Source organism: Schistocerca serialis, chromosome 6, assembly GCF_023864345.2.
Source record: "Schistocerca serialis cubense isolate TAMUIC-IGC-003099 chromosome 6, iqSchSeri2.2, whole genome shotgun sequence".
Taxonomy (NCBI): domain Eukaryota; kingdom Metazoa; phylum Arthropoda; class Insecta; order Orthoptera; family Acrididae; genus Schistocerca; species Schistocerca serialis.
Genome location: NC_064643.1, coordinates 101,704,763 through 101,776,851, shown reverse-complemented (window position 1 = coordinate 101,776,851; position 72,089 = coordinate 101,704,763). Strand labels below are relative to the sequence as shown.

General features: G+C 41.9%; 1 protein-coding gene across 2 annotated transcripts; it reads right to left on the bottom strand.

The window, feature by feature from the left end:
* Positions 1–35,692: 35,692 nt before the first annotated feature.
* Positions 35,693–68,374, bottom strand: LOC126484345 (general transcription factor IIF subunit 1). 2 transcript variants are annotated; one of them, XM_050107802.1, is made up of 3 exons: positions 68,101–68,374; positions 65,225–65,372; positions 35,693–37,509 (listed from the first exon to the last, which is right to left on the bottom strand). In XM_050107802.1, exon 3 carries the CDS (start codon positions 37,465–37,467, stop codon positions 35,914–35,916), a length of 1,554 nt encoding a protein of 517 aa, XP_049963759.1. In that variant the 5' UTR covers positions 37,468–37,509; positions 65,225–65,372; positions 68,101–68,374; the 3' UTR covers positions 35,693–35,913. The 2 variants fall into 2 exon arrangements, with proteins under 2 accessions (XP_049963759.1, XP_049963758.1); XM_050107801.1 differs by lacking the exon at positions 65,225–65,372 and having other exon boundaries at positions 68,101–68,373.
* Between the last annotated feature and the right edge of the window lie 3,715 nt (positions 68,375–72,089).

Sequence of the window (72,089 nt, the reverse complement as noted above, 5' to 3'; positions counted from 1 at the left end):
CAAAGCGATTGACAGCGAAGCACAGTTGAGCGTGGAAGGGGTCGATGTTGTCGTTTTGCCGGTAGTTGCGCGTGCATTGTGGCTGTACCAGAGCAGCTTTGCGCTTTCTTATTGGATGCCTTCTCACGCTGCCTTTTAATGTGCAGTACTGAGTTCGCTTAACAGGATAGTTATATCCTTGTGGCTTAACAAACGCACTCCCATGTATAAAATGATACCGTGCTCCTATTAGTTAAGTATATCACAACAAAAGCAACAGGAAGAGCTCTGTGCGTCAATAATCAGAATTAATCACATGTAGTCGCCCTGTTGTTGTTGTTGTGGTCTTCAGTCCTGAGACTGGTTTGATGCAGCTCTCCGTGCTACTCTATCCTGTGCAAGCTTCTTCCTCTGCCAGTACCTCCTGCAGCCTACATCCTTCTGAATCTCCTTAGTGTATTCATCTCTTGGTCTCCCTCTACGATTTTTACCCTCCACGCTGCCCTCCAGTACTAAATTGGTTATCCCTTGATGCCTCAGAACATGTACTACCAACCGATCCCTTCTTCTAGTCAAGTTGTGCCACAAGCTCCTCTTCTCCCCAAATTCTATTCAATACCTCCTCATTAGTTATGTGATCTACCCATCTAATCTTCAGCATTCTTCTGTAGCACCACATATCGAAAGCTTCTATTCTCTACTTGTCCAAACTATTTATCATCCAAGTTTCACTTCCACACATGGCTACACTCCATACAAATACTTTCAGAAATCACTTACTGACACTTAAATCTATACTCGACTCAACAAATTTCTCTTCTTCAGAAACGCTTTCCTTGCCATTGCCAGTCTACATTTTATATCCTCTCTACTTCGACGATCATTAGTTATTTTGCTCCCGAAATAGCAAAACTCCATTACTACTTTAAGTGTCTCATTTCCTAATCTAATTCCCTCAGCATCACCCGACTTAATTCGACTACATTCCATTATCCTCGTTTTGCTTTTGTTGATTTTCATCTTATACCCACCTTTCAAGACACTGTCCATTCCGTTCAACTGCTCTTCCAAGTCCTTTGCTGTCCCTGACAGAATTACAATGTCATCGGCGAACCTCAAAGTTTTTATTTCTTCTCCGTGGATTTTAATACCTACTCCGAACTTTTCTTTTGTTTCCCTTACTGCGTGCTCAATATACAGATTGAATAGCGTCGGGGAGAGGCTGCAACCCTGTCTCACTCCCTTCCCAACCACTGCTCCCTTTCATGTCCCTCGACTCTTATAACTGCCACCTGCTTTCTGTACAAATTGTAAATAGCCTTTCGCTGTCTGTATTTTATCCCTGCCAACTTCAGAATTTGAAAGAGAGTATTCCAATCAACATTGTCAAAAGCTTTCTTTAAGTCTACAAATGCTAGAAACGTAGGTTTGCCTTTCCTTAATCTTTCTTCTAAGATAAGGCGTAAGGTCAGTATTGCCTCACGTGTTCCAACATTTCTACGGAATCCAAACTGATCTTCCCCGAGGTCAGCTTCTACCAGTTTTTCCATTCGTCTGTAGAGAATTCGCGTTAGTATTTTGCAGCTGTGACTTATTAAACTGATAGTTCGGTAATTTTCACATCTGTCAACACCTGCTTTCTTTGGGATTGGAATTATTATATTCTTCTTGAAGGGAATTTCGCCTGTCTCATACATCTTGCTCACCATATGGTAGAGTTTTGTCAGGACTGGCAGTCGTCCTATTCGATACGTAATGGGTGTTAAAATGGATCTGAATAGTTCATGTAAATACAGGGTAAATGCCACTTAGCTCAGGCTCACTTTCTTCCTCGACACTGTCATTATCTGAGCTCTCGTCAGTGAATGAGCCACAGAAATTTCCCAAGGATATAAATATGTCTTCTACATTTCTCTCGACACACACTTCACTTGTCCACGCTTCTTTAACAACCGTTTCTGTGTGGCGTGCAACATTTCTCCACTTCTATGGTGTTATTTGTACCACGCTTCTTCTTACAGTCTGCCACAGTGAAGCTTTTGTTATTGTTGCCACACAGTTTTTAATTTGTGCACAAATCATTTCGATGGCGTTAAAGTGACAGTTGTATAGTGGAAGCCTAAGAACCCTGTGGACACGTTCTTCAGCTACATTGTCCACAACATACTCTTGACACTTATTTTTCTTGTTTTTCTTCACTGTTTCAAAAAAATGGCTCTGCGCACTATGGGACTCAACATCTTAGGTCGTAAGTCCCCTAGAACTTAGAACTACTTAAACCTAACTAACCTAAGGACATCACACACATCCATGCCCGAGGCAGGATTCGAACCTGCGACCGTAGCAGTCCCGCGGTTCCGGACTGCAGCGCCAGAACCGCTAGACCACCGCGGCCGGCTTCACTGTTTCCACGAATTCTGCTTACATAAATCGTCCCGAATTTTCACGTTCTGGCGTTTCAACCATTCAACAATGTCGGCCTCTTTCGTTGCCATAGTTGGAGCTTTAATAACTGAATGGTATGGGACGTTATCCATTACAATGACAGGCGACCGATTTAAGTTTTCCAGTAGTTGCCCCTTGAACCACTTCAGAAAACTATCGTGGTTCATTTTATCGTGGAAGTCGTGTGTTTTTCTCTATTTGTAATAGAGGAGACAGGTACGAAACCAGATGCAGTTCCAGCATGCAAGAGAATAATTCCTACGCCATTTTCCACTGGAATAGCAGAACTTCCACATATACTATAATCTGTCCAGTTTTTCTGACAGAATGACGCTTTTTCCAGGTTTGTAGAGCCACACCATGTCTTCAAACGTCACTTTAACTACTGTCTTAAAAATCGGAAAATGTCACCTCTCTCCATTGTACTTTCCCGTCCAGTAATTGTTTTATAGCGAAAACCAAGGGCTCTGACAACCGTTAGCAGACACCGTTAGCAAAGACGTTTTGCTAACACTGTATAACTCGGCTTCGTGATGAGTAACGCACAGTTTTTTAATAGCTGGATGCCCTTTTCTCCGGTAATATCCATATATGTCACGACGAACAGCATCTTCTTGAAAAGAGTCCAAGTTTCTTACACGTGGTTCTGTCCTTCTCTTCTTTCCAGGTGTCCGCAGTTTGGTGAACCAGGCTCTTCCCATTCTGCACAGTATTTCTCCTTACAAATTTTGACGACAGTATTTTGGCGTATCTTCAAGGCGTCTCCAGTTCTTTCGATTACCTTTGTTAGAGGCAATAGACTTGCACCCTTGTCCCTCTCTTTCTCAAAGTATTTTCCTCTCTTTCTCGAAGTATTTTCGCATCTAGCACACGAACTCACGTGTCTGATCACGCAAAACATGAATATATTGCTGATCTTTCCGTTTAGCAACCACACTTTAGTGCACACTTCCACTACACGCTTCAGACATTCTGTAGCACTTTCCCCGCAGAGAAACAAAGCACACACCGAAACGAAGCACAACTATTTACGCCTCGAGTGTCGTCTGTAACTGGCTACAGTAGTCGCTACCTGCAGTAGCAGAGAGATATGACAACGATTGAAAATGAAATTATCGTATGGCATTGTTGGCCGGGAGGGCCCCCCATTGGGGGGAGTTCGGCTGCTGTATTGCAAGTCATTTTAAGTTGACACCACTTCAGCGACTTGCGAGTCAATGATGATGAAGGACACACATCACCCACTTCCCTGTTGGGAATCGAACCCGGGCCCCCTGCGTGGTAGGCGGTAACGCTACGATGGCGGACATGACAACGATTGACGGCACAGGAGGCGCGGCCGACCGCGTTCTGTGATTGGCTGTTGCTGTGGTAGCAGCCCTGCGAGCAGCTAGTATTCTGATCCGGGTATAGTAGCACCATTATGAGAATGCAAATCAGGTTTGCTTTAAACGCACGCCGAAACGGCCGTGATCGTCAGTTACCTTTGAGTTGGACATCGTTAATTGTTGTTAATCAAGAATGCCTTTCAGGCGACAAAGGCGCCATTATAAATAACTCATTGAGTTTGAACGAGATCATGTAATAGAATTACGAGAGGTTGGATCTTCCTTCCGCGATATTGCAAGAAGACTTGGCAGGAATGTAGCCACTGTGCATGATTGCTGGCAGCGGTGATCACCAGAATGTGCAGTCATAAGAAGACCGGGCTCCGGACGGTCACGTGGCACTACCGAAAGAGAAGTCCATCGTGTTCGCCGATTGGCTCTGGCGCGTCATACTGAGTCTGCACCGGCAGTAGTTGGCGCCACAGTGACACAACGAATTGTTGCAAATCAGTTATTTCAGCTACGAGACATAGGTCCTGCAGCTTGCTTTCCAGTGACCCCAAACCACTGCTATTTGCGAATTCAATGCTGCGCTGATATGAAACTTCCTGGCAGATTAAAACTGTGTGCCGGAGCGAGACTCGAACTCGGGACCTTTGCCTTTCGCAGGCAAGTGCTCTACCAACTGAGCTACCCGAGCACGACTCACGCCCCAGGAGAGCTTCTGTAAAGTTTGGAAGGTAGGAGACGAGGTACTGGCAGAAGTAAAGCTGTGAGGACAGGGCGCGAGCCGTGCTCGGGTAGCTCAGTTGGTAGAGCACTTGCCCGCAAAAGGCAAAGGTCCCGAGTTCGAGTCTCGGTCCGGCCCACAGTTTTAATCTGCCAGAAAGTTTCAAAAACACTATGTACTTATACATCAAACTGATATTTTCAGATAAATTTTAAACATATGGGCAGATTACATTCTTCAATGTTCCTCATGTGTATGCTGCACGAGGAACGTCCAAGCCCTTTTTTTTTTTTTTTTTTTTTTTTTTTTTTTTTTTTTTTTTTTTTTTGCTTGGTTCAAATGGCTCTGAGCTCTATGGGACTTAACTGTTGAGGTCATCAGTCCCCTAGAACTTAGAACTACTTAAACCTAAGGACATCACACAAATCCATGCCCGAGGCAGGATTCGAACCTGCGACCGTAGCGGTCATGCGGTTCCAGACTGAGGAACGTCCAAACTACTGTAGTTCCATCACGGTGTTAATTCGCTTTATCAATTTCGTGCAGAAACTCACTCTAGAACAATGAATAATGTTATGCTTGCCAAAGCGATTACCTCAAATCACTGGCACATGGCTCGATGCGTCACCGTCACCTGGGCAGATACACGCTGGCGCCAGGAGGCTGGCACCGGTGTCCGGAGTTTGCTGGGTCGACGGGAAACTCTCGAGATGAAGGTATTCTCTAACAACCACGAGCTTTGTCACGAAAATGTTTTTGAAAGCTTTTGGTTTCACTGAAGAGTCAGAAACTGAAATAAATTACCTTTGCACTTCTGTCACACTGATATTTTTAGCAAAACCATTGAAGGAGGAGTGGGTTCGAACCATCAGCATCATCTGCAGGGTCACAAGATAGAACCAGAGAAATCAGTTTTTATGAAACAAGAAAAAGCGTTTTTAATGTTTGAACTGTGATTATGTCAACATTTCCTGTAGCTATAATTAAAATGCGACTACACACAGAGGTCCTGTGTGGGTTGTAATTATTGTACGGAAAAAAACTTTGTAGATATGCTAATGCCTTAATGCAGAAACGTTGTTACAAACCTAAAAAAGACTATGTATGCAATGTTCAGAAATAAAGAGAAGCCTGTGCACATGGGTTTAGAGGTGGATCAAACGAGTCTAGATGAACTAGACTCCACCATATTCTTAGGTATTACCGTGAATATTAATTCCATCTGTAAGAAACTCAGCGCCATCATATTTATAATGAGGCAGCAAGCACAGTATGCAGAGAAACAGCTTCTGTGCACAGTATATCACGGACTCTTTGAACCGTACCTGCAGTTTGGAGTGGTAATGTGGGGAAACTCAAACATTCAAGAAATGAAAAGGGTGTTCATATTACAAAAAAAAAGCACTCGGAGTCATATTAAGAAGAAAGACTTCTGAAACATGCAGAAACTGCTTCAAACCACTAAGGATCTTAACTTTTTCCTCCTTATATAAAACTATACTGTATGTCCCATAAGATAGTGCAGAGTAGACTACAAATGCTAGTGTACACAGCCACAACAAACGGAACAAGAATAACATACGAAGCATGCCCCACCAATTGACAACGTTTGAAAAAGGACCCCAGTACTCAGGTATCAAATTACAAAGAAGTCTGCCTAAAAAACCTGCGTGACAACGTACATGACACTAAATTTTCAAAGAACCTCAAAGACTATCTGGTGGAAAAGGAATTTTACAGCGTTGATGAGTACTGCTCACATTAAATTTGTAAATGTTATTAATTATAATCAATGATCTTAGAATAGTTAGGAAATACTTAATAATGGAGGTTTTGGTACTTTTGACATGTCCTATATTACATGTACGTTCACTGTACACCAAGAAATCCTACAGGATCAAATAAAATTCAATTTAGCTCAATTCAATTTACGCTGGAAAAAAATTAGTTATACTTTTGGCCACCAGGTGCAAATCTGGTGGTGTACAGCATCACATTGAAGCCTCCAGTGCGCATACTGAACAAATTTCGTAAGTGGCGGTTAATAATAAAATCAACACAATGCCTTTCTCTCTTGTATTACCTTTTCTGCCCACATCCTGTTCCTAACCAGAAACATAAGGAAGCATTTGTATAAGTCTTTCTTGTATTGACAGCGCCATATTTGCACCTGGTGGCCATTTTTCTCCGGAGTAAGCCGGTTTTGCATTAATGCTTTAGAATATCTAAATAACAACCCGTGGTCTAGGGGTAGTGTCTTTGATTCATAATCAAAGCCTCTTCAGTCCAGGGTTCCTCATTCTGCCAACGGCCTTTTGAAAGAGGGCGGAGGCGTGGTCAGAGGTTCAGGGCACTCTCTTGACCTAGGGGTGGGAAACTGCCCCTAAAGGCGGAAGAATCAGCAATGATCAACGGCATGACGATGCAGAAGGCAATGGAAACCACTGCATTAAAGACACATAAAGTGTATCCACAGGACATGTGGCCTGTAATTGAAGAAGTGTCATGATGATCTCTCCATTGGCAAAAGATCCCAGAATAGTCCCCATTCAGATCTCCAGGAAGGGGCTGTCAAGGGGAAGGTTACCATGAGAAAAAGATTGAATAATTAACGAAAGGATAATGTTCTACAAGTTGGGGTGTGGAATGTCAGAAGTTTGAACGTGGTAGGTAAACTAGAAAATCTGAAAAGGGAAATGCAAAGGCTCAATCTAGATATAGTAGAGGTCAGTGAAGTGAAGTGGAAAGAAGACAAGGATTTATGATCAGATGAGTATAGGGTAATATCAACAGCAGCGGAAAATGATATAACGGGAGTAGGATTCTTTATGAATAGGAAGGTAGGGCAGAGAGTGTGTTACTGTGAATGGTTCAGTGACAGGGTTGTTCTTATCAGAATCGACAGCAAACCAACACCGCCAACGATAGTTCAGGTGTACATGCCGTCGTCGCAAGCTGAAGATGAAGAGATAGAGAAAGTGTATGAGTATATTGAAAGGGTAATACAGTGTGTAAAGGGGGATGAAAATCTAATGGTCATGGGGAACTGGAATGCAGTTGTATGGGAAGGAGTAGAAGGAAAGTTTACAGGAGAATGTGGGATTGGGACAAGGAATGACAAAGGAGAAAGACTAATTGAGTCCTGTAACAAGTTTCAGCTAGTAATAGTGAATATTCTGTTCAAGAATCACAAGAGGAGGAGGTATACGTGGAAAAGGCCGGGTTATACAGGAAGATTTCAGTTAAATTACATCATGAGACAGAGATTCCGAAATCAGATACTGGATTGTAAGGTGTACCCAGGAACAGAAATAGATGCAGATCACAATAAAGTAGTGATGAATAGTAGGCTGAAGTTTAAGACATTAGTCAGGAAGAATCAATACGCAAAGAAGTGGGATCCGGAAGTACTAAGGAATGACGAGATACAGTTGATGTTCTCTAAGGCTATACGTGTAGATACATCAATAGGGAATAGCTCAGTAGACAGTACAGTTGAAGAGGAATGGACATCTCTAAAAAGGGCCATCACAGAAGTTGGGAAGGAAAACATAGGTACAAAGAAGGTGACTGCAAAGAAACTATGGGTAACAGAAGAAATACTTCAATTGAATGATGAAAAATTTTCTGGGAAACTCAGGATTATAGAAATACAAGTCGCTGAGGAATGAAATAATTAGGAAGTGCAGGGAAGCTAAGACGAAATGGCTGCAGGAAAAATGTGAAGACAATGAAAAAGAAATGATTGTCAGAAGGACAGACTCAGCATACAGGAAAGTCAAAACAACCATCGGTGACATTAAAAGCAAGGGTGGTAACATTAAGAGTGCGACGGGAATTCCACTGTTAAATGCAGAGGAGAGAGCAGATAGGTGGAAAGAATACATTGAGAGCCTGTAATGATGTGGTAGAAGAAGAAAAAGGAGTCGATTTAGAAGAGATAGGGGATCCAGTATTAGAATCAGAATTTAAAAGACCTTTGGAGGATTTAAGATCAAATAAGGCATAATTGTTAGATAACATTCCATCAGAATTTCTAAAATCATTGGAGGAAGTGGCAACAGCTGACAAGTGCGAGAATTATAGCACAATCAGCTTAACAGCTCATGCATCCAAGTTGCTTACAAGAATAATACACAGAAGAATGGAAAAGAAAATTGAGGATGCGCTAGGTGACGATCAGTTTGGCTTTAGGAAAAGTAAAGGGACGAGAGGGGCAGTTCTGACGTTACGATTAATAATGGAAGCAAGGCTAAAGAAAAATCAAGATACATTCATAGGATTTGTCGACCTGGAGAAAGCTTTCGACAATGTAAAATGGTGCAAGATGTTCGAAATTCTGAAAAAAGCAGGGGTAAGCTATAGGGAGAGACGGGTCATATACAATATGTACAAGAACCAAGAGGGAATAATAAGAGTGGTCGACCAAGAACGAAGTGCCCATATGAAAAAGGGTGTACGACAAGGATGCAGCTTTTCGACCCTACTGTTAAAGCTGTACAATGAGGAAGCAATGATGGAAATAAAAGAAAGGGTCAGGAGTGAAATTAAAATTCGCTGATCACAATGCTATCTTGAGTGAAAGTGAAGAAGAATTACATGTTCTGCTGTAAATCGAAGAAAGACGAAGGTAATGAGAAGTAGCAGAAATGAGAACAGCGAGAAACTTAACATCAGGATTGATGGTCACGAAGTAGATGAAGTTAAGGAATTCTGCTACCTAGGCAGTAAAATAACCAATGAAGGACGGAGCAAGGAGGACATCAAAAGCAAACTATCGGTGGTAAAAAGGGCATCCCTGGCCAAGAGAAGTCTATTAATATCAAATATCGGCTTCAATCTGAGGAAGAAATTTCTGAGAATGTACATCTGGAGTACAGCATTGTATGGTAGTGAAACATGGACTGTGGGAAAACCGGAACAGAAGAGAATCGAAGCATTTGAGATGTGGTGCTACAGATGATTGTTGAAAATTAGGTGGGCTGATAATGTAAGGAATAAGGAGATTCTACGCAGAATCGAAGAGGAAAGGAACATGTGGAAAACACTGATAAGAAGAAGGGAGAGAATGGTAGGACATCAGTTAAGACATGAGGGAATGACTTCCATGGTACTAGAGGAAACTGTAGAGGGCAAAAACTGTAGAGGAAGACAGAGATTGGAATACATCCAGCAAATAATTGACGACGTAGGTTGCAAGTGCTACTCTGAGATGAAGAGGTTGGCACAGGAGAGGACCGCATCAAACCAGTCAGAAAACTGGGGGGGGGGGGGGGGGGGGGAGTCTAAAGAACATCACAGCATCAGGATTTCAAAACTTGATCAGGTTCGCAAATCTTTACATTTTAGCCTAGAAATTGGATGGAGGTCTAAAATAAAGAATGGTATTGTTCGAGTTAAATTACAGTAAACAGTAAATGTCTGCAAACCTACTGTGCACTAGACAAGTAGGGAATTCTGAAGTAAAATATATCCCTGTATGCAGATACGGACAGTTCAAACAGCTCATTCATTGATTGACATTGTCACAATCTCCTTATGATGCCAGTTTGTATTTATTCGTGATAACTCATTTCATATTACAGCATAGGGCAGTGACTTGATTTAGATTATACTATCGTAACAGACTATGCTTTAAAAGGGCATTCTGCAGCGTACATTGACTACAACAATTCCCAGCCCTACACTATTTCTAGAGATCTTCAGGTGTTTCCATTAGTACCTTTGCGTTCAATAATCCAACGTTTCATCTCACACTAAATAGAATGGTCATGCCCAGGAAACGTGGTTTTGATCCACTTCAGGCAACTGATTTGATTGAGAGTTAGGTAATGAATGAAGCAGAAGACAGCAAAGTTTTTATTTTGGCCACCAGCACAAACATAAAATATATAGAGCTCTTCAGTGTCCTCACCCAAGACATGATTAATGAAGTGAGAAGGGAATGACATCACTTCATTTTTGCCCTTTTTCGCCATGCACTCAGAATAAACTTAAAAATAGGATTCGCCTGTTGCAAGAAAGTGGATATGGAACGAATATGTCGAAAGTGAGCGCTTAAAGTAAACATCATTGGGTGCTGCAATTGCCAGGAATACTTCTTTTGCCTCCAGTTTGCTGCGGGAAGAAATTGCGTCAGAACTCTTGTTTGTTCTGCCCTCTCGTGGCCGGATGAATCACTACTGACTTGCCTGTTTCTTTCCCCTGAAACATTGACTTGCCTCGTTCTTTCCCCTTAAAGAAAACCTTGAATGGTAATATCTCTGAACTCGCTTGGTTGTTTTGAATTCAGTTATAGCCTCTCAACAGATGCGGATGATCAGTCTGAATCGAGCTGTAGCAAGAACTCAAATTGGAAAAAAAGTGACGTACCTGGTTTTTTTCACCCTGGCGCTCCATGCATTCACACCGAAATGCAGACCACCAAACCACGAGTAGATACGGCAGCAACATAGCTCGAGTAGAAGACAATACTGTCTCCAGATACTTGCGCACTCCACACTTTTGCCAAGTTGTACAGACTGCAGAACAGGATTTTGAGGAGCTGGTAAAATTTATTACCATCTTCGATAAACGTTCTGGATAATCGCTGTGGCGACCACATTTATGTCAAAGACGGTATCTTGGAAGTATATCGATAAGTGAGGAAAATTTGGCACCCACTCCTTATAAGAAGGGATCTATATATATATATATATATATATATATATATATATATATATATATACGGTATCCAACTTACGAACTTTTGGTAGATCATATTATTTATGCAGAAGTGACAGATGCCATCCTTTGAACGCTGACGAGAAATTGTGGTTTTAATTTCAGTGTTCTAATTGATACCTGGCACCGATCAAGGATGTCCCCACATCAGCATCGACAGAATAGAATAGGTGACGATTTCTAAATCCAACAGATCAGCATACGAATCACGTAAATCCTTTTTTTTATTTTTCTCGTAATACATCTACCATTAAGAAGAAGAAAGCCGAAAATCTGAATACTGATCAAGACATTTTATTTCTTAAAGGTTACTCAGTATCCCTGATTTTACTTTTCACGTCAAATAAATATCTGCTTCTTGGAAAGGACTCGAAGTTCAAGAGAGAAGTTTAAGAGAAGCCTAAACAATTTATTGGTGGCGATCTCCTTCTGCTCCATTGATGAATTTCTCAGTAGAACCAACTGATTTGTGTGTGTGTGTGTGTGTGTGTGTGTGTGTGTGTGTGTGTGTGTGAAGTACAATCTAACTTCTGCACCATTTCACTGCAGTAAAGTGTTCATTGTAAATAACTACTGTAATAGTACTATTATATGTTTGTAACCCAAAAAAAAAAATTAATTTTAAATTCAGTGCATTAATGCGATCTTAGTGAATGAGTGTTGTAAAATGATCCTTTTTATATAGTGTTCATTAAAAAAGACAAGAAAAAAAGAGACAACCATTCCACTTGGGACCTGAGGAAGGTACATTAGCTTATTCGTTTTAGTTGTAAATATTTGTTGTGTATTATTATTTTTCTGATATGTTCTACATCCTGGAGGACCTCCTCACTACAGATCAATTGGAATGAAAGTATATCTAATCTAATTGCACGTCAAGCAAATTATAACAGTCACCATAACACTTCCTTCACGTCTGGCAATGCCAAGCGGGCAATGCCAAGTGAAGAACACTGGGCTCCACCATTGACCAAAATCCTCGTCACACAATGTCCTCCCGGTACCGACTGCGGTGAAGTCAATTTAGAACAGACTGCGACAGAGGCGGGTGTCTCGACAAGCAACCGGTACGGCGATGTAGGGTTGAAACACAAGCATCTGTTTGCATTACAGTTACAGTCAGTCAACAGGGGTCTGGACAATGTGAGAAGGGCTTTACTCGTAAAGCTATTTTATCAAAACAACGGCAATAGTGCTGCTGCTCTTCGAGAGTATCGACGCATTGTAAGGAAATGGAGAGTTCCTCTTTCTACACCGGGGTTGAAGACATGATTCAGAAGCTCAAATTAACTGGCGATATAGGAATTGCTCCTCAGAGAGGCAGAAGGTCAGTTGCGCCTCAAATTGGTTGGTTGGTTTAAAGGCGGGAGAGGTCATCGGTCCCTTGTTCCTAATAAAACAATGCCGCAAGTGTGAGAATAAAACAGACGAAAACATAACACAAAATGGAAAGAAAGGAAAGGCCACGAGAACGAAGGGAAGGCAATGAACACTAAAAGGAACAAAAGAGGACAAGAAAACAAAAGAGAGACGCTAGAAACAGAAGAGAGTAAAACATGAAAGCAGATTACAGTGGCTGGCCAACCACGAGAATATATAGGGAAATCCAGCCACTCTGCAACACATTAAAACCTCCACCCTAAAAGCACTAGGGTGGAGGACACAGAGGGACAAAGGGCATGCGCTAAAACCTACATAGAAGTATAAAACCCACTCTCACAGATAAAACGTAAAACTGAAGCTGCTGTGGAGGCATTGTCGCCCAACACCGAAGGCAGGGTGATGGGAAAGTTAGAAGTCTGCCGCAGAGCGGCTAAAAGTGGGCAGTCCAGCAAGAGGTGGATGATTGTCATTTGGGAGCCACAGCAACACTGAGGTGGGTCCTCGTAACAGAGTAGGTATCCGTGCGTTAGCCACGTATGGCCAATGCGGAGCCGGCAGAGGACAACTGATTCCCTGCGAGAGGTCTGCATGGAAGAATTCCACATATTCATAGACTCCTTAATGACACGCAGTTTGCTGTGTGTGCTGTTATGCCATTCCGTCTCCCAAAGCCGAAAAACCCTGCGGTGTAAGACAGGACGCAGGTCAGCTTCAGAGATGCCTATCTCCAGAAGCGGTTTCCATGTCGCCTGTTTGGCCAGCCTATCGGCAAGTTCGTTGCCGGGGATTCTGACATGTCCTGAGGTCCACACAAACACTACGGAACGGCGGGACTGATCCAGGGCATAGATGGACTCCCAAATGGACGCTACCAGAGGGTGGCGAGGGTAGCACAGGTCGATAGCTTGTAGGCTGCTCAGTGAGTCAGTTACACAGAAGAAATGACTCGCCAGAGCATGAGCGGATGTACTCGAGAGCACCAGATATGGCTGCTAGCTCTGTAGTGAAAACACTGCAGCCAACTGGCAAGGTGTGCTGCTCAATATGTCCTCCATGAACATATACGAAGCCAATGTGACCATCAGTCATTGAGCCGTCAGTGTAAACCACTTCAGAGCCCCAGAACACGTTAAGAATCGAGAGGATGTGATAGCGGAGAGCAACGGGATTAGGACCATGCAAAAGGTCCAGAGGAAGCTGCGGCCGAGGCGTACACCATGGAGACGTACGTGAACGGACCGCAAGTAGAAGTGGTCAAGGGAAGGACTCCAGTTCAGAGAGAAGGTACCGCATGCGAACCGCAATCGTTAGCTCCGATCCGGGCCGCCGATGTGGGAGATGGACTACCACGGGCGTGAAAAGGAGACGGTAATTCGAATACTCAGGGGAACTGGCGAGCAGTTGCGCACGTCTGATCTGCTGTTGAGGGACACCAGCCTCCACCAGTACACTGGTCACCGGACTCGTCCTAAAAGCTCCTGTCGCTAATCGAACCCCACAGTGGTGCACAGGGTCAAGTAAATGCAATGCTGAAGGTGCTGTCGAATTATAAACCACACTCCCATAGTCAATTTGGGATTGGACAAGGGCTCTGTAGAGCTGCAGCAGCTGAACCCGAATTGGTGTTGCTCAGGCAATGGGGGGCATTGAGGTGCTGCCAGCACTTCTGCTTAAGCTCACGAAGATGAGGGAGCCAAGTCAATCGAGCGTCGAAAAGCAGTCCTAGGAATTGGTATGTCTCCACTATAGTGAGTGGAACATCATTAAGGTAAAGTGCGGGTTCCGGATGAACGGTACGACGCCGACAGAAGTGCATGATACACGACTTTGCTGCTGAAAACTGGAAGCTGTGGGCTAGGGCCCATTACTACGCCTTTTGGGTGGCTCCCTGGAGGCGCAGCTAAACAACAACAGCACTGGAGCAGCAGTACGAAATGCAGGAGTCATCTGCACACAGAGAAGGTGGGACAGAGAGCCCAACAGCTGCTGCTAGACCGTTAATGGCCACTAAAAATAGACACACACTCTATACAGAGCCCTGCAGGACTCCATTCTCCTGGATATGGATGTAACTATGGGAGTCACCAACTTGGACACGGAAAGTACAAAGCGACAGGAAGTTTTGGATAAAATTCGGGATTGGTCCCCGGAGACCCCACTCATACAATGTGGCAAGGATATGATGTCGCCAAGTCGTGTCGTATGCTTGTATGCTATACATAAGTCAAAAAGGATGGCAATCAGGTGCTGTCTGGAAAAGGCTGTTCAGATAGCAGACTCGACTGGACACAATATTATCAGTGGTAGAGCGGCCTTGGCGGAAGCAACCCTGACAGCCACGTGACTCCAGGACCAAACCCAACCGCTGACATACCATACGTTCCAGCAGCTTACAAAGAACGTTGGTGAGGCTGATGGGCCAATAGCTATCCACATCAAGCGGGTTTTTACAGGGTTTCAGCACCGGAATGATGGTGCTCTCCCGCCATTGCGATGGAAAGACGCTATCGCACCAGATCCAGTTGAAGATGACGAGAAGATGTCGCTTGTAGTCAGGTGAGAGATGTTTAATCATCTGGCTGTGGATGCGATCAGGCCCAGGAGCTGTGTCGGGGCAATGTGTAAGGGCACTGAGGAGCACCCTCTCTGTAAATGGGGCGTTGTAGGATTCACTGCAGCATGTAGTGAATGAGAGGACGTTCCCTTCTAGCCGCTGTCTGAGTGTGGGAAAGGCTGGGAGTTAATTCTCTGACGCAGAGGCTTGAGGAAAGTGCTCAGCAAAGTGCTCGGCAATCGCGTTTGCATCAGTACATAACTCTCCATTTATGGTAACACAGGGGACAGCTGTTGGGGCCTAGTACTTGAAAAGACGTCTGATCTTTGCCCAGACTTGGGAAGGTGACGAGTCGCACCCAATGGTGGAGACGTATCTCTCCCAACACTCCTTCTTCCTTTGTTTGATAAGGTAGCGAACACGGGCATGGAGCCATTTGAAGGCTATGAGGTGCTCCAGGAAAGGACGTCGCTTATGCCGCTGTAGAGCTCGCCGACGCTCCTTAATTGCCTCAGCAACTTCCGGTGACCATCAAGGGACTGCCTTACACCTCTGGTCCCCTTAAGAGCGAGGGATCGCGTTTTCTGCCGCAGAAACAATTGTGCTAGTCACCTGCTCAACCATAACATCGATGTTACCGTGTGGGGGAGATTCAGCGGTGACAGCAGAGGTGAAAGTTCCCCAGTTCGCCTTGTTTAAAGCCCATTTGGGCAGGCGTACATGCGCCTCACGCTGGGGAAATGGCAGGAAGATGGGGGAAGTGGTCACTACCACACAGGTCGTCATGTGCGCTCCAGTGGATAGATGGGAGAAGTCCTGGGCTGCAAACTGATAAATCAATGGCCGAGTAACTACCATGAGCCACACTGAAATGTGTGGTGGCCCCAGTATTTAAGAGGTAGAGGTCGAACTGAGCGAAGTTTCGACATCTCTGCCTCGCCCAGTAAGCACAGCGCCACCCCACAAGGGGTTATGGGCGTTAAAATCTCCCAAAAGTAAAGGTTTAGGGAGTTGATCGATCAATGCAGCTAATAGATTCAGGGGTACTGCACCATCTGGAGGAAGATATACATTGCAGACAGTTATTCCCTGCGTCGTCCTTATTCTGATTGCCACAGCTTCAACAGGGGTTTGAAGAGGCACAGGTTCACTACAGACCAAGTTTAGGACATAAACACAAACTCCACCTGACACTCTTTCTAGTTGATACTCTTCCTGTAATATCCCTTATAGCCATGGAGGGCAGGGGTCCGCATTGCCAGGAACCAGGTTTCCTGGAGAGCAATGCAGATAGCAGGTGTAAAGCTTAACAGTTGCCGTAGTTCAGCCAGATGGTGGAAAAAACCGCCGCAATTCCACTGGAAGATGACGTCATCGTGATACTGGAAGGCATGGAACATTCAATAGGCAGTTTACGTCTCAGGGTCACCTGCTGCCATCGACTTATTGCCGGAGCAGTCTATATCCACTGTGTCTGAGGGTCTGACGAGATCTAGGTCCTCAGAGGACGCCAAAATCTCCACCCCATCCTCAGGCACAGAGCTTGTAGGTAGCCGTGGTGTTGGTGCCACCGCAATTTCCTTGGTCTTAGGGGTCTTCTTTCTGGATTTCTCTCGCTGCTCCTTGGATTTCCCTGGCTGGGAGGACTTCACTGGCTCAGTCTCCCGGACTAAGGATGAGCATGAAGCCCTATGACTAGCTGCTTTTGAGCTCTTCAGCCACTGGTGGGTGTCATCTTTCCCACTAGCAGAAACCTGGGAAGGGAGTGACCCAAGGGACCCCTTCCTAGCGAGAGAAGCCAAATAAGACTTACGCTTCTCCTGCTTACAAGTGGGGACAGGCATCCCCGATGGTTGGTGAGAGGGGGGGCGATGTCGCTCCCAAAGTAGGTGGTGCAGGAGCAACAGGGAGGGAAATGCCTCCCACCATCAAGGGGGTAGTGTAGTCTTCCCACTCTGAGAGGTGACCTGGGTTGGCAGAGCTGATGGTGCCAGAACTATTGATGTGACGGCGTAAGATGATGTCATACGCACAGGATGTAGGCGTTCAAATTTTTGCTTAGCCTGAGTGTAGGTCAGTCTGTCCAGGGTCTTTTACTCCATGATTTTCCTTTCTTTCTGGAGAATCCTGCAGTCAGGTGAGCAAGGCGAATGGTGCTCTCCGAAAGTTGACACAGATGGGAGGCGGGGCACATGGAGTATTGGGATGTGATGGGCATCTGCAATCTCAACATGTGACACTGGAAGTACAGCGGGAAGACATATGGCCGAACTTCCAGCACTTAAAGCATCTCATCAGGGGAGGGAACAGGGCTTTACATTACAGCGGTAGACCATCACTTTGATCTTCTCAGGCAATGTATCACCCTCAAAGGCCAAAATGAAGGCACCGGTGCCAACCTGATTATCCTTCAGCTCCTGGTGGACACGCCGGACGAAATGTACACCTTGCCGCTCTAAATTGGCGCACAGCTCATCGTCGGACTGCAAAAGAAGGTCTCTGATAAATATGATACCCTGGACCATATTTAAGCTCTTATGGGATGTGATGGTTACAGAAACATCCCCCAGCTTGTCACAAGCGAGTAACTCCCTTGACTGGGCAGAGGATGCTGTGTTGGTCAAGACTTACCCAGATCTCATTTTGGACAAGCTCCACCTCCACGAACTTGTCCTCTAAATGTTCAATAAAAAACTGAGGCTTCATCATCATGAAACATTCCCCATCAGCTCTCGAACATACAAGGTACTGGGGCGAATAAGATCCGCAGCCATCCTTAGCCTGACGTTCCTCCCATGGTGTGGCCAGGGAGGGGAACGATTTCGGGTCATACTTCTGGGCAGCAAAGGCCACCTGGCAGGATGGCCATTGCCATGATTCCCGATGCCCCAGGGGGATGGCCACCTACCCCTTGGCATACATGGGGAGTTAATGGTGCAGGCAACAGCGGAGCTATCCCTGTGTGGTCAGGGGGCTACAACCAACAGGGTACATGGCAGCCCTACCACAAAGGGACTGGCTACCGTGCTGGATATCAGGTGCAAAGAAGTCCATGGTCATCGTCGATGTAGAAATCGACACTGCATAGTGCATGGTCGAAAATGCACCCAGGATGGTGTCCTCACCCAAGAGATGGATAATGGGCAGGACTGCAATGCGACAATGAGAAAGTTGGCTACAGATCTCAATGCACGATGGACACAATGCACCTTGTACGGCACCCTTCCCCAATTGGCTCGCCCTTCAGAAAAATTTTGAAGAATGGAGGTCAAACCCAACAGGAGACCATCACATAAAGGCCGAAACGTGTGAAACTCCTTTTAGTCGCCTCGTACGATACGACAGGCAGGAATACCTTGGGCCTGTTCTAACCCCCGGACCCGCAGGGGGGAGGGGGCTCAAATTGGTAAAGAAGTTACTGTTGTCATGGCTAAGAATGCTGACCATTAAGTTCAATTTTCAAGCAGTGCACGAGCTTTATTGTGACAGCTGAACATTTCACGGTCCATCGTTGGAAAAGTGCTGCGAACAATTATGAAATGGTATCTGTGATATCATGGATACAAGCAGCCATCGCACAGAGTAACGTTTATAACCTGTAAGGTAAACAATAGCAAGCAATTGATAGGTGTTACGCTCTCATCTCGATATTAAAGTGTTTTTCTTTCAATGGTTATTTCGTTCTCTTCCGCGTGTCCTTACTAAAGTTCCCTCAAAGTTTCATTGTCCTACAGTCAGTCGTTTTTCATGAGGGCCCTCTCAAATAGCGAAAGTTTAATTCTAACCATCCTGTAATTATTTTCTTACAGCTCAAATACTTCAATATTACAGAAAAAGACCATGAATGACGAAAGAAATTTCTTCATAATTTTTGTGATTCCTCTGTGTTATTAATATCAGATATGTATTTGTCTTTGTAATGGTATAAACACAGTAAGAAGTGTTGTGGCTTGGCAGGAGAGCCAACACCGTGTTACTAGAGGAAGTTGAAAGGCACGCATTTTAGCTCATGCAGGCTGGCGTGAGGTCTGGAACAGGACAAGGAAATTAGAATTTAGAAAAACGGACGTAGCTGGTGGAATACTTAACTTTAATCCATAACTGGTGAACGTCACTCTTGACTGTGCATGATTCACAATATCAGTAGTAACTGAACATGGCGCCTTGCTAGGTCGTAGCAAATGACATAGCTGAAGGCTATGCTAACTATCGTCTCGGCAAATGAGAGCGTATTTTGTCAGTGAACCATCGTTAGCAAAATCTGTTGTACCACTCGGGCGAGTGCTAGGAAGTCTCTCTAGACCTGCTGCGTGGCGGCGCTCGGTCTGCAATCGCTGATAGTGGCGACACGCGGGTCCGACATGTACTAAATGGACCGCGGCCGATTTAAGCTACCACCTAGCAAGTGTGGCATCTGGCAGTGACACCACATTCCTCCCCCGCAAATCGGCACACGGTTGTGGCATAAGGCTTCCGCCCGCCGTGGGGAGGACCCCATGTTGACGTATGCGACAAGGTGGGGAGCCTAACAACAGGCGAGGCTGTGCCACCCGCACCCTGCCATTCGGACCGCGGGGAGCTAGCAAACGACTGAAAACCTGCTCCAGGGTGCACGCCAACATTCGGTGTATGCTCCCGCAGAGAGACAGGAGGGGCCGAAGGGTCGATCTCCATCAGGCCGGGGCACCCGACGGTCAAAGACGACATATGGTCCAGAGCGGGCAAGAGTTCCATGTCGGAGGACAACTGGTCACGAGAAGTGATTGGCGGCGCGTGACCGAGGGAGGCGCCCAGCGGTTGTAGTGACACGTCCACTGCAGGCGTCGCCGGCGGGAGAACAGGCGGCGGCGGCAGCGGCGGCGGCGCGTCGCCATGGGGCAAAATGGAAGGCAGCGTCGGTAACACCTGGGGCTGAGGCGAGCCAGTAGATGGGTCCCCAGGGCGCTGACCGGACGGCACCGTTGCTGAAAGCAGATGGGGAGAGGCAGATCCCATGCGACGACAGAGGGGCAGCTGACTGAGATGCTGACGCACTCCACCAGAGGCCCCCAAAACCAGATACATAGCACGGCCAAGGCAGCGAAGAATGCGCCCTTCGAGCCAACGCCGTGAACCTCAATAGTGGCAGTAGTAGACAATGTCGCCTGGGGCAAAAACAGGTGTCTCCGGCTGCACAGGAACCTGATGCGGCAGATGTAGCAAAGACATCAAGGTTTGATGAGGGCGACCATGGAGCAACTCAGCCGGAGAGCGACCATCTCGGGGCTGAGAGCGATACGAGGACAAAAAGAGCAATAAAGCGTCCTCCCAAGAATGCGACTCTTTCCAACTTCAACATCTGTGACTTGAAAGTCCTGACCAATCGTTCAGCGGCACCATTTGACTGTGGCGAAAACGGTGCGGACGTCAGATGCTGAATACCATTGGCCTTGCAGAATGACTGAAATTCTGCGGACATGAATGGTGGGCCATTGTCGGAAACAATAGTCTGTGGAAGACCTTCTATGCAAAAGATAGCGGGTAATGCTTGGATGGTGGCAGATGACGACGTGGAAGACATCCGGACAACAAAAGGAAAATTACTGAATGGATCTACCACAACCAACCATCGAGCATTCCAGAATGGACCAGCAAAATCGATGTGTAAGCGTTGCCAAGGGGAAGTGGCTTTTGGCCATGCAAAGAATTTCCACGGTGGTGCTGATTGTTGTTCGGCACACACCCCGCAAGAAGAGCACATATTCGTAATCGCAGCATCGATTCCGAACCAAGTACAGTGCTGACGAGCAAGTTGTTTCGTTCGCACTATACCCCAATGGCCTTGGTGGGGAAGCTGTAAGACAGAGGACTGTAACGAACGTGGGACCACGACCCTGGACTGATCATTATCTGAACGCAACAGCAAAACATCACGTCGTACAAAAAGTCTCTCCTGGTGAGCAAAAAATCGGCGAACCAACGGATCCCCGATCCGTGACTTTGACAAGGGCCATTGCGTAGCAACAAAACGCAGAACGGTAGCAAGGACAGGGTCGGCAGCTGTGGCTGTAGCTACACGACGAAAATCAATCGGAAACGATTCGACCATGTCATCGGTTTCCAAATCAATGAACATGCAAGCAAGTTCGGAGGAATCAAATGCTCTATCCTCAGCAACAGGCAAACAGGACAACGCATCGGCGTCTCCGTGCTTAGCCGTGGACCGATACACGATATCGTAGCGGTACTGCGAGAGGAAAATAGACCATCGAATGAATTTCTGCGCTGTATGTGGAGGTACAGGCTTGGTCGGATGAAAAAGCGATGTCAAAGGTTTGTGGTCTGTGATGATGGTAAAGTGACAAGCATACAAGAAATCATGAAACTTTGTAACACCAAATACTAGAGCCAATGCTTCTTTCTCGATCTGTGAATAATTTCTTTCTGCAGACGAGAGCAATTTGAACGCAAAGGCAATAGGGCGATCGTGCGAACCATCTTTGTGTGCAAGCACAGCACCGATCCCGAAATCCGATGCATCCACCATCAAAAAAAGAGGCTTCTGGGGATCGAATGGCGTAAGGCAAGTATTGGAAAGCAACGCCGATTTCAACTGGCGATAGGCGCGTTCGTATTCCGTCGTCCAGACGAACAGAACACCTTTACGGCGTAAGCGATGAAGCGGAGCTGAAATGGAAGAGGCCTGTGGAACATAGCGATGATAATAGTTAATTTTTCCCAGCACACTCTGTAGCTGCTTCAAATTCTGCAGCAAAGGCAAGTCTTGTATGGCACGGAGGTGCTCGGGACTGGGATGTATGCCTTGGGCATTGAGTACATGTCCCAGGTAGGGTAAGTCACGAGCAAAAAAACACACATTTGTCCTTCCGCAAGCGAAGACCATTTTGTCGCAAGACCTGAAATAATGTTCTGAGATTGGCTAAATGTTCTTCTTCCGTCTTTCCGGAGATCACAATATCGTCCAGATAGTTTGCTGCAGTAGGGACCGATGCACAAACAGTTTGTAGATATTGCTGAAACAATGCAGGGGCGGATGCACACCCGAATGGCAGTCATTTGAATCGATATAAACCAAGATGCGTGTTAACCACCAAAACGTGCTGGGATTCTTCATCCACCGGTATTTGCAAGTACGCATCTGCTAGGTCCAACTTCGAAAAATATTTACCCGGGCACAGTTTGTCAAAAAGATCTTTCAGGCGGGGTAAAGGAAAAGTTGCAGTCACTAGTTGTGGATTCACTGTTGCCTTGAAGTCCACACAAAGTCTCAATTTTCCCGAAGGTTTTGGCAAAATTACTAAGGGTGATGCCCAGAGAGAAGCCTGCACACGTTCAATTACACCTTGTGATTCCAAATCGTATAATGTTTTTGCGACCTCATCACGCAATGCGTGGGAAACAGTGCGCGCTCTGAAAATTTCGGTTGCGCGTTGACTTTCAGTTCCAAATGTGCTTTATAGTTCTTAGCGCAACCGAGGCCCAGTGGAAAAATGTCTGCATATTCGGCACATAGACGAGAAACACTGTCTAAAGGCGCAGTCTGGTTCACTGATAGGACCTGATTTACTATAGACAAGTTAAACAACTGAAATAAATCGAAACCAAACAAGTCCACTGCAGAAGAAGAATGAAGGACGTAAAATGACACAAGTTTTGTTTGTCCCTTGTATGTTGCAAGAAGGCTGCACTGTCCTAACACAGGGATCTTGTGACCTGAATACGTACTTAACTTAACATTTACGGCACGCGACGGAGGTGTGCCTAGCAGTTTGTTCGTGTCTTGATTGATCAGTGAAACTGCAGCCCCGGTATCGAGCTGGAATGGTATCACTTTGCCGTTAATATCCAAGTCCACAAAAAGTATATTGTCCTGCCGACGACAAGAGCGACTGTCTCGTGCAATGTGAACTGACACTGGTACAAAATCACTTGTGACTTGACGGGAGTTCCGGCGACGTCGACGCACACAATTTGTGGGACTAACACAGTCACTGTTAGAGAGAGTGGCACTGGGTGGAGTGGAATGAACTATATGAATTTCCATGGGCGAAGTTTCGCGAGCCTGAGTATCCTTGGTTCGATTCCGATTCCGGCACGAAGCAAAGGGCCTGGCATGATTTTGAGTTTCCGATCTGAACTTTTTCTGGCAAACACTTTGAACATGTCCTTTTTTATTACAGTAAAAGCAAATAGCCTGGCGTGACGGGCAATTCTCACGCGAATGTCTAGTAGCACACCACGGGCATGATTTTAGCACTGCATTAGCTTGCCGGCGCAGTACACATGGCTGAGAGCCTGGCGGCAGCGGCGCGAGGACTGTTTACTGTTCCGTGCAGCTCGCCCGGCAGGCCGGTGAACCTGACACACGGGTGGCGAAGTTTCAAATGATTCCTGAGCAAAGTCAAGTGTGTCCTGCCGATCCAATATGTCCATCACTTGTTGAAGGGAGGGATTACCTAGTTTCAAAAACTGTTCCCCTATACGAACATCAGAAACGTTCTGTGCAATTGCATCACGTACCATAGTATCTGAATAAGGGAGTCCACATTGACACTCAAAAGCACAATCCCTAGTAAGGCATTCCAAGGTTGCAACCCACTCCCTATTAGTCTGACCTGCCATACGTTTTGTACGAAAGAAGGTATACCGTTTGGCAATTACATTGACTGATTCTTTGAAATATGCATCTAATGCAGACAAAATTTCGTCGTAGGACGGAGTTGCTATGTCGTGTCGGGGAAATAATTTGACTGTCACACAGTACGTGTGCACCCCTACGGAGGACAACAAAAAAGGCTGCCGCTCGTTACCTTGAATTCTGTAGGCGGCGAGATGGAATCCAAATTGGCGTGACCACTCCGTCCAGCTTTCCAGCGCAGCATCAAAAGGACGAAAAGTTGGTGCAACTGCGTGTTGTGGCTGCGTTAGCGGTGGAGCGGCGGCTGCCGCATCATTTTGCACCGCACGTTGACCCTGGACGAGCTGTCCAAGGGCATCCAGTAAGGCCTGCGTCTGCTGATTCTGTAAGCGATAAAATTCGGTCAGTACATCTGGAGATGGTGGCGAAGCCATTACACAAGTAAATCAGGGCAATATCGTTAAGAACGCGGCGTTACCTCGTCGCCAGTGTTGTGGGTTGGCAGGAGAGCCAACACCGTGTTACTAGAGGAAGCCGAAAGGCACGCGTTTTAGCTCATGCAGGCTGGCGTGAGGTCTGGAACAGGACAAGGAAATTAGAATTTAGAAAAAACGGACGTAGCTGGTGGAATACTTAACTTTAATCCATAACTGGTGAACGTCGCTCTTGACTGTCATGATTCACAATATCAATAGTAACTGAACATGGCACCTTGCTAGGTTGTAGCAAATGACGTAGCTGAAGGCTATGCTAACTATCGTCTCGGCAAATGAGAGCGTATTTTGTCGGTGAACCATCGCTAGCAAAATCGGTTGTACCACTCGGGCGAGTGCTGGGAAGTCTCTCTAGACCAGCCGTGTGGCGGCGCTCGGTCTGCAATCACTGATAGTGGCGACACGCAGGTCCGACGTATACTAACGGACCGCGGACGATTTAAAGGCTACCACCTAGCAAGCGTGGTGTCTGGCGGTGACACCACAAGAAGTATTTAGAAATACAAGAAAAACGTGAAAAAGGCTGGACATGAGACACAAGTTTTGACCAACGGTACGTTAGCTGGTCTGATTTAAACAAAAAGCTCTCCTTTCAGCTAAACTCGGTGCACTGTTTTTTTTTTTCCTTTCGAATAATCGTTTGTATTAACATTAGGCTGCAATATACTAACGTGCGGTAATCATTAATTATTTTACTAAAATAACAATTTCAATCAGTTATTAGTTGTGACTGTAAAAGCCCACAATCGATTGTCAACATTCGTAGCAGTTGGTATTCATGTATGAGAGTTATTAACTAAAAGCAGTCTCAAATTTTTGTGTTTTCCATTCTTATTACATGCTCATTCTGGACGCGATATTAATAAACCCAATAACCACTGTAGCCTGCAACCCAACGTTTTGCTTTCCTGTGGGTGCCATTTGAAGCAATATTTTTACATTGATATACAACACCTAGCAGGTATATAAATAATGTGTTCCGATACTCCGTGCCTGTGTTGTTCAGAAGTACTATCCATGTCCGAAGGAACATTCCATCGCACTTCTGAACAACACAGACAAAGAAAATCGTCAACAACAAAGACACAGCTAGCTTATATTTATCTCACATACAAATCAAAATTTTACGTTATTAAGTGAAGACAATTAGAATGAAAGCTTCACTTTCGTGAAAATCCAGTTGTTGTTATCGTAGCACTTCTTGCAGGCAGTGGATGGATAGTATGGAAAAATTGTGGGGCTCTATGGACTCCAGTGATTTTTTCCTTAAGGTTTAAAGCAGGATCTCTCTTGTCCCTCCCATATCTCCTGTCAACAAACAGATAGCCGGGTCCAGCACGTGTTAGTTGACTGGTTGTTTTGCAGGAAAGTGTGAGTTTAGTAGTTAGACAAACGAGAACCGGAGCTACAAACACATGTTGGTATGGTTGCATGATTTAACTTACGGATCCGTCGGCCTGGATAGGCAAAAGCCTACGAGCGTAAGAGTTTTACACTTCTCCTTGTGCTCATCCAGGTTAAATGTGGGCTCGATAGCAGACTTCGCTTTAGTTTGTCGTTTGACAATCAGGAAGAATAGAACAAATTTATCTGCATCTCAGCACAATTAAAATTGCAAAACACTTCGAAAATCCGTTTACAGGGTCCACAAGATACCGTACAGAAATGTGGGTACGTCCTTTGATGTCAAGTTTCCTTCATGTGTTATAGTAGAGGAAAATTGGTGTTTTTGCTTAAAATTAGTTTATTGTTTACTCTTGGTTTTGTTCCAGTTCGCGTCTCACTTATCGTTTCCTTTAAGGTACGATAAGAATAAATGTGAATTGACGATAAGTTGGTTGCACTGTGCCTCCTTGCCTGTTACGCTGTTTGACAGACAGTAAGGCCGCTATTAGCTGAAGGGGCACTAGTGGCGTTACTCGCGATATCATGAGCGGCGCACTAGCTGGGAAAGTGTATCAGTGTGTATATTAGTGTTGACTGTGTTTACACGGAGTGGACTGCGTCCTATGGCCCAAGTAAACTGATCACTGATTGGAAATGGTTACGTTCGGCTACTTGGAGACCACCTGCAGACATCGGCGGACTTCACGTCCCCAAACAACGATGGAATTGCAATCGACGACAATGCGCCATGTCACCAGGCCACAGTTGTGCACTATTGGTTTGCGGAACATTCTGGACAATTCAAGCGAATGGTTTGGCCACCCAGATCGCCTGAACTGAATGCCATCGAGCATCTATGGAACAGAATCGAGAGGTCAGCTCGTGTACTAAATCCTGTACACCAACACTTTGGCTGTTATGGAGGGTTATAGAGACAGCGTGGCTCAATATTTCTGCAGCGAACTTCAGACGTGTTGAGCCCATGCCACGTTGAGTTGCTGCACTATACCAAGCAAAAGGATATTAGGATGCATCCCAAGACTTTTTTCACTTCAAGATACACACACTGATCAGCCAAAACATTACGACCACTGCCCACAACATTGTTGGATGCCGTCTGGTGGCATTCCAGACAAGGGGGGGGGGGGGGGGGGGGATTGTTTCGGGAAGGAGACCAGACAGCGAGGTCATCGGTATCGGTCTCATCGGATTAGGGAAGGACGAGGAAAGAAGTCGGCCATGCCCTTTGAAAGGAACCATCCCGGCATTTGCCTGGAGCGATCTAGGGAAATCACGGAAAACCTAAATCAGGATGGCCGGACGCGGGATTGAACCGTCGTCCTCACGAATGCGAGTCCAGTGTCTAACCACTGCGCCACCTCGCTCGGTGTCCGGACACGGGACACGGCAGCAAAAGTATGCAAGCGGAGTAGACAGGGACAAGGGTTCGCCCTAGTGATGATATGGGCTGCAAATAGGGAAATCCATGGAGATAAACGACTCTGACAAAGGCCAGATTATTATGACGCAGAGCCTGTGAACAAGTATCTCGAAAACGGCAAAGCTGGTCGAATGTTCATATACTACTGTTGTGAATGTCAACAGAAAGAGGTAGGAGGGCACTGAAATAACCGCTAGGCGCTAAATGATTGGACGTCCATGACTCTTCATAGAACTTGGGGTTTGGAGGCTTTTCTGTTCAGTAAAGTAGGGTAGATGGCATCTCTGCCGAAAGAGCAAAATGCTGGTACACGCCGTTTATCGTATACTGTTGAACATGGAGCTCCACAGCAGACCACCCTTACTTGTTCGCATGTTGACCCAACTACAGCGTCAATTACAATTGCACAGGGCATTGGACCATCGGAATTCGACTCTCAATCAATGGAAACATGTCGGCTCTTCAGGTGAATCACATTTTTCCTACAGTAGGTCAACGGTCGTATCCACAAACGCCGTCATCAAGTTGAATGGCGATTCGAAGCGTGCAATGCGCCACAGACGCAGGCTGGTGGGGGCAGTGTTATATTTTCGGGAGACTTGCTTGGAACCTGTGGTCGTAATCGAAAACACCAATTACTAAAGAAGAGTACACAGAAAGGTACACAAAGTATAACTCTCGTATTGTTATAAGTAATCCAGTCCACTTATTTGGACGACTAAAGTCTTAACATTTAGTGTAGTGATGATATAAATGTTAGACTTTAGTCGTCCAAGTAAGTGGGTGATTAGGCATTTCTATGATTATTGTTAACTTATGTCAACCCTTGACTGGACTATATATAACAATACTAGAGTTTTACTTTGTATACCTTACTGTGTGGTCTTCTTTAGTTATTAGAGGAACTACGAGTATTTTGCATAAGTAACTGTTTTGACTGACAGCACCCTGTTTACTTCTAATTGGAGCATTATTATGTAGTTTATCGTTCTTTTACTAATGCGGGCGTGTTAGAATTAGATTACCTTAGACCTGGGCCACGGCCTTAAATGAAGCACCGACATTGAAATGGTACATTTTTGTGGCATGTTAGCTTACATTTCTCTTGTTGGAATGAGATTAATGAATTGACTCATACACATTTATTTTACACCATTGACTACCTTTTAATACATTAACTGGGTTCCATACCATTCTTCCAGTTCCTCCTCACTTTTATTTCATATTGTTAAGAATGATTATGTTTCAGTAACCTGTTTCACTTTGTTACTTTATAGTGATGATGATACAGTGTTATGCAAAGTAAATCCTTTCCACCTTTCCCACCATACACTATTTATGAACAACGGAATCGTACCTTACATATGTCTGATTGGCAATGCATATTTTCCTTCCTGTTAGTTAAACTGTACACACAAAGACGAGTTTTAGGGTACCGGTATTAATATTCGTTTTTAACACAGTTTTAGTACTGTGTTATGCCTATATTATTATCTCTAAGAGTAATGGCATGTCAACTAGACTTATATATAGCCCAATTTTTATTCTAATGTCTGGTATTGATCTATAACGGAAATAACCATGTATATTTAATATCATTTGTACTTGTTTGTACCATAAAAATTGTTAATGTCAAGGTAAATTGCATCTTAGTGAAAATGAACGAAATGTAACTACTTTTAATGAATTCATCCTGTGTATAATATGTTTATAATATATTTATTTTGTACACTAGTTCACAGACTACTGATATCTCACATTGTTTGTTTTGTGTGTGCTGTTGTTATATAGAGCCTGAAGATGGCTTTGATGCAACGTCGAAACTAGTAGCTAAATAAATATAAAATCATGAGTACAGCTGGAGGAGTTTCATTTTTAACAAACATGAATAGATGCAGGTGGTTTGCAGCTGTCATAGTGAAATAAAGTAAAGTAAAACTAATCATCCAATGAACCAAGTTTACTGTTATCAAAGTTTATTTAACTCCACGATGAGCTTCAAAGGTTTACACCTCCATCATCATGTGGGTGTACATTTCTTAGTATCTACATCTACATCCACACTCCGCAAACTGCCTGGCGGTGTGTGGCAGAGGGTACCTTGAGTACCTCTATTTGTTCTCCCTTCTATTCCAGTCTCGTATTGTTCGTGGAAAGAAAGACTGTCGGTATGCCTCTGTGGGGGCTCTAATCTCTCTGATTTTATCCTCATGGTCTCCTCGCGAGATACATGTAGGAGGGAGCAATGTAGTGCTTGACTCCTCGATGAAAGTATGTTCTCAAAACTTCAACAAAAGCCCGTACTGAGCTAATGAGCGTCTCTGCTGCAGAGTCTTCCATTGGAGTTTATCTATCATCTCCGTAACACTTTCGCGATTACTAAATGATCCTCCGTTGGATCTTCTCTCTCTCTTCTATGAACCTTATCTGGTATGGATCGCACACTGCTGAGCAGTATTCAAGCAGTGAGCGAACAAGCGTACTGTAACCTACTTCCTTTGTTTTCCGATTGAATTTCCTTAGGATTCTTTCAATGAATCTCAGTTTGGCATCTGGTTCGCCGATCATTAATTTTGTATGGTTATTCCATTTTAAATCACTCCTAATGCCTACTCCCAGATAATTTATGGAATTAACTGCTTCCAGTTGCTGACCTGCTATATTGTAGCTAAATGATAAAGGATGTTTCTATGTATTCACAGCACATTACACTTGTCTATATTGAGATTCAATTGCCATTCCCTGCACCATGCGTCAATTTGTTGCAGAGCCTCCTGCATTTCAGTACAATTTTCCATTGTTACAACCTCTCGATATACCACAGCACATCCGCAAAAAGCCTCAGTGAACTTCCGATGTCATCCACTAGGTCATTTATGTATATTGTGAATAGCAACGGTCCTATGACATTCCCCTGCGGCACACCTGAAATCCTCTGTCATCTATTTCAATATCTAGCATTTTGTCATCTGTGCAAGAATCTAGTGAAGGAACTACAGTGCAATCTTCCCTGTGAAACAGCTCTGGAAAAAGACATTTAGTATTTCGGCCTTTAGTCTGTCATCCTCTGTTTCAGTACCAGTTTGGTCACAGAGTGTCTGGATATTTTGTTTTGATCCACCTACTGCTTTGACATAAGATCAAAATTTCTTAGGATTTTCTGCCAAGTCCGTACATATAACTTTACTTTCGAATTCGTTGAACGCCTCTCGCATAGACCTCCTCACACAACATTTTGCTTTGTGTAATTTTTGTTTGTCTGCAAGGCTTTGGCTATGGTTATGTTTGCTGTGAAGTTCCCTTTGCTTCCATAGCAGTTTTCTAACTCGGTTGTTGTACCACGGTGGCTCTTTTCCATCTCTTATGATCTTGCTTGGCACATACTAGTCTAATGCATATTGTATGATGGTTTTGAACTTTGTCCACTGATCCTCAATATTATCTGTACTTGAGATAAAACTTTTGTGTTGAGCCGTCAAGTACTCTGAAATCTGCTTTTTGTCACTTCTGCTAAACAGAAAAATGTTCCTAACTTTTTTTTAATATTTATATTTACGGCTGAAATCACCGATGCTGTAACTGCTTTATGATAGCTGATTCCCTGTCCTGCAGCAACTGTTTCAAATAGTTCGGGTCTGTTTGACACCAGAAGGTCTAATATGTTACTGCCACGAGTGGGTTCTCTGTTTAACTGCTCAAGGTAGTTTTCAGATAATTCACTTAAAAAAAATTTCACTGGGTTCTTTGTCCCTGCCACCCGTTATAAACGTTTAAGTCTCCCAGTCTACATCTGGTAAATTAAAATCTCTACCCAAAACTATGACATGGTCAGGAAATCTACTTGAAATATTTTCCAAATTTTCCTTCAGGTGTTCTGCCACAACAGCGGCTGAGCCAGGGGGCCTATAGAGACATCTAATTACCATGTTCGAGCCTGCTTTAACCGTGACCTTCACCCAAATTATTTCACATTTTGGGTCTCCAACAATTTCCTTTGATACTATTGCACTTTTTATCGCTAGAAACACACCTCCCCCTTCACTGTCCAGCCTGTCTCTGCGGTATACATTCCAGTCTGAGTTTAGAATTTCATTACTGTTTACATCTGGTTTCAGCCAACTATCCGTCCCTAGTACTATGAGGGCGTTGTGACTGTTTATTAATGAGAGCAGTTCTGGGATCTTTCTATAGACGCTCCTTCAGTTTACTATTACCACATTAATATTGTCATTCCCTGTTGCGTTTTGCCTACTGCTGCCTTGTTGCATCTCAGAAGGCATCTTGTTTGACCTAGGGAGGGAATTCTCTAACCTAAAAAACCCACATGTGCACTCCACACGTACTCCCCTACCCTTGTATCCACTTTGAAACGCATTATGGGGATAAATAAACAGTGACGGGTAATAGTAAACCTGTTGTTTCAAACGCGTCAATAAGAGTCACGTTAAAGCTCAACCTAAAATGTTCGCATTTAAAAAATAATAAAAAAAAACTAATCACCCTAATCACTTGGGAAAAGTTATGGTGGGAGAAGTGATGGGTGGGAGAGAGAGAAAGGCAGTGGGAGAGGGGAGGGAGGGAAGGAGGGGAGAGGTAGAAGCAGTATTTTGAGAAAAATACAACAATCTCGGAGTGAAAAGATCAGATATTCTAAATAGAGCTCCCTCCCTCCCCCCCCCCCTTCACTCTCATTATTTTCCTCTTCCTTTCTTTTCACTGGTGTGTTTATTCCCTTGTACATTAAATGAATTTCAATTCTATGATCAGTGTTGAAAAGTTAAAGACCTGTTTTTGTGTGTCCCAAGTCTCACGGATGTTCATCTTCACGAATCTCCGTCAGTAATTAATAGATTCTTAAATAAAGATAACAATGCAGCACAGACATGTTACTTGTTTAGTTCTTTTACACTTCTCATCCTGTCCAATAAGTCTCCACTGAGGCCGGGTTCTTGGTGACTTCTCCAAACTCTCCCCATTTATTAAATCTCTCACTTGTCTTTTCCGCTCATCCCCTCTTCTTCTACCACCTGCAACCCTTCTGCAAGAAGAAGGGGCCACTGTCTCTGAAAGCTTGCAAATTTCTATACCTTTATATGTGTGTTCTCCTGCCACTGCTTTGTGAACAGATATTTTATCTATCCAATTACACTATATTTTCAGCTTTAAGATAGTAGTTTAGACAATTATCATCACACATGTCAACAACTCAGAAAGCTTATGAGTTTTTTAACAAAATTTCACAAGCAGAAAAGACAACTAACTACACTCACTGAATGATAGGAAATGACTGAAAGAATGAATGAATGAACACACCGATTAGAGTTGCTACTGACTGCAAGCTTGCTCTCCCAAAAGACTGACACAGATGCTTACATTTTGACTACGAGATACTGACTGACTTAAATGACATAGTATTTACATTGGTTGACTGTGCAACGATTACAATAATTTTAATAGTAATAGCTAAAGATACATATTTTTGGAAACAATAAATGTCCATTGCAAAGTGGAGAATGAGAGCTTTCAATTAACATATGCCACTCCTAAAACAACTAATTATTAGCAGGGTTGAATTTTGAAGTGCACGTGGTTTTAGTGATTCGTAAGTTTGAACATTGCATGACAGAAATAGTTTCCTCAAAAGCTAATAATGCTGTTAAAATCACAGGTCTGAAAAAATATACACTGAATAATAAAGTTTAGTAAAATACAGCCTGGATAAGAATTCAACAATTTCATGTACACAGGGCAAATGCATTATCTGTATAACACAAAAGAAAAACAAATATTTAAGGAGTGGGATTATAGTAAGTGAGATATTTCACCTTGTTATGTTTCATTGTCAGCTCAAGCTAATGGATCAAAAATTTAAAGGTACTGTCTAACAGAAAATTAGGCGTTGCTTTAGAAGTGCCACTATATCTCCATATAGGGTAATGAAGCACATTAAGCTCTAAACTGCATGTTTAAGTAACTGAACTAATGGAATGAGTTTCTCAATTTTACCTCTGTTTGTTATTTTTCTGTATTATAATACTTACATAGGAACAGCATTCAGAGTTTTGATAAACGCTGAATTCTGATTCAATGACACACTTATCAGGTGCATACATGATAGAAGTTGATGTAATCTACAGTTTCAAGTGTCAACAATATGGAACTATTAAAACCAGCACAAAACCCTCCATTGCCATGCTCTGCAGATATTCAGTCACTGCATATCATGGCACTGAATGGTATCTTTCGCATGTGCTGAAATTGATTTGTGTGGAAATAATTATCTTGGGGATTTCACTTGGTACTAAAGAGCATGCCCACATCGGCTGACAGGAAACACATTGTACTCTTTTGTTTGATTCAGTACTTTTGTCTGGGATCTTAAAGTAGAGGTTTCATGTTAGGAAGATTATCAGTCTGTGGACACCGCAATGTCTAATTCAGTAGCAGATGCCTCTGTTTGGTGACCTGTCAATAGATGCTAGATAGGCTTAATGTTGGATTGCCAAATCAATACTGAACCATTGTAACTAAATGTATCAATGTGTTGAAAACGCAACAATCATGCCTCTGAGTCTTCCCAATGGAAGCCCATTTAACAAAAACAAAGACAGCAAGGGGTGTACACGAAATAATGGAGAGCTTTGTGTTCATTACAAGTAGTTAAAATAGAACACTGGGTCTTGATTACAACAAGTAGTAGCCACAACTTATCATACTGTAGTCTGTATTCTTACACTTTCTTTTAACAATCCACAAAAAATACGCAAAGTAAGGTCTGCGCAAGGGATCTTGTTGCACTAACTTCACAACAAAAACATAAGCATTTATTGCAGAATCCAAACATGTCATGGTTGCAAAATACTAACACGAACTCTTTACAAATGAATGGAAAAACTGGCAGAAACCGACCTTGGGGAAGATCAGTTTTGATTCCATAGAAATGTTGGAACATGCAAGACAATACTGATGCTATGACTTTGCTTAGAAAATAGGTTAAGGAAAGGCAGACCTATGTTTCTAGCATTTGTAGACTTAGGAAAAGCTTTTGTCAATGTTCACAGGAATACTCTCCCTCAAATTCTGAAGGTGGCAGGTGTAAAATATAGAGTGTGAAAGGCTATTTACAACTTGTACAGAAATCAGACTGCAGTTATAAGAGTCGAGGGGCACGAAAGGGAAGCAGTGATTGAGAAGGGAGTGAGACAGGTTTGTGGCCTATAGCCAGTGTTATTCAATCTGTATATTGAGCAAGCAGTAAGACAAACAAAAGAAAGATTTGGAGTAGGAATTAAAATCCATGGAGAAGAAACAAAAACTTTGAGTTTGCTAATGACATTGTACTTCTGTCAGAAACAGCAAAGGACATGGAAGAGAAGTTGAATGGAATGGAGAAGTCTTGAAAGGATGATATAAGATGAAAATCAACAAAAGCAAAATGAGGGTAATGGAAGGTAGTCGAAATTAAATCAGGTGATGCCAAGGGAATTAGATTAGGAAATGAGACACTTAAAGTAGTAAATCAGTTTTGCTATTTCGGGAGCAAAATAACTGATGTTGGCAGAAGTAGAGAGGATACGGCTATGGCAAAGAAAGCATTTCTGAAGAAGAGAAACTTGTTATCATCGAGTATAGATTTAAGTGTCAGGAAGTCTTTTCTGAAAGTATTTGTATAGAGTGTAACCACGTATGGAAGTGAAACATGGACGATAAACAGTGTAGACAAGAACAGAATAAAAGCTTTAGAAATGTGGTGCTACAGACGAATGCTGAAGATTAGATGGGTAGATCATGTAACTAATGAGGGGGTACTGAATAAAATTGGGGAGAAAAGGAATTTGTAGTACATCTAGACTAGAAGAAGGGATCGGTTGGTGGGACACATTCTGAGTCATCAAGAAATCACCAATTTAGTATTGGAAGGAAGTATGGAGGGTAAAAATCGTTGAGGGAAATCAAGAGATGATTACACTAAGCAGATTCAGAATGATATAGGTTGCAGTAGTTGTTTGGAGATGAAGAGGCTTGCACAGGATAGAGTAGCATGGAGAGCTGCATCAGATGTACTTCTTTCATAGAACAGTCGACATGAAAAGATTATTTCTCAGTGGAAGGTTTTAGTTTAACATGTTCACCAATATCGAAACCAAATCTGATCCATTGCTTCTTTAAATTGATACTCAGCATGTATTATCTAAAATGCTGCAACTGAATAAACAAAGAATCGTAGAGCCAATTGCACATGATATAAACATATAACAAAGTGTCAGGAATAAGACAAAAGATGCAGAAGAAAATCACTAGAATAACTGAAAAGATAAACACAAGACTTTTGAAAAATGATACATGGCACTAAAAACTAACAGGATGAGAACAATATATTATACTCTGTGACCTCTTCTCATTTCTCTGTTTACTGGAACCATACACTACTTGAATGTGATTCTCTATAAGTAACAGCTAATCCAAAACATCACGTCAAGTACAAATAAAATAATGATTATGCTTTTGTTAATTTGTCACAGCATATTTTCACATTCATGTAGTAGCAACAGGGCTCACACATATATAAGAACAAAGCTCAAAAACTGAAAAAAATAATAATAATTTTTAATTTATCTTGTTTCTTATATCTGTCTTACAATGAAGTTATATTTTCTAAAAAATACCACCTCTCACTCATAAATCTGTTTTTATTTATTTCCTAGAGTTTGCCAACTTTCTCACATGTTTTCATACATACTCCTCTGCACTGCTGTATTCCTTTTCATGGTGAACAATTCACCTTATTTTCCAGCAATACCACTGTTAATCACTAAGCCTTTATTGAAAGATACATTTTTCCTTTTATTGTTTGTTTTACAGGATTAATACGTTTAAGAATTTGTGTCATGATATTGACCAACTGTTCTGATGTTAAACCAGTCTTTTTGGACTTAAATTTCTGTAACAGCTCTGTTGTCGTCATTGGTTTCCTCATCAAATATCGCCTTACTGCATCTTCTGTAATACCAGAATCATTACTGCCCAAAGACAATGTAGGAACTGAGGCAGATGCAAAATTGTCCAACCGAGCCTTCTTATTCATCATTTGCTCAATAGCTATTGTTGACTTCCGTTTATTGCTCTCTGGTCCTGTCGTATCTTTAGTGGGTGTTACGGACCGTGAACTGGCAGCACTACTTGGCTCCTTTTGAGATTTGTTAGTGCTATGCTTTTTCTTGTTGTCAGTCTCAGAGTCAGAACTATCGGAACTCATGTCAGATGATGAATCATTAACAATTCCATCATCCTTCTTTTTCTTTTCATGTTTCTTCTTTTTACTTTTCTTTTCCTTGTCTTCTTTAGTACCTCCTGCACCTTCAGCCTTCTGTTTATCTTCTCCTTCACTGTCTTTGCCTTCTTCTTTTTCTTTATCTTCTTCATCTTCATCTTCTTCTCCAGATGAAAGGAGTTTTCTAAGTGCATCTTCTTCAGCCACACCTTTCAGTTCTTTACTTGCTTTTGCTTCATGATCAGAAACACTGTCTGATGAATCTGATATATAATCAACTTCCCTGCCTTCTTCATCACCATCATCACTTTCCTCAAATGCTTCATCTAGAGGATCTTTCTTTTTCTTTTTCTTTGGATCTTCTTTTTTTTTCTTTTTCTCTTTTTCTTCCTCATCTGATTCTTTTTCTTCGCCACTTTCAGACCCTTTCTCATCATCAGAATCTATCCAGTCATCCATTTCTGATATTTTAAGTTCACCTTTCTTTCCCTTTGTTTTAGATTTTAATTTCCCTGCTTCTTCTCCTTCCTCAGTTTCTGCTTCTTCATCTCCTCTCAGACGCTTTCTTAACATCAACGAAAAGTAATTCACTTGTTTGTTACGCCTGCTAAATTCTAGTTCAGCTTCTTCTGCTGACAAGGCCTTGTACCGCTGTGTGGGTTGAAAATTATACCATTCTTGAATTGGGAATGCTTCAATTACACCATCCTGACCATGAGTAAACACATAATACGAAGCATTCTCTGCAACACCACCTTCACGGGTCCCTCTAAACTTTTTGCCAGTTTTACCACCAATCTTCAGAATCCACGGCTGATCTTCAGGACGGTATTTCTTAGTATTTATTCCATATTTTCTCCGCCGAGCTTCTTCTCTCGCATCTCGTCCAAATTCACTGCCAGCACCAAATTTTGGTTGTTCTTCGTCTAGCCCTCTATATTCTTTCATGTTGTTCTCTCTCTCCATTTTGACCTGCGACCATTTTGTGAAATCTACATTCACTGACGAGTTAAATCTCATCACTTTGAAATTCTTTTTAACATTCTTAGGAACACGTATGGAATATTCTTGAATGGTTGCCCCAGGTGAAGACATCTTTGTTACTTATGCTGTCTTGTTCCTTCTTCTATTTTCAATCTGAAACAGAAAGTAAACAAAATTCAGTCCCTACATGCATTTCACAAAAAAGAAAAACTTAGTTCATAAACTGCCTACTGGCTTCTGTCTCGGGTTCTTCGGCCGACGTTCAGCTAATGATTTTTCTGACGTTTCGCCAGCATGAGTGGCTGGCATTGTCAAAGCTTCACCCTCCATTGCCGGTGGTGAACTGGAGCCGAGCTCGCGGCCGCAGACTATATGTACCTGGTGCGCCAACGTCCGAGGGCTTCTCCGCGGTCATTTCCGGTGCGGTTCTCCTCTTGCTACCTGTGACCGTCGTTCGCTGCAGTACGGGAAGCCAGGATCCGTTTACCTTAAGGCTTTCCTCTTTCTTGAACAAGAAAGAGGAAAGCCTTAAGGTAAATGGATCCTGGCTTCCCGTACAGCAGCGAACAACGGTCGCTGGTAGCAAGAGGAGAACCGCACCAGAAATGACCGCGGAGAAGCCGTCAGACGTTGGCGCGCCAGGTACATATAGTCTGCGGCCGCGAGCTCGGCTCCAGTTCACCACCGGCAATGGAGGGTGAAGCTTTGACAATGCCAACCACTCATGCTGGCGAAACGTCAGAAAAATCATTAGATGAACGTCGGCCGAAGAACCCGAGACAGAAGCCAGTAGGCAGTTTGTCAACAAGTGGCCACGAAAGCCTCAACAATTTTGTATTAATTCATAAAGTATTGATTCAAGGGTGAATCAAATGAAAACCTTAAATATTTTTTAAATATTATTTATTGTGCAGAAGTGGTACAAAGCTGTATCACTTTAAGGAGGTTAAACATGCAGCACTACTGACACAAATAAGTACAAAGAATACACTACCTAGCTTTCGAAACTAATGGTTACTTTCTCAGTGAGGAGAGAGGGATATGTTGGGAAAAGTTGAAAAGGAAGAGCAGATCACTCAGACATGTTCTTTGCCTACCCTCACCCTGAATGCATGTCGGTTTCAGTGACTGCCCACCCTTTCCAGTGTTCCCCAACATATCACTCTCTCCTCCCCAACAAGGGGAGGACAGGTAGTGTATCCCTTTAACTTTTATGTGTCTGTCAGAAGTACTATACATTTCACCTCCTACAGGTAACTGTTGGGCAGCAATTCTGTCTCATATTTGTTTTTGTGACTGAATTTTTCTTTGATATGATAATATTTACAACAGCCACTCTAAAGGGAGTGTTGCAATGTTAATATTTCTAGAATTAGATAACAAAGATTTATGGATTGGTACTTTTGAAGCACTTAAACACACTTGTTTTGTGTGAATGACAAATAAGAGTCTGTATATCTTACCAATATTAGTTTTATATCTAAAAAGAAAGATGATGAAACTTACCAAACAAAAGCGCTGGCAGGTCGATAGACACACAAACAAACACAAACATACACACAAAATTCTAGCTTTCGCAACCAATGGTTGCCTCGTCAGGAAAGAGGGAAGGAGAAGGAAAGACAAAAGGATATGGGTTTTAAGGGAGAGGGTAAGGGGTCATTCCAATCCCGGGAGCGGAAAGACTTACCTTAGGGGGAAAAAAGGACAGGTATACACTCGCACACACACACATATCCATCCACCTTTTACGTATTATTACGTATTATTGAGTGTATATCGACGGGATAAAATTGTATACTGGATTACGGTAAAAAAGGAGAAGGTGAATAGAAAGTGAAACTGCTGGCAAAAACAGAAGGAGGAAATAAGACGACAGAAAAGACTTCGAAATGTAACAGTGACAATAACAATAACGATAACAATAACAAACGTGATTGTTGGCTTCAAATTAATGATATGAATATAATAGAGGGAAACATTCCACGTGGGAAAAATATATCTAAAAAGAAAGATGATGAAACTTACCAAACAAAAGCGCTGGCAGGTCGATAGACACACAAACAAACACAAACATACACACAAAATTCTAGCTTTCGCAACCAATGGTTGCCTCGTCAGGAAAGAGGGAAGGAGAAGGAAAGACAAAAGGATATGGGTTTTAAGGGAGAGGGTAAGGGGTCATTCCAATCCCGGGAGCGGAAAGACTTACCTTAGGGGGAAAAAAGGACAGGTATACACTCGCACACACACACATATCCATCCACATGGATATGTGTGTGTGTGTGCGAGTGTATACCTGTCCTTTTTTCCCCCTAAGGTAAGTCTTTCCGCTCCCGGGATTGGAATGACCCCTTACCCTCTCCCTTAAAACCCATATCCTTTTGTCTTTCCTTCTCCTTCCCTCTTTCCTGACGAGGCAACCATTGGTTGCGAAAGCTAGAATTTTGTGTGTATGTTTGTGTTTGTTTGTGTGTCTATCGACCTGCCAGCGCTTTTGTTTGGTAAGTTTCATCATCTTTCTTTTTAGATATATTTTTCCCACGTGGAATGTTTCCCTCTATTATATTCAATATTAGTTTTAGTTACATACTTCAAAATTCACCTTATGTGTTATCATTCTCAAGTTATTTGACTCTAAAGACACTGTTAACCTAAACAAAACTAATAAAAAATAAAGTTTGAGCTCAAAATAAATGGGAGGATTTATCCATCAAAATTTTGTGAGAGTTCTGTTCATTTACACAACGTGAACTGATGCATTTATTTCCACAGGTTGTTGTTTTTTCAATATCATGGAATTTAGCATTAACAAAACATTTAAGTGACCAAATGAAACACCATCCATTATGCAGAGATAAGTTTATGCAGAGATAAGTTTTTAATTTGTGTTATCCACACTGAAAGATGTGCATTCACATAGTCTAATTGATTTGTCTATGTCATTAAATATTAATTTTGGGCTGAATGGTGAAATGGTTTTAAGATTTCACAACAAATGCCACTGGGTACACTTGCTACTAGTCAATATTAATTACACATTCTGCATTTCTTCAAACTGACACTGAATTCATACATCTGTCTCTGTGATGGTGCAGTGTGTGCATTATGTTCACAGAGACCATTTTTTCCTAGGGGGGAGAGGTGGGGTTATGGGAGAGATATCCCCTCACCACTTGGTTTCCCATGCTGCATTGTGTTGGTTATCTGCATATAGGACACCTTCATCACGACAGATACAGAGATTAATGACCACAAGGTGGTTTTAGCTAGATTGTACACAGTAACATGTAAACCCACCAAAAATAAATGCAAAATACATCTATATAAAGAAGCAGATAGAATTCACTTGACACATTACTACGAGACAGTCTCCACCCCTTACAATCTGACTATGTAAGTGCAGACCAGATGTGGCTTAAATTCAAAGAAATAGTATCAATGGCAGCTGAGCGACATATACCACATACATCAATAAGACATGGTATTGATCACCCATGGTACACTAAACAGATCAGAACACTATTGCATAAGCAACAAAAAAGCATGCCAAATTTACAAGAATGCAAAATCCCCAGGATTGACGAAGTTTTACAGAAGCTCAAAATTTAGTATGAACGTCACTGTGAAATACTTTTAATAGTTCCCACAATGAAATTCTGTCTCAAAATATAGGCAGAAAACTTTAAGAGATTCTGGTCATATGTAAAGTGCGCCAGTGGCACAACACAATCAATACCTTCACTGTGCGGTAAAGATGGTGATGTTATCGATGACAGTACCACTAAAGTAGAGTCACTAAAAACCTGGTTTTCTGAAATTCCTTCACAAAAGAAGATGATGCAGATATTCCAGAACATGAATCATGCACAACTGCCAACATGAGTAACTTGGACGTAGATATTCTCAGTGTTGTGAAACAGCTTAAAACACTTAAGAAAGGCAAGGCTTCTGGTCCTGATTGTATACCAGTTAGGTTCCTTTCAGACTATGCTGATACAATCGCTCCATATTTAACAATCATATAATATGGCTCACTCATAGAAAGATTGGTACCCAAAGACTGGAAAGTTTACAAGTCACATCGATACCCAAGAAACGAAATAGGAGTGACCTGCTGAACTACAGACCCATACCAGTAACATTCGTATGCAGTAGGGTTTTGGAACATATACTGTATTCGAACATTATGAAGTACTTCGAAGAAAACAATTTACTGACACACGGTCAGCACAGATTCAGACAATATCGTTCTTGTCAAACACAACTAACATATGAGTGCTATTGACAGGTGATGTCCAATTGATTCCATATTTTTGGATTTCCAGAAGACTTGTAACAATGTTCCTCACAAGTGACTTCTAATTAAATTACATGGCTATAGAGTATCATCTCAGTTGTATGACTGGATACGTGACTTCCTGTCAAAAAGGTCACAGTTCATAATAACTGATGGAAAGTCATCGAGTAAAACAGAAGTAATATCAGGTGTTCCCCAAGGAAGTTTACAGGCCCTACATTGCTCCTGATCAACATAAATGATTTACGGGACAATGTGAGCTGCCATATTAGATTGTTTGCATATAGGCTGTCACTTCTTGTCATGTAAAATCATCAGATGACAAAAATAAATTGCAAAATAATTTAGACAAGATATCTTTATGGTGCAAAAAGTAGGAATTGACTCTAAATCATGAAAAGTGTGAAGTCATCAACATGAGCACTAAAAATAATTCACTAAATTTCAGTTACATGATAAAGCACACAAATCTAAAGCCTGTAAACTCAACTAAATACTTAGGAATTACAATTATGAATAACAAACTGGAACAATCACATAGATAATGCTGAGGAAAGCAAACCAAAGTGTTATTGGCAGAACACTTAGAAAATTTAACAGGTCTACTAAAGACTACCTTACACCACACTTGTGCATAACTTTCTAGAGTATTGCTGTGCAGTGTGGGATCTGCATCACGTAGGATTGACAGAGGACATCGGAAAAGTTGAAAGAAGAGCAGCGTGTTTTGTATTATCGCAAAATAAGGGAGAGAGTGCCACAGATATGATACAAAAATTGGGGTGGCAGTCATTACAACAGACGCTTTTTTTCATTTCTCATGAAATTTCACTCACTCACCAACTTTCTCCACATAGTGTGAAAATATTTTGTAGGCATCCACCTACATCAGAAGAAATGTTCACGATAATAAAATATGAGAAATCAGAGCTCACACAGAAAGATTTAAGTGTTCATTTTCCCCACACACCATTCAAGAGTGGAACAGTAGAGAAGCAGCTTAAAGGTGGTTCGATAAACCCTCTGCCAGGCACATAATTGTAAATTGCAGAGTAATCATATAGATGTACATGTTCATAGTGATAAATGCAGTCTGTTAGGATCACCAGTTTTTACATTCTTGTAAAGATGTTCAGGTTATTATTTTGCAACCATGACTTATTACACTGATACTTCGGTAATATTCACACCTGTCAGCATCTGCTTTCTTTGGAATTGGAATTAATACATTATTCTTGAAGTCTGAGGGTATTCAGGCTGTTTCATACATCTTGCACACCAGATGGAAGAATTTTGTCATGGTTGCCTGTACCAAGACTATCAGTAGTTCTGACAGTATGTCATTTACTCTGGGGGCCTTGTTTCAACTTAGGTCCTTCAGCACTCTGTCATATTCTTCTCACAGTATCACATCTCCCATCTCATCTTCATCTATGTCCTTCTACATTTCTGTACTATTTCCTTCAAGTTCATCTCCCTTGTACAGATCCTCTATATACTCCTTCCATCTTCCAGCTTTCCCTTCTCTGCTTCGGATTGGTTTTCTGTCTTAGCTTTTGATATTTGTACAGCTGTTTCCTTTTCTTCAAAGTCCTCTTTAATTTTCCTGTGGGTGGTATCTATATTTCCCCTAATGCAAATCCTTACATTTGTCCTAAAGCCATTCCTGGTTAGCCATTGTACACTTGTCATCAGTCTCATTTCTTACATGTATGAATTCGCTTTCACCTGCTTCATTTGCTGCATTTTTATATTTCCTCCCTTCATCAGTTAAATACAATATCTCGTATTTTACGCCAGGATTTCTACTAGGCCTTGTATTTTTAGCTATTTGATTCTCTGCTGCCTCCACTATTTGATCTCTCAAAGCTATCCATTTGTCTTCTTCTTTGTTCCTTACCCCTGTCCTATTCAACCATTGCCTAATGCTTCCTCTGAACCTCTCAATAACCCCTTGTTCTTTCAACTTATCCAGGTCCCATCATCTTAATTTTCTACCTTTTTACAGTTTCTTCAGTTTTGGTCTACAGTTCTTGGAAATGACTTACAATTCAAAATCTTATTCTGAAATGTTTATTATCAATAACATTTTAGTGGTAGTTACCTCCAGTCGGCAGGTGGTGCCAGTGTTCAGAATCTGTAGTTTGTTTTCCCATAAGGATTCTCTTACATTCCACATTAGTGCAGCCCCAAGCCCAAGAAAGGTAATCAGAACGGAGAGGGAAATTTCTTGACACCTATACTGTGAGAGTAATCAACTGAAATCATACCAGCTGAGAACTCGCAGAGAGCTTTCAGTCCGAGGCAACAGGGAGGCAATGGGACCTTGAACGTTTCCTGGAAGCATCTCATCTAAGAAGCAGTTCCCAGTATCAAGCTAAGGAGGATTGTCGAGAATAATGTTGTGTTCTATTTGAAAGGAATAACATGTGGAGCACAAGCGGACACCGTCAAGATTTCTGCATTACCTTTGCATTTTCTACAGTATGCAAGCCCTGTACAGCACAGATTTCATCATATCAAAGTACTGCCAATAAGACATGCAGCATCTTTACAGCCTGCCTGCAGCTCACCCTTATGGATAACTTACATTGTCTTGCTGACATTGTTTCTCCTGGATTTTATGAGATTCAGTGATCAGGAAAAGAGAAGACCACAATGGAAACATCTGAAGACAATCGTCTTATTTGGTTATCACCAAACATGCTGGAGGGTTTCCTAAAATGCCGATTCATGCAGGACATCAATAGAATGTCAACTCATGAAATGGCAAATGGGTGGTGTGTTCACACTAGGTGGAATGTCAACACACCATCATGCCACACTGCCCAATAAAAATGGGACTATAAGTAACCACCAGTCCTACAAAAATGAGTACGATTCAAAATTAATGCAATAACAAATAGCACTATAATTTGTCAGTGGATATAGCTAAATTATGAATAGATATTCTTCATAAAGGTAATGTAGCAAATTCTATGTCAGCCCCGTTAAAGGAGAAGATACAAATAAACAAACGTATCAATAATTATATCAAAAATATTTAGAAGATACTACATATCACCCTTTTTGCTTTGTAATTTGCATTTTCTTATAGTTACCAAATACTGTAAGAAAATCTATTTTTCACTTTTGATGAAACTTTCAGTTTCACTGTTGAAGCAGTGATGATAAAGAAGTTTTTTTTTTTAGAATGTATTTATGTTCAGGTTAATAAACAAAGTTTTGGTACACCTCTTCTTTGTCCAGGTATTGTAAAAGCCATATGCTGTTACAATTTCAGATATTGGGTCTTCCTGATAAAACCCTCAGAGGAAAAATATCAAGTTCTCATGCAACCTTTGAAATGTGATACAAAAAAGGGCAAGCAATAAATGAAAGATTAATAAGGCACAAAACCTAGTACTACAATATGGGCAATTGTTATGAGAAAAGGTCAGTTTCAGATGTTAACTGACAATACCACTATCCCATCGACATCAAAACTTTCTTCCGCAGAATCCTTGATGTTGACATCCCTTGCCGTTCTCTGGTGGTCAGTTTATAAATGAAACGTATTTCTCTTTATTTAGTGCATCTGGATGATGACATGATGGCCCCACATCAGAAAAATGAGTTTTATCGACCTAACAAACGTTGACATCATTCTGAGAGAAAAAAACAAATATTGCAACTGACAAGGGACTAAGGACAATTGATATTTAAACAATGGAAAAACCAGAATGGAATAACAACAATATGAATTAGGATATAGGGTGTCCAGTGAAGGAGTCTGTGATTTTGAAATTAAACATCTCAAAAACTAAGATCAATAGGCAAGTGCAACAAATGGTATTCTTATTGTGAAAGCTGTAACAATTTTACACAGAAGTTTCAAAATAGTTTGAAAAGTTGCGAACAGCTGGTGCTGTATGCTGTGCAGCTCATACAGTATCAGCAAGCATAATTAAATTCGTCCTCTGCAAGCAGTCATTCCAATCACATCACAATCTCTTCCAAATGTCCACCATTCGCAGTATGGAGGCGGCACTAACAAACAATGAAATTTGCCACACAGACAGTGGTTACCCCCTCCCGCCAAAAAAAACAATAGTCACAGGGAGTCAGATAGGGCAAATATCAGGGCCAATCCATTACTGCATCAGTTACTTTGCAATAATCCAATGTAAAGAGTCTTTTCCCAAAGTATTTATCAAGAAAATGAAATACCTGTTTGGTATGACTGTGGTCTGATCCCACCTTGCATGAACAACTTGGTGCCTGGCCAATCCTCTAACACTAGCTGTGTGGCGATTAATTGTTCTGGAAGTGCAACATAATGTTCAATGATGTTCATTTCTTGCATGAAAAAGGGCCAACAATGCATCTGCTCCATCCTGCAGCCCAAACAGTAGCTTTATAGAAATACAGTGGTTTGACTTCATATAAATGGTGATTTTTGGAACCCCAAAATCCCAGTTTTGTTTTTTCACAACTCCATTCAGTTGGTACTGAGCTTTGTCCATGAACCAGATGCAGCCAATATCAAATCCTTCATAACCAATCATTGTGAGAATCTGGTTCACAAAGTCTGCCCTCTGTCACACAGCTTGTACAGGTATGACAGGTATGGTCTGGTGGCTTTGGGTTTTGAGTGAAAAATGTGTAAACTCTTTCTCACAAGGGAACCTCCCCATCGCATCCCCCTCAGATTTAGTTATAAGTTGGCACAGTGGATAGGCCTTGAAAAATTGGACACAGATCAGTCGAGAAAACAGGAAGAAGTTGTGAGGAACTATGAAAAAAATAAGCAAAATATACAAACTGAGTAGTCCATGCGAAGATAGGTAACATCAAGGACACTGGGAGTCAAGGAGCGTCGTGGTCCCATGGTTAGCGAGAGCAGCTACAGAACGAGAGGCCCTAGGGTCAAGTCTTCCCTCGAGTGAAAAGTTTAATTTTTTATTTTTAGTTTATGTGACAAACTCTTATGTTTTCATCACTTTTTTGGCAGTGATTATCACATCCACAAGAAAACCTAAATCGGGCAAGGTAGAAGAATCTTTTTACCCATTCGCTAAGTGTACAAATTAGGTGGGTCGACAACATATTCCTGTCATGTGACGCACATGCCGTCACCAGTGTTGTATAGAATATATCAGACGTGTTTTCCCGTGGAGGAATCGGTTGACCTATGACCTTGCGATCAAATGTTTTCGGCTCCCATTGGAGAGGCACGTCCTTTCGTCTACTAATCGCACGGTTTTGCAGTGCGGTCGCAAAACACAGACACTAAACTTATTGCAGTGAACAGAGACGTCAATGAACGAACGGACAGATCATAACTTTGCGAAAATAAAGAAAGTAAAATTTTCAGTCGAGGGAAGACTTGAACCAAGGACCTCTCGTTCTGTAGCTACTCACGCTAACCATGGGACCACGGCACTTCTGAGCTCACATGTTCCTTGATGTTGCATATCTTGTGCATGGACTACTCAGTTTGTATATTTTACTAATTTTTTTCATGGTTCCACACAACTTCTTCCTGTTTTCTTGATTGATCTGTGTTAAGTTTTTCAAGGCCAATGCACTGTACCAACTTATAACTAAATCTGAGGGGGGTGCGATGGGGAGGTTCCCTTGTCAGTACATTTTGCATGCCAGAGTGCTTCACATCAGTCTCTGCTACAATTCTTCAGACAAATTTCCTTGGATATTGCTCAATAATTCCAGAAACAGTGGCAACATTTTCAGGAGTAACTACAATCTGCTCGGGGCTGATACACACTGCTAGATCATCAGCCACGCTGTCTGTCAGTCAGAATTTGGCAAGTAGCTTGCAAATGGTTTTCACGTCTGGACCTTTTGGAACATTAAATCGTGTCTGAAAACTGTGCTTTGTTGCTGTAGGACTGTATTCTAACCTGTGGTATTCCAATATTTCAGAAAAAAACATGTTGTTCAATGGAATAAGTGATTTCAACTTCTTCCTTCAGTATGCTAAATTCCTTTCAAGTTTCAACAGTGGAAGTGATTGCTCTGAACTGCATCACATTTTTACAGATACTATGCATTGTGATTACAGTGCCAACTGTTAGCAGCTTCTTAAACTATTTAAAAACTTCTGTATAAAATTCTTGGAGCTTTCACAATAAACATAACTGCATCGCCCTCATCTACTGATCTTAGTTAACAAGATATTTAATTTTGAAATCTTGAACTCCTTTGCTGGATACCCTGCATATTGCGCTCACCATACAGATGAGGCACTGTGTGGCTGTCAGGCATGTTGCATGTTTAAAAAACATTTAAAAGTAGTCTATGCTATCAGACAAAGTTCTTCAGATTATGAAAAACATGTACATATTCATGCACGCACAACTCAACACACACATTTCCACTGTCATCTCCAACCACTGAAGCTAAACTGCAGTCAGGCCGCATAAGCCAAAGTCCATAACAATACAATAGTACATCGGGAACACAACACTGGTCAAGGAATATAATTAGAAAAGCTCAGAATACTTGACAGCGACACAACATGCTCTCTATTGTGTGGGAGGTCTATTTTCAGTTAATTCCATCCCTGAAGAAGAGCAATGCAGCAGTCTGAAAGACTCCTTGGTGGCCTCCAGCACATCTCTCCATTGATTTTCACACATGCTCTCTGAGATTCAGATCTGGATATCTCGGATATTGACATATTCACCTGTGAGAAATTCAGCCACCAGTTAGGTTTAATGAATAGGGAGTCTGCATCAACTGCACAAGAGAACAGACCACTGTAGTTGCAGTATCTCTGGGCATTAACATTACTCCCCTAACTACTAACTAAGATGTGAAGCTTCATAATATGCCTTCATACATCACAGCCCCATTCCCACTAAACTAGTTTCTTTCCACTATACCTACGTTATTATACTGATTACCATTTCCCCACGAGAGACATGTTTGATACAAAGTGCTCTGTAAACCACAATGAGAAAAATCATTCATGGTTAAACCTCACTGCTGGTGACTCCACAATAAAAATGCCAGCATCTGCCTTGGCTTAACCACAATATACATTGTAAGACGTCTGCCATGAAGACCAGTCTCTCTAAGGTAAATACTATTTGGAAAACTATTAAACAAGAAAGAAACAAAACCAGTCATTCACATGAAACAGAGTTCTCCGGAAAATAGGTCCAGCATAAATGGCGATACTTTCAAGTCTTGTCTTGTGACAGCCAGAGCGAGAGCACCAGCAGCAGCGAGTACTGTTTGTATAAAGCGTTTATTTTGCATTTTGTTTACGACCTTCCACTAAGGAAGGGATTCTATTTGTGTTTATCTGCTCTGCATAGTAACTAACAGTTCTTGATAAAACTTTACGTAGTTTTCGTGTTAGATTTCTTAGTGTTTTCTTGATCGTTTAGAACAGAAAGCGCCCTAAAACCGTCTTTTGTTTGTTTCGCGGTCGTTAGCCACTAGTCACTTGAATCAGCAGTTGTCTTGTGACAGCCAGAGCGAGAGCACCAGCAGCAGCGAGTACTGTTTGTATAAAGCGTTTTTGTACTTATTTGCTGCGCTTAGCTTTTAAATAGTTTTTCTGGGAAAACCTAGCGTAGTTTTCGCGTCTCGTATTTCAGTGAGTGTTTCTTGATTATCAGAGTAGCTCATCAGAAGATTATCTTGGGAATTTGTCACCGTATAGAGTAGGGTAAACATAGTCATGTGTAGGTACTGTGGTTGTTGTGAGCGGACGCAAGGAGAATTGGCCACTCTTCGGGGGCAGGTGGAGGCTTTGTCTGTTAGGCTCATCGAGCTCGAGGCGCAGGCGTCGGCTCGTAGTGGCGTTGGAGCAACTGTGGTGAGACCTATGCCTACTTCGGTGGCCTTGGAATCACATGGAACCCCTGATGTCGCTGCGTCTTCCGGCAGTGAGCATCTTACCGGTCAGCCATCACTCCAGGGTGAATGGCGGACAGTGGTGGGCTCGCGCGTGCCTGGCCGAAAGGCGAAGGTGGGATCTGGCCGCGTGGCAGCTGCCTTACCCCTTTCCAACAGGTACGGGGTGCTTCCTAGTGGTGATGACATCGTTTCCGAGCCATCACAGGATGCCTCGCCTGTTGGGCCAGTGGCCGATTCTCCGGCAAGGTCCCGACAGTCACAGAGGGCGGGCCTATTAGTTATAGGGAGCTCCAACGTTAGGCGGGTTATGGAGCCCCTCAGGAAAATAGCGGGTAGGTCGGGGAAGAATGCCAGTGTGCACTCGGTGTGCTTGCCGGGGGGTCTCGTCCGTAATGTGGAGGAGGCCCTTCCGGCAGCTATTGAACGCACTGGGTGTGACCGGCTGCAGATAGTAGCACATGTCGGAACGAATGACGCCTGCCGCTTGGGTTCTGAGGCCATCCTTGGTTCCTTCCGGCGGCTGGCTGATTTGGTGAAGACAACCAGCATCGCACGCGGAGTGCAAGCTGAGCTTAATATCTGCAGCATAGTGCCCAGAGTCGATCGCGGTCCTCTGGTTTGGAGCCGTGTGGAGGGTCTAAACCAGAGGCTCAGACGACTCTGCGACTATAATGGTTGCAAATTCATCGACCTCCGATATTGGGTGGAGAACTGTAGGGCCCCCCTAGACAGGTCAGGCATGCACTACACACCGGAAGCAGCTACTAGGGTAGCAGAGTACGTGTGGCGTGCACACGGGGTTTTTTTAGGTTAGAGGGACCCCCCCTTGGGCGAAACGATAAAATACCTGACGGCTTACCAGAGAGGACATTATCATCGTTGATAAAGAACGTCCGTCCTCAGAGACCAAAAACAGGAAAAGTTAACGTAATATTGGTAAACTGCAGGAGTATCCAGGGCAAGGTTCCTGAATTAGTATCTCATATTGAAGGAAATAGTGCGCATATAGTATTAGGAACAGAAAGTTGGTTAAAACCGGAAGTGAACAGTAACGAAATCCTAGACACAGAATGGAATATATACCGCAAGGATAGGATAAACGCCAATGGTGGAGGAGTATTTATAGCAGTAAAGAATTCAATAATATCCAGTGAAGTTATTAGCGAATGCGAATGTGAAATAATCTGGGTTAAGTTAAGTATCAAAGGTGGGTCAGATATGATAGTCGGATGCTTCTATAGACCACCTGCATCAGCAACCCTAGTAGTTGAGCGCCTCAGAGAGAACCTGCAGAACGTCGTGAAGAAGTTTCGTGATCATACTATTGTAATAGGAGGAGACTTCAATCTACCAGGTATAGAATGGGATAGTCACACAATCAGAACTGGAGCCAGGGACAGAGACTCTTGTGACATTATCCTGACTGCCTTGTCCGAGAATTACTTCGAGCAGATAGTTAGAGAACCAACTCGTGAAGCTAACGTTTTAGACCTCATAGCAACAAATAGACCGGAACTTTTCGACTCCGTGAATTTAGAAGAGGGTATCAGTGATCATAAGTCAGTGGTTGCATCAATGACTACAAGTGTAATAAGAAATGCCAAGAAAGGAAGGAAAATATATTTGCTTAACAAGAGTGATAGGGCACAAATCGCAGAATATCTGAGTGACCACCATCAAACGTTCATTTCTGAGGAAGAGGATGTGGAACAAAAATGGAAAAAATTCAGAAACATCGTCCAGTACGCCTTAGATAAGTTCGTACCGACTAAGGTCCAAAGCGAGGGGAAAGATCCACCGTGGTATAACAATCATGTACGAAAGGTACTACGGAAACAAAGAAAGCTTCATCATAGGTTTAAGAGTAGTCGAATCATAGCTGATAAGGAAAAGCTGAACGAAGCGAAAAAGAGCGTAAAGAGAGCAATGAGAGAAGCATTCAACGAATTCGAACATAAAACATTGGCAAACAATCTAAACAAGAACCCTAAAAAGTTTTGGTCATATGTAAAATCGGTAAGCGGATCTAAATCCCCTATTCAGTCACTCGTTGACCACGATGGCACCGAAACAGAGGACGACCGAAGAAAGGCAGAAATACTGAATTCAGTGTTCCGAAACTGTTTCACTGCGGAAAATCGTAACACGGTCCCTGACTTCAGCCGTCGCACGGACGCCAAAATGGAAAATATTGAAATAAACGATATCGGAATTGAAAAACAACTGCTATCACTTAGTAGCGGAAAAGCATCCGGACCAGACGAGATACCCTTAAGATTCTACAGTGATTATGCTAAAGAACTTGCCCCCTTTCTATCAGCAATTTATCGTAGATCGCTGGAAGAACGTAAAGTACCTAGCGACTGGAAGAAAGCGCAGGTCGTTCCCATTTTCAAGAAGGGTCATAAATCAGATGCGAATAATTATAGGCCTATTTCGCTTACGTCAATCTGTTGTAGAATAATGGAACATGTTTTGTGTTCTCGTATTATGACGTTCTTAGATAATACAAATCTCCTTCATCATAACCAACATGGATTCCGCAAACAGAGATCATGTGAAACTCAGCTCGCCCTATTTGCCCAAGAAATTCACAGTGCCGTAGACACTGGCGAGCAGATTGATGCCGTATTCCTGGACTTCAGGAAGGCATTTGATACGGTTCCGCACTTACGTTTAGTGAAAAAAATACGAGCTTACGGAATATCGGACCAGGTTTGTGATTGGATTCAGGATTTCCTAGAAGAAAGAACACAACATGTCATTCTTAACGGTTCAAAATCTGCAGATGTAGAGGTAATTTCGGGAGTACCGCAGGGAAGCGTGATAGGACCTTTATTGTTTACAATATACATAAATGACTTAGTTGACAACATCGGTAGCTCCGTGAGGCTATTTGCAGATGACACGGTTGTCTACAAGAAAGTAGCAACATCAGAAGACTCGTACGTACTCCAGGAGGACCTGCAGAGGATTAATGCATGGTGCGACAGCTGGCAGCTTTCCCTAAACGTAGATAAATGTAATATAATGCGCATACATAGGGGCAGAAATCCATTCCAGTACGATTATGCCATAGGTGGTAAATCATTGGAAGCGGTAACGACCGTAAAATACTTAGGAGTTACTATCCGGAGCGATCTGAAGTGGAATGATCACATAAAACAAATAGTGGGAAAAGCAGGCGCCAGGTTGAGATTCATAGGAAGAATTCTAAGAAAATGTGACTCATCGACGAAAGAAGTAGCTTACAAAACGCTTGTTCGTCCGATTCTTGAGTATTGCCCATCAGTATGGGACCCTTACCAGGTTGGATTAATAGAAGAGATAGACATGATCCAGCGAAAAGCAGCGCGATTCGTCATGGGGGCATTCAGTCAGCACGAGAGCGTTACGGAGATGCTGAACAAGCTCCAGTGGCGGACACTTCAAGAAAGGCGTTACGCAATACGGAGAGGTTTATTATCGAAATTACGAGAGAGCACATTCCGGGAAGAGATGGGCAACATATTACTACCGCCCACATATATCTCGCGTAATGATCACAACGAAAAGATCCGAGAAATTAGAGCAAATACGGAGACTTACAAGCAGTCGTTCTTCCCACGCACAATTCGTGAATGGAACAGGGAAGGGGGGATCAGATAGTGGTACAATAAGTACCCTCCGCCACACACCGTAAGGTGGCTCGCGGAGTATAGATGTAGATGTAGAAGTCAATGGCCACCAAATTCAATGATCACTTACTCACAGCAACTGCGAACACTATACCCATTGATAAACAATCAAACACAGGAGTGTTACATTTACTCATGCAGATGCTGCATGCATCACCAACAGACATTAGTTTCAAGTACAACACCTAAGGAGATTATACAATTCAACCACGTCACTAAAAAGTAATAATTCTGCTTGCTATGATAGTGTTTCTACCAAAATATTAAATTCTTACATTATAATCAATCAATGACTCTGGAGGCATTTCCTGACTCTTTCAAATATGCTGTAGCAACAGCTATCCACAAATTTGGAGGCAGACAAGCCGCCTCTAATTATATGCCTTTGTCATTTCTTCCAGTCACTCCAAAAGTGTTTGACAAAGTGGCCTCTAATAGAATACAGACTCATTTAAATGAGCGGAACTTGTTAACCACCTCTAATTTCAATATAAAATTTTCCACACCAAAATCAATAGAAGATCTCACAAAAGAAGAGCCATCACAGATAAATATAAAATATAACCCTGCTGGTCTGTTCTTTAACCTTGCAAAGCCTTTGATTGTGTGGATCACAGGATTGTACTTAGCAAATTAAAGTGTTATAGCATTAATGGACTCCCTCTTGTAGCAACAGAACCTTACTTCCATAACAGAAAGCAGAGGGACTCATTAACAGACTAAATCTTGTTTATCAGGTTATCTTCCATTCAGAAGGCTGTTGCACTCAGTGACTGTTATATTGACTTGTAAATAATAGATTTCAGCTATCAGTTGTCCTTTATAAATTTTATTGACAGATCTAGATTTCAGCTAGAAACTAGCCATTCTCAACGCACCATCATTTTTGATCAATGCATGCCTGTTGGTCGGGCTTCATCCACTGTGGATGAAACCCGACCAACAGGCATTACATGCATTGATCAAAAATAATAGTGCATTGAGAATGGCTAGTTTCTAGCTGAAATCTAGATCTGCCAATAAAATTTAAAAAGGACAACTGATAGCTGAAATCTATTATTTACAAATCTTGTTTATATTTCGTCGTCCAATGTAAATATAAATAAGGTGAAAATGGGACTGTGACAAAAATGACTACAACAGTAGACATTACTTCTAATTGTCTTGATTCTAAACCCTGCATGGGAACCACGAGGTGTATGAGTGGAAGTAAATGAATTAATAATCTATGAGAAGAAATAGATGTATATGTGTCACATACAGGAGTTTGGGTCAGTCCAGGGAGTGTGCCCGATCAGCCTAAGAGCTAAGGCGACTGCTCGTGATAAGCACAAAATCCGTGTTTGAATCCCAGTCTGGCACAAATTTTCATGTGCCACTTTGTGTAGTACATCTGTACCTTTACTGTTACATTGAATTTCTGGAATAAATTTCATGACTAGCTCAGGCATTAAAATAGCATCAGAATGGGGGAGCATCCATGTGGAGTGCCATGAGGATTGGTATGGGCCCAGTCTTGCTTTTAACCTACAGAGACAATCTTCCAATATCTTTAAAGGGCAGATCAAAAACTATAACACTTGCTGACGACAAAAGCAAGTGTCCAAATCCAACCCTAGCAGAGACAGATCAAATGACAGTTGAACAGCCCTAAATGTGGTTCCACAACACAGGAATAACCTTCAATTTTAGCAGAGAGTAGATATAAATGGTCATAGAATGAATGAAAACATAGTGAGCAAAATTGATTCAGCTATAGTTGGATAACAAGTTAAAAAGAAGGTTGAACTGGAACAATGTGATATTCCAATACACCTAGAAATTACACTCGATAGATCTCTCACATTCAAGAACCATTTAACGAACACCAAGTTGACAATTTCCACCAGAAATAATTGCCTTAGATAACTGGATGGTTCACAGTGGGGCAGTCAACCCAAAACAATTTGTACTTTTGCACTGACATCATTTATTCTGCTGCCGAATACACTTCTTTTGTTTAGTACAACTCAGGTCACATCAAACATGTGGATGTACCTCTCAATGGCATAGGCAGACTTATAAAAGTCTGTTTAAAATCTACACCACATGACTAACACTTGGCAAGCTCCAGCTTATGTTCAAAGAGAAATAATTTCAAACAAGGTATGACAGAAAATAGAGCAGGATATAACTTATCCATTAATTGGACATGAAAGGTATGTGCTCAGACTGAAATCCGGGAGGAGCTTCTCAGAACATCACACATATTCACAACCACCGATGAATTAACCAGGTTACAAATGTGGAAAGAAATGGACCCCATTCTCCTTCAATAGAAAGGAGTATATGAAATTCCAACCTCTAGTTATTACAAGGGATAACATACACCGAAGTCGTTGAACAGATTGAGATCTGAAGCGAGTAGACCCAAGGTTAATATGGCAAGATAGGGCTATGACAAAGAAGACAGTGTCAAGTGCAGCTGTGGAGAAAATCACACAGTTAATCGTATCTGTTTCAATGTTGTCTGTGTCCAACTACTTCATTTGCAGTTCTCGAAGAATGCGCTAGAAGTAGCCAAGCTTTGGTCAAATTTTATACACTGTAATGTTCATTAATTATGTAAATCTGTCTCTTTCTGGCATCATGACGATGAAAATAATAATAATAATAATAATAATAATAATAATACCTAATCAAGAACCTCAGTTAAGCAAGTTATGCCCATAGAAGCATCTCTTGTTGTCATCTTAAGACAAGAGTGTTCATTTTCTTTGCATATTTTCACTCCTTGTCGGATTATGGAGTTATCTTCTGGGTAATGCTCTTAAAATAAATAAAGTGTTTATTCAGCAGAAGTAAGCAATAAGAATATTATTTAAAGTTTATAAGCATACATCTTTCAGAACCCTTTTTAAGGATCTTTGAATTGTTACATTCACTCCCCAACAAATTTACCCCTTAATGACTTTTGTTGCTGATAATAAAGATCTATTTCAACTGAACTGTGACATACACTCTTCCCTTGAAAAATACCACTGTAATCAAGTAAATACTAAGCTACTAATATCAGTTAAACAGCACCTGTCTAGCAAAATTGAAGAGACAGCAGTTTTTTTGAAAATAGTAACTTTATTACTAATTTGTTCTACTAAATTTTGATGACACAAGCAGAGATAGCACTAAACATTATAGTGATATTTCACTGTTAATCCCTGCTACTATATAAAGACAAGTCATCATTTGATGTTGTTACCAAAAATCTTGATAGGTTCTTGACTAACTAACTTTTTCGATGTGTGTTTGAAAAGTCCGTGCAAAAAGAAAAACTACTTATGTGTTTGGGATAAACCTTTTTTCTTTTTCAACATAGTCTCCTTTTAGACTTATACGCTTCATCCAACGCTGTTCTAATCTGTTGATCCCTTCCGAATAATAGGAATTGTCCGAGTCTGCAAAATAGTTATTAGTTGCTGCAATCACCTCCTCGTTTGAATAAAATCTTTGTCCCGCCAGCCATTTCTTCAAATTGGGGAACAAATAGTAGTCCAAGGGAGCCAAGTCTGAAGAATAGGGGGGATGTGAAACGAGTTGGAATTCTATTTCCAATAATTTTGCAACCACAACTGCTGAGGTGTCTACAGGTGCATTGTCATGATGGGAAAGGACTTTTTTGTGGTCCAATTGCGGGCGTTTTTCTTGCAGCTCGGTTTTCAAACGGTCCAATAAAGATGAATAATATGCACCTGTAATAGTTTTACCCTTTTCCAGATAGTCAATGAGAATTATCCCTTGCGAATCCCAAAAGACAGTCGCCATAACCTTTCCGGCCAAAGGAATGGTCTTCGCCTTTTTTGGTACAGATTCTCCTTTGGTAACCTATTGTTTAGATTGTTGTATCCATGTTTCATCCACAGTGACGAAACGACGCTTAAAGTCCTGTGGATTCTTCCTGAACCGCTGCAGATCATCCTTGCAACACTTCACACGATTCCGTTTTTGGTCAAGTGTGAGAAATCGCGGAACCCACCTTGCAGATAGCTTTCTCATGTCCAAATGTTTATGCAAAATATTATGTGCCTGTTTATTCGAGATTCCCACCGCACTAGCAATCTCATGCACCTTAACTTTTCTGTCATCCATCACCAGAACATTCAACATCACTGGTGCCCATATGGCCACTCCAAAAATTTTGAAACCACTTATAAACTGTTCTAATCAAAGGTGCAGAGTCACCGTAATGTTTAGCAAGCTTCTCTTTAGTCTCCTGAGGCGTTTTTCCTTTCATAAAGTAATATTTAATCACCACACAAAATTCTTTTTCATTCATTTTTTGACAATCACTCGACTTCCTTGATTCACAAGAATGCCACACACAAAGAAGCAGACCAATATGGCTGAAGCTTGGTGTGTGTTCTTTCCAAAGTTGTTACTAACTATACATGACCTCGATACGCGCCGGTGGTGCCATCTCTAGGGCTTTGCACGGACTTTTCAAACGCCCCTCGTAGACAGATATAGGCCATATTTTTCAAAGAAAATGTACAGGTTTTCTTTTAAACCCAATTGCCAGAAAGAAAATGTTGTGTTATGCTGTTTCAGTTTCTTTCTTGTGGTCAATTTTAACAATGATAGCAGGGGATTATGATCAGAATACAACTACAGAATCTGAATTGTCCAAAATTTTGTGATTCTACCCATTCGCAGATTAAAACTGAGAAATGCTATCCTCATAGATCCAACATCTGGAGAAATCTCTCTCGGACACTGTACACAAATGATCCCAACCAATTACCCATTCATGTTAAGCAACTTCAATTCCTAATCAAAGTTTCATTCACAATAACAAGCAACACTGCTCAAGGTCAGAAAGAGGGGAGGAGGTGGAGGATATGGACAGAGATGCAGAGGAAGGGATGGACAGAAATGGGGAGCAGAAGATGGAAAAGGGGGGAAGAAGAGATGAGGAGATGGACAGAGAGAGGTGGAGTGGAGGTGATGCACCTGCACACACATACACAGGGGGGGAAGAGCGAGACGGGGCAGGGGGGGGGGGGTTGAGAAGAGGGACAAAGAGAGTAGAGATTAGGAGATGGATAGACATATTTAGTAATTGTGAAACACTGGCAGGTTTACTAGTATGATGTACAGATTTACATGAAAGTTTGCTGGGTATGGTACTGTCTCATACCAGGTGTAAGCTAATGAAACTGATAGCACTGTGTTTGATCCAGCTATGCTGATGATGCCACACTTGGAAGGGAGGCAGGTGAACTTGTGATGCACCGTCAGTATGTGTTGGACCATGCTAGTGTTGGACATTTTTAATGAAGAAGGGTTTGCTTGTGCATTCTGACAATAAGTGACTAATTCTGAGCAACAGTCTGCGATAAGATTTTTCTTCGGATTCCAACTCAGTGGAACAGAAACGTTTGCAAAGCTTTGGCTGGTCTATAGATAGTGTGTTTTGTCAAGCTCCCAGGTGTTTCACCAGCGTAAGACATTTGCAGAAGGCAGACAGACAATTTAAGATGAACCTAACAGTGGAAGGCCTTTGGTTTCAAGAACTGGTGCAAATGTTGACAGAGTCCATGACCTTGTGCATGCATATCATTAACTGATAATGGAACGATTGGGGCAAAGTTGAGTTTGAGTCACACCACCATTCATTGGATGCTGACCAATGAATACCGGTATGGGATACGAAAAATCTGCTCAAAATTGGTTCTCAGAAACCTCATGCACAGTCAACAGAACATGAGGGGGGGGGGGGGGGGGGGCAGATGCATTAACTTTTTGAAATCAACTGAAAATGATCCCCATTTTCTGAAACATGCCATTACAGGTGACATGACTAGAATGTTTGAGTGTGACCTAGTACCAAGCACCACAGAATGGAATGGCACACTCCAAGCCGCCCAAGACAAAAAAAAACAACACTCAGCAAGTTAAAGATCAACTGCATGCTGATAGGCTTTTTTTATTGTTTTAAAGAGTTTGTGCATCAAGACCAAGAGGTTCATCAGCACTTACAGAGAGGTTCTTGAAGGACTAAACAAAAGTGTCATGTGTGTGAGAATAAACATAAAAAACAATTGGGTTTTGTATCACAACACAGTGCCTTCTAACTAAGCAGTTTCAGTAAACCATTATTTGGACTGTAAGAACATTCCTGTGGCCTTTCATCCTCCCTATTCACGCGACTTGAGTCCTTAATATTTTCCTCTTTCCAAGACTGAAAATGCACATCAAGGGACAGGGTTTTGGGGCCCTGGACAACATTCAAATGTCTGTAACCAACCAACTGAAGGTTATTCCGTTATCAGAGTTCCAGCACTGGTTTGAGGAGTCGGAGAATGATCTATGGTGCTGTGTGGCTTTCTAATGCAAATACTTTGACGGGGACAATGTCCTCTTGTGATGTTATTGGAACAAAAGAGGTGAAAAAAATCAGCCTCATTATTTTATTTACATACTTTGTATTGTAAATAACTATCACTGATGAAACCAATGTTTGGGCTAAAGTTACAGTGTCCTTGTGACCGAAATGATGAACACCTTTGCCAAGTTGGTGTCTGACCTGTCTTCTATAGCACCAGAACGATCCAGATTGTGCTGGACTCCACACTGCAGATGTGTAGAAGGTGGGCCATGAGTGTGAACAATTCTACATTGGTGAAACCATCAGGCCAGTAGTCATATGCATACAAGAGCACAAGTGCAACATTTCACTTGGGCAGCACAACAAATCTGCAGTGACCTAACACAAAAAAGACTGTGGCAAGAAAATAAAATTCAATTGTGTATTTGTCAAGCAGCCAGGGGTGGTGAAATATAAGAGCAGAGGGAGCACTGAAATATTAAAACACGGACAACATGAATAGAGAATTTGGCAGAGCTCTAAAAGACCAAAGTCAAAACAAGTCTCCTGGAGTAAATGACATTCTGCCAGAATTACTGAGATCACTGGGAGAGTCAGCCTGAAGTACCCTCAGACTTCAAAAAGAACAACATAATTCTTATTCCAAAGAGCTGATAGGTGCGAATATTAACAAACCATCAGTTGAATCTGTCACAGTTGCAGGATACGGACATGAATTATTTACAACAGAATGGAAAGATTTGTAGAAGTAAACCTCAAGGAAGATATGTTTGATTCTGGAGAACACACAAGGCCATACTGATCCTTAATTTATCTTTGAACATAGACTGGAGAAAGGCAAAGCTATATTTATAGCATTTGTAGATTTCGAGTAGGCTTTTGACAGTGTCGACTCAAATATATTATTTGAAATTCTGAAGGTGGCAGGGATAAAATATAGGGAGTGAAAAGTTATCTACAACTTGAACAGAAACCACACTGCAATTATGACTTGAAGGATATGAAAGGGAAGCAGTAGATTAGGATGGAGTGAGACAAGGTCATAGCCTCTACCCAATGTTATTCAATCTATACACTGATGAAGATGATTTTGATTTTGGGTGTGCAGGGTTCTCAACATTATGGTTTCCACTGTCCCTTCCAAGCCTTCCACATCTCTCTTCCTATACCCACCCTACCTGACACAATCTCCATCAACATCTAGTCCACCTGCCAAACTGCAGTACTGGCAGTGTACATCCAATTGGCATCATGTAGGGGCACAGATGTATGTATGCATGCATGCTTGTGTGTGTGTATGTTTTCAGTGGTAGTTAACTCTAGCTTGAAAAAAGGTTTACTCCGAAAGCTTGCACAATTTCTTTCTTTTTGTGTACATATCAATGACTCAGAACACTTCTGCTTTTCATTGGGTGGTCTCCTTTAATCCAAAAGTATTTACATCCTCCCCCCATGAACCATGGACCTAGCCGTTGGTGGGGAGGCTTGCATGCCTCAGTGATACAGATGGAGGTACCATAGGTGCAAACCACACCGGAGAGGTATCTGTTGAGAGGCCAGACAAACATGTTGCTCCTGAAGAGGGGCAGCAGCCTTTTCAGTAGTTGCAGGGGCAACAGTCTGGATGATTGACTGATCTGGCCTTGTAACACTAATCAAAACGGCCTTGCTGTGCTGGTACTGCAAATGGCTGAAAGCAAGGGGAAACTACAGCCATAATTTTTCCTGAGGGCATGCAGCTTTACTGTATGGTTAAATGATGATGGCATCCTCTTGGGTAAAATAGTCCCCCATTCGGATCTCCGGGCGAGGACTACTCAAGAGGATGTCGTTATCAGGAGAAAGAAAACTGGCGTTCTACGGATCAGAGCGTGGAATGTCAGATCCCTTAATCGGGCAGGTAGGTTAGAAAATTTAAAAAAAACTGGCACGTCGATAGACACACAAACAAACACAAACATACACACAAAATTCAAGCTTTCGCAACAAACTGTTGCCTCATCAGGAAAGAGGGAAGGAGAGGGAAAGACGAAAGGATGTGGGTTTTAAGCGAGCGGGTAAGGAGTCATTCCAATGCCGGGAGCGGAAAGACTTACCTTAGGGGGAAAAAAGGACGGGTATACACTCGCACACACACACATATCCATCCACACATATACAGACACAAGCAGACATATTTAAATATATTTTTCCCACGTGGAATGTTTCCCTCTATTATATTGATATATATATATATAATAGAGGGAAACATTCCATGTGGGAAAAATATATCTAAAAACAGAGATGATGTGACTTACCAAACGAAAGTGCAGGCAGGTTGATAGACACACAAACAAACACAAACACACACACAAAATTCAAGCTTTTGCAACAAACGGTTGCTTCATCAGGAAAGAGGGAAGGAGAGGGAAAGACAAAAGGATGTGGGTTTTAAGGGAGAGGGTAAGGAGTCATTCCAATCCCGGGAGTGGAAAGACTTACCTTAGGGGGGAAAAAGGACAGGTATACACTCGCACACACACACATACATACATATCCATCCACACATACACAGACACAAGCAGACATTTGTAAAGGCAAAGAGTTAGGGCAGAGATGTCAGTCAAGGCGGAAGTACAGAGGCAAAGATGTTGTTGAAAGACAGGTGAGGTATGAGCGGCGGCAAATTGAAATTAGCCCCCGGTGTAAAACCTGTCCCATGCACCCTCCCATCACCACCTACTCCAGTCCTGTAACCCGAAAGGCGCGTGTGTGTGTGTGTGTGTGTGTGTGTGTGTGTGTGTGTGTGTGTGTGTGTGTGTGTGAAATACCCTCAGACTTCGAGAAGAATATAATAATTCCAATCCCAAAGAAAGCAGGAGTTGACAGATGTGAAAATTACCGAACTATCAGTTTAATAAGTCACAGCTGCAAAATACTAACGCGAATTCTTCACAGACGAATGGAAAAACTAGTAGAAGCCGACCTCGGGGAAGATCAGTTTGGATTCCGTAGAAATATTGGAACACGTGAGGCAATACTGACTCTACGACGTAACTTAGAAGAAAGATTAAGGAAAGGCAAACCTATGTTGCTAGCGTTTGTAGACTTAGAGAAAGCTTTTGACAATGTTGACTGGAATACTCTCTTTCAAATTCTAAAGGTGGCAGGGGTAAAATACAGAGATTGAAAGGCTATTTACAATTTGTACAGAAACCAGATGGGAGTTATACGAGTCGAGGGGTATGAAAGAGAAGTGGGGGTTGGGAAGGGAGTGAGACAGGGGTGTAGCCTCTCACCGATGTTATTCAATTTGTATATTGAGCAAGCACTAAAGGAAACAAAAGAAAAATTTGGAGTAGGTATTAAAATCCATGGAGAAGAAAAAAAGCTTTGAGGTTCGCCGATGACATTAGATTTCTGCCAGAGACAGCAAATGGCTTGGAAGAGCAGTTGAACGCAATGGATAGTTTCTTGAAAGGAGGATATAAGATGAACATCAACAAAAGCAAAACGAGGATAATGGAATCTAGTCGAATTAAGTCGGGCGATCCTGAGGGAATTAGATTAGGAAATGAGACATTTAAAGCAGTAAAGGAGTTTTGCAATTTGGGGAGCAAAATAACTGATGATGGTCAAAGTAGAGAGGATATAAAATGTAGACTGCCAATGGCAAGGAAAGCGTTTCTGAAGAAGAGAAATTTGTCAACACCAAGTATAGATTTAAGTGTCAGGAAGCCATTTCTGAAAGTATTTGTACGGAGTGTAGCCATGTATGGAAGTGAAACATGGACGATAAACAGTTTGGACAAGAAGAGAATAGAAGCTTTCCAAATGTGGTGCTACAGTAGAATGCTGAAGATTAGATGGGTAGACCACATAACTAATGAGGAGGTACTGAATAGAATTGGGGAGAAGAGGAGTTTGTGGCACAACTTGACAAGAAGACATCCAAAGGTCAACCTCCAGCTTGGTTTTGAATGTCTGGTTTGTTGCTAACAGCCTCAAATCTGGTGGAAGGTTACTGAAAATATATATTACAGAATGCTGGACTTCCTTTTAAACAAAATTGTTGGTTCACAACACAAATACTGTTTCTAATTTTTGCAATCAATGGATGCTGTTGCTGTTTTCATTAAACAAGCTTGTGTTGCCAACCACAAACCTCATAATCGAACCAATGTACTGAGATATGTAGGCAAGAATCCCCAGTTCACAATAAAGAAATTTGCATGAGCTTCAAAAATTAACACCACATATGGCACAGATCATTTGCTTTTTGGTTAATAGTAATCTTCCTGACTGAGCTCAATTGTCCAAAATCCTATCTCACAGAAAATCAAAGAATGAAAGCAAACAACATAAGCTTCAATGGCTCACCCGGCTAGCCATGTGGTCTAACATGCTGCTTCCCGAGCGGGAAGGCGTGCTGGTTGCCGGCGCGAATCCGCCCGGCCAATTAGTGTCGAGGTCCGGTGTGCCAGCCAGCCTGTGGATAGTTTTTAAGATGGTTTTCCATCTACCTCAGTGAATGCAAGCTGGTTCCCCTTATTCCGCCTCAGTTACACTGTGTCGGCGATTGCTGACCAAACATCACTTCCACAAACGCGTACACCATAATCATTCTACCGCGCAAACATTTTAGGTTACACTCATCTGGTATGTTCCCTGGAGGGTCCACTGGGGGGCCAAACAGCACAATAACCCAGGGTTCGGTGTGGGGCGGCAGTGGTGTGGGTGGACTGCTGTGGGGTTGTGAACAACTGAGGGCTAAAGTGGGATGAAGCCTCTCCGTCATTTCTACGTCCCCAGTTAAATACATACATACAAGCTTCAATGAATAACTAGTGCTGAAAGTGAACACTGCAACTGCAGTTGAAGGAGCCAAAGATCTGTTTTCTGCATGAGCTAAACATCTACCCAAACCTCAAATGTATGGTGTCTTCTACTTCACTATTCATTGTAGCATGGTGGAAGAGCCAGACATGAGCATCATCAGACTTATGGGTATCACTCAGGTAGAACAGCTAAGGCAGGGTGCGCAAACCATCATTATTCTTATCGGTACTGTATGGTCAGCCTCTTTAACTTCAGGGGCTACTAAAATGCCTCAATTTCTTTGCTATTCATCCTCTGTCTGTTCTATCCAAGGAAACATTATGTAAGAAATTCTGTTATGGAGCCAGGTTTAACTTAATTTACTCATAACATACAAGCAATTACTGTAATGCTAACTTAAAACTGGACTTCAGTAAACTGACAAATTAGCCTAACCCTTTTGTTTATTTCCCTACTTAGGCCCCACTATATGCCATATTGTTTGGATTTCATTCTAAAATTTGTGTATGCTACTTGAAAATGTATAGTCTTAGACTCTAATATAAATCACATCATAGCATTTTTAGCAGAGAGCTAGTTCAAACCATTTTTGCATTAAGTCATACAATGTTTTACAGGAAATTTATATGATCTGCATTATCCACAATATACGACTTTTATCAAGGTGTTTGTGTGCTCTGTATCCTACTGAAAAGTAACTTTAACAAAATTTAATAAAAACATAAATGCATGTATTACTTTCATCACCCGTGCAGAGTCCACATGCACCTGTTGCCATCAATGTTCCTTTAACAGTGAATATATAAGTATGCTCTATACTGGAAGTAGGTCACTTACAAAACTTCTCTCATCAACAAGCCCGGTTCATGACGTTATGCCCTTTGAAGCTTTTCCCATTGTGTTGGCCTAAAGACAAGAGTAGTAGCTTATTCTGCATTCTTTCAGTGGCCCTTGGCTTTTAGATTTATCATCTGGGGCAATGCACCTAAAGTAAATAATGTGTTTGTTCAGCAGAACCAAGCTGTAAGCCTATTGTTTAAAGTACATAGGTTACATCCATCAGAAATCCTTTTAAGAATCTTTGCATTATTACACTCACTTCAAATGATTCAAATGGCTCTAAGCACATCTGAGGTCATCAGTCCCCTAGACTTAGAACTACTTAAACCTAACTAACCTAAGGACATCACACACATCCATGCCCAAGGCAGGATTCGAACCTGCAACCAGAGTAGCAGCGCGGTTCCAGACTGAAGTGCCTAGGACCACTCGATCACAGTGGCCGGCACACTCACTTTCACTATATTTACTCCTTAATGGTTTTTGAACATTATTGATTACGAAAATCAGTTTCAACTGAACTGTGACATCTCACCATATAGGACACAGCAATAATTGTCATGTCGACTTTGCCTACTTTACAAGTGTTTAGGATGGTGTTACATACTCTTGTAGTAAGATATTCCACAAGCTCCTGTCTACTATCCTGTCTTCCCCTAAGCAAGAAATGTGGATTCCAAACCAACTCTAAAGAAAATTAAAATAATACCTCATTAGCTACATTTTCAAGAAAAGAACTCTTAGTGTATTCCTATCTTGGTCTCCCTCTGCAATTTTTACCCTCCATGCTGCCCTCCAATACTAAATTGGTGATCCCTTGATGCCTCAGAATATGCCCTACCAACCAATCCCTTCTTGTTGTCAAGTTGTGCCACAAATTTCTCTTCTCTACAATTCTATTCAATACCTCCTCATTAGTTATGTGATCTACCCATATAATGTTCAGCATTCTTCTGTAGCACCATATTTCAAAACCTTCTATTCTCTTCTTGTCCAAACTATTTATCATCCATGTTTCACTTCCATACATTGCCACACTCCATACAAATACTTTCAGAAATGACTTACTGACACTTAAATCTATACTCAACCCAACAAATTTTTCTTATTCAGAAACGCTTTCCTTGCCATTGCCAGTCTACATTTTATATCCTCTCTACTTCGACGATCATTAGTTATTTTGCTCCCGAAATAGCAATACTCCGTTACTACTTTAAGTGTCTCATTTCCTAATCTAATTCCCTCAGCATCACCCGATTTCATTCGACTACATTCCATTATTCTCGTTTTGCTTTTGTTGATATTCATATCATATCTTCCTTTCAAGACCTTGTCCATTCCATTCAGCTGCTCTTCCAGGTCCTTTGCTGTCTCTGACAGAATTACAATGTCATCGGCGAACCTCAAAGTTTTTATTTCTTCTCCATGGATTTTAATTTCTACTCCAAATTTTTCTTTTGTTTCCTTTACTGCTTTCTTGAATAACATCAGGGAGAGGCTACAACCCTGTATCACTCCCTTCCCAACCACTGCTTCCCTTTCATGTCCCTCGAATCTTATAACTGCCATCTGGTTTCTGTACAAATTGTAAATAGCCCTTCACTCCATGTATTTTACCCCTGCCACCTTCAGAATCTGAAAGAGAGTGTTCCAGTCAACACTGTCAAAAGCTTTCTACAAATGCTAGAAACATACATTTGCCTTTCCTTCATCTATTTTCTAAGATAAGTTGTAGGGTCAGTATTGCCTCACGTGTTCCAACATTTCTACGGAATCCAAACTGATCTTCCCCAAGGACGGCTACTAGCAGTTTTTCCATTCGTATGTAAAGAATTCGTGTTAGTATTTTGCAGCAGTGGCTTATTAAACTGATAGTTCAGTAATTTTCACATCTGTCAACACCTGCTTTCTTTGGGATTGGAATTATTATATTCTTCTTGAAGTCTGAGGGTATTTTGCCAGTCTCATACATCTTGCTCACCAGATGGTAGAGTTTTGTCAGGACTGGCTCTCCCAAGGCTGTCAGTAGTTCTAATGGAATGTTGTCTATTCCAGGGGCCTTGTTTCAACCTAGGTCTTTCAGTGCTCTTTCAAACTCTTCACGCAGTATATCATCTCCCATTTCATCTTCATCTACATTCTCTTCCATTTCTATAATATTATCCTTAAGAACATCGTCCTTGTATAGACCCTCTATATACTACTTCCCCCTTTCTGCTTTCCCTTCTTTGCTTAGAACTGGGTTTCCATCTGAGCTCTTGATATTCATGCAAGTGGTTCTCTTTTCTCCAAAGGTCTCTTTAATTTTCCTGTAGGCAGTATCTCTTACCCCTAGTGAGATGAGCCTCTACATCCTTACATTTGTCCGCTAGCCATCCCTGCTTATTAAGCTAGTAATGGCACATCAACAACAGCTATAGGCTATTGGTAGTACAACTAAGGGTGCAGAAGCTTTTAGCAGCATTCAAACTGTCAAATGCGCAGGCTTAATTTAGTTGTTGCTGACTAAACCACTGTATTAATTCAATCAGTGATGAAGATGAGTTTCCTGCTCCTTCGGGGGTAGAGAAAATGGAAAATATGTTGGCTCATGAAGAGGCCAAACCACTCGAGCATGACAAACTGACCCGCAATTTACACCAGATTGACTGTATATGCCACACAGGGGGAAGGATTCATAAACATACCATGATTAGTGATACACAATCTAAGCTGCACTAAGAATTACAAAAGCTAAACTATACAAAAGAAATAAGTATAAATCACGATGACATATCTGGTGTTCTACTGTTTCCCGTACCTACCACTATCTCGAGATTTGCACACATTGTAACATTCTTAGCTGTATTCCTGTATTCTTTTCTGTTTCTTACCTCACGATTCCTATTTAGTAAGAGCAAGTTGTGTAATATTTCACACTACACATGCATCCAAATACAGTTGGACCACAACACAAAGTAATAACTCTAAACACTCATGTCCTCTCCTTGACAGACAACACTTAAAGTGCACTAGTATTTGATAGTTGATGTTTCACAACACTCGCAAACATCTGATTTGGTTGACTTTACACATTTTCGTCACAACTCACAGACTTCAACACATCGCTATCGCCTATCGACATTTAGACATGTAGTCGATACAGGAAGGTTCACACGATTTGAACGACATGGTATCGGATATCGATGGTAACTAATATAGTCGATATTTGAAAGCGACCACAATTTAGGTATCTATTCATCCACAGATTAATTTAAGGCCCGCCCACAACCAACGATCCGTTTGCGCAAATGTCCTCGCACATCACATACGCGCAGATAAATAGTTGCGCGTGAACAGAAAATTTGCGCAGATTTGAGCGGTGCACAAACCTGGAATTTGGAGGTTTGAGCGAAACTGTCCAAATCACATTTACGATGACAAGTCGGATCGTGGAGACAGGAGAGCGCCACAAATGCAGCGTGTGAAACATGTTTCAGATAGCTGTTTGTTCAGTCCCGTGTTTCTCGGCTGTATGTTCATAATTATTTTAAAATGGCAGCTACACATCACTGGCCTTGAGAACTCATTGCCGAATGTGGACTGTTTACCGGAAAGAGCTAAGCAAAGCAATGGAATCTATTCGATATGGAGCAGGGAGACTGCTAGCATAATTCACTCAGTACTATCCTATGAGACAATCTTATGAGACAGCGTAGCAAACAATAAAAGCAGGTCCTATTCGTTCTAAAGAGGAGTACAATCAGACTGTTGTGTTAAGGTGATAATGAAAGACCTTGAAACAGTGCCGTCAGGGAAAATTACACTTCTTTCACTTCCTAATATGATATGTGGCTCATAACAAAAGTGGGTTGGAGGTGAGCTGTAGAATTCACTGTCACAATGCTAAAAGTAAAACTTCTCAGATGAATGATGAATCCCTGTCTTCGGTTCAGAACAGAGTTTTATATTCTTGTGTGAATATCTTTAACACGTTTTTGGTAGGCTTCACACAGGAAACTGAAAATTCCAACTCAGAAACAAACTAAACTATAGCTCATTGGCCACATAAATAATTTCAAAAATATACTACGTTTCAAAAATGTCTGCGACTGTAAAAATGTTACATTGAACTCGTCAGAACTAAGGTATAGTACTTAAGTTGCCTTCATGAAATCACCATTAAGGACAGCGTAAATAGCTTTGCATGGAGTGAGTATGATTTCAGTCAATGCTGTTTCGAAATTGCAGTAGAAAATTCTAGAACCTTGTAGCTCCTCCCTGTTCCTAGAAATCTTAACGTCACTGTCAGCTGCTCATGTGGAGAAATTGTTATCCATATAGAAGTATATTTCCATATTATATGAGGATTTATTAGTGTCAAAATATAATTATACCTTTCAAAATCCATCCTCAAACAATTAACCTGTTGTCGAGCTCGCCCTGCAACTCACGAAGTAAATTTATGTGTGAAACCTGCCTTCATTTAAGCAGCCACTGTCAAGACCACTTTGACATATCTTCCTGTCTTCCTGTTTCTAGCATTTTGTTTGTGGAGCTATTTTTTTAAAAAATTTTTTTACTGTACAAGTTGCAAACACAGACCATAATAGATTTTTCTTCATTCCTGAATAAATGAAACAATCTATGAGATTTTTGAAGTCTCTCCCTGGCCAGCACTTAGCTAAACCAGGGTAGGCTCATATGCAACGTCCACATCAGAATGTGAAACAGGTAGAAGAACCTATAGTGCAAACAGTGTGACATACAACCCAAGACATCGTTACACATTGCTTGAGCGATGTGTCTGAATCATAACGAAAGGTCAGGACAGCATGGTGTGGGAAGGAACATTGATGTGCCTGGGAAACCAGGACACATTTGGTCATCTGGTATATGGATAACTTCATTGTCTCTGACACACAGCTCAAAATAACTGGACTTCTGAGTCCTTCCTCGAGCTAGTGCGCCAGTTCCAAGGCAGGGCCTGTGATGCACCGACTTCCGTTTGCCAGATGACTGCTATCTTCGAGACATAAGCCAGCCCATCCTGCTGGACCTAGCCTTTGTGAGCTGCCATCCTCTCCTCTGCTGGTGTGAAGACTTAGAGCCTTCTACCACATGCTCATTGAGACCAAATTTGATATTGTTTGGTGAACTACCAAACTGACGCTGTTCTCAGGAGGTACGCTAGGTGCTGCTACTCCCCAACTTGATCTGTGAATGAAAAATACTGCCCGCGACCTTATTTTAGTGGAGAAGCCATTACATAGCTCTGCCATGCCATACTTGGAGCTTACTGGAATGCTATCTTTATTATCCACCAGAGCACCCTAGTAAGCCATGTCATCACACTGTTGGGTATCACTGCTGAAGGCCCAATGACTTGCCACCAGCTAGGCTTGCTATCTTGCACGTCACCAATTCTGCTATGCTGGTGACACTGACTATGCCAACGCCTTCAAGACTACTGAGAAGTATGCATCAATGCATTCCAATACTGTGTGCCACTTCTGCTGCAATACTGAGGAGTATGCACCAGTGCATTCCAAACCTGTGTGCCATTTTTGGTGTCATCGCCACTGCCACAGAGTAGATGATTCAATTGTAGAGCCTTCAGTAGTTGTATAAAACGCTAATGGTGTCTCATTAGCGCACCTGGGCGCCTGACTGGCCCTCACCACCACACTCCACATTTTGTCATTCTGCATCAGTAGAGGTCACATTCCAGAGACGCCTGCAATACTTTGTTTTCCTTTTATACAGTATATTAAAAGCATAAGTGTGATAATTCTCTTCCAGACATTTAGAAATTTTGTTGACGATGTTTTGGCTTCAACTTTATTTTTCAGTATTTAATTCTCAATCTATACATTGTAGCAGAGTATTGAGTTTTACTTAAAACAATTTTTAAAAGAAATATGATAATATTACCATGTCTACAAAATAGATATTGGATAAAAGCATAAACAGGTACAAATTATTCTTGTTAGTAATGACATATCTCAATTTAAATCTCCTTTATGAAAGAATACTTGGTATTTTCAATAAACATTGTGTCTGAAAATCATTACTGATGTCAAGTTTTGAATTGCAAACGATCTTTTGTGAAACTGAAAAAGATTTAATGAACTAATATTATATTCCTCTAACTTTAAGTTTCTGCTTTCTAAAAAGGTGTATTTTTATCAACATTGATGCATAAATTATTATATCATTTTAATTAAAACATATGCTTTTTCAACACTCTCATGGGAAATTAGAGATTATAAGTATTGGCGATTTGTACCAATTGCATCTTAGTCTGTGTTTTAACTCCCATTTGTACAGATACTATGTCGAATTTCAGTTCGCAAACATAATACATTGATTCTCTTTCATCCGAAAATTATTATTATTTTGCTTGATATCTGAGGATAAGGGCTTTGAGAAATTGTTTTCATATCAATAAATTATGTCAAAAGCAAATAAATGTGTTTCAGTCATCACATGTTGTTGTTGTTGTGGTCTTCAGTCCTGAGACTGGTTTGATGCAGCTCTCCATGCTACTCTATCCTCTGCAACCTTCTTCGTCTCCCAGTACCTACTCTAACCTACATCCTTCTGAATCTGCTAGTGTATTCATCTCTTGGTCTCCCCCTATGATTTTTACCCTCCACGCTGCCCTCCAATACTAAATTGGTGATCCCTTGATGCCTCAGAACATGTCCTACCAACCGATCCCTTCTTCTGGTCAAGTTGTGCCACAAACTTCTCTTCTCCCCAATCCTATTCAATACTTCCTCATTAGTTATGTGATCTACCCATCTAATCTTCAGCATTCTTCTGTAGCACCACATTTCAAAAGCTTCTATTCTCTTCTTGTCCAAACTATTTACCGTCC

Coding starts and splice junctions, on each gene's coding strand:
- LOC126484345 (XM_050107802.1), bottom strand. CDS start 37,467: ATGTCTTCACCTGGGGCAACCATTCAAGAATATTCCATACGTGTTCCT.